At 40.4% G+C, this 50,485-nt stretch overlaps 2 protein-coding genes across 5 annotated transcripts; both read left to right on the top strand.

Moving 5' to 3' along the window:
- Positions 1-429: 429 nt before the first annotated feature.
- Rsrc2 (arginine and serine rich coiled-coil 2) lies at positions 430-21,215 on the top strand. Of its 4 annotated transcripts, XM_051204794.1 has the most exons (11): positions 433-591; positions 4,034-4,126; positions 4,546-4,702; positions 6,098-6,141; positions 8,596-8,808; positions 10,111-10,314; positions 13,046-13,168; positions 15,943-16,022; positions 17,992-18,224; positions 18,754-18,843; positions 20,298-21,215. In XM_051204794.1, the coding sequence occupies exons 3-11, from the start codon at positions 4,565-4,567 to the stop codon at positions 20,475-20,477; spliced, it is 1,305 nt and encodes a 434-aa protein (XP_051060751.1). In that variant the 5' UTR covers positions 433-591; positions 4,034-4,126; positions 4,546-4,564; the 3' UTR covers positions 20,478-21,215. The 4 variants fall into 4 exon arrangements, with proteins under 4 accessions (XP_051060749.1, XP_051060750.1, XP_051060751.1 ...); XM_051204792.1 differs by lacking the exon at positions 4,034-4,126 and having other exon boundaries at positions 430-591; positions 8,618-8,808; XM_051204793.1 differs by lacking the exon at positions 4,034-4,126 and having other exon boundaries at positions 430-591.
- A 4,198-nt stretch (positions 21,216-25,413) lies between these two features.
- Positions 25,414-49,078, top strand: Zcchc8 (zinc finger CCHC-type containing 8). Its single transcript, XM_051204786.1, has 14 exons — positions 25,414-25,867; positions 27,066-27,106; positions 29,962-30,036; positions 32,444-32,549; positions 34,054-34,131; positions 38,009-38,112; positions 38,245-38,310; positions 38,883-38,943; positions 39,355-39,497; positions 40,458-40,600; positions 41,894-42,012; positions 43,364-43,450; positions 43,761-43,878; positions 47,701-49,078. Exons 1-14 carry the CDS (start codon positions 25,664-25,666, stop codon positions 48,477-48,479), a joined length of 2,124 nt encoding a protein of 707 aa, XP_051060743.1. The 5' UTR covers positions 25,414-25,663; the 3' UTR covers positions 48,480-49,078.
- Positions 49,079-50,485: the final 1,407 nt, after the last annotated feature.

Here is a 50,485-nt window from a genome sequence, read left to right as displayed (position 1 = left end):
TTTCTCCCGCCAGCTGGCGAAAAGCCCCGAAATGGGCTGAAGCCCCTTCTGTTTTCACCTGACACGACTCCAGCTTCCCTACAGCAGCGAGGCTGAGCCTTCTCACCTGCAGCAAAAGAAGCTAAACACTTCTTCCCGACTAATTCAACCGCTCCTACTTCCTACAGGTTCCATGCCAGTGCTTTGAATTGGCGGGAGAACACCGCGCCCAACCTTTTCTACAGGGGCTGGAGCAGGCCAAATTTTCTCACACTCGAAATAGGAAACCGCCCCACCCTGGATCAAATTGAAATCCAGCTAGAGAGGATTCATTTTACTGTGAATACTTGGCCCCACCCACTCCACAGCCTTTGCGCCACGCCCTTCTAAAAACTAACCAATCACCACCTTGAACCGCGTTGTTATAGAAACTCTTATCGCCACCCTCTTTTTCTCCCAGCAAGCTGCGCGCCGCGCCAGGCCTGATCCTTTTGTTTCATCCGGGTCTCTCGCGCAAGATAAAAGTCTGTGGCGAAGCTTCGGGCGGCCAGTACTGTTGAGCGCGTCAACCAGAGGTGCCGCCTTAGCGGCCGGGACTCAAAAACAATGGCGGTAGGTACTAGCTTGAGCTTGAAAGCCAGGGCTGGGGTTTTTCTTGTTTCTTTACACAGAATAATCAGCTCTCGGAGCTGTTGTCCGTGCTTGTGTGTGGACAAAATGGCGCCGCGGCCGCTTTCTGCGCTCGCCATCATGGATTCCTGCTGCAGGGAGGGGGGAGGTAAGGCGGTGTGGATGGGGGTGGGGAGCCGCAGGGAATGGCTCTTTTTTCCAGAACTTTCCTCATCACTTCCCTCACCCCATATTTTAAGAAGCCCACCGAACAGTGGGATTCATCTCGTTGACCCAGACTAGTGGTATGTGTTGCTTTTTGGTAGGGCTTCTGAGTTTATGCTAACACTGGAGAAAGGCGACTGGAAATAAAAAAAAGAAAAAGACCAGACATTGTCTCTGGAAAGTATCGGGTCAAAAAGGCAGTCTGTTGAAGGGGTAGTGTATGAGGAAACAGTCTAATCCTTTTGGGTGAACCCTTAGATGGGGTAATTCGCGTAATTTTTTTTTTTTTTTTTTTTTTTTTTTTGCTTAATGTTTGTCGATGTGAACCTTTTCGGTTGGAGTTGGGATTGTCTTAAAGAGTAAAAATTACTGTAATTATCCAATTCCATTCCCTGGTGCACTTGTGCTTCAGAGCGACTCGTATTACCATTTTAAGTCTATGAGGAAAAAAACCGTACCTGAGTGACCTCTTTGAACAGGAAACCTGCCCTGGATACACTATGCCCGTTTTTAATGAATCGTATTATCCTGTGATTGTTTTGTTTCTAATTATATAGATAAATATTTTTGTGAGCATTTTACTAACTAAAGGGTTTTAATTAGATGTTTTAGGCAAGGATTGCTCTCCTTGACGATTGGAATATTTGAAATTAGAATGATACAAGTAGGAGTTTTTTTGCATCTCACTATCCTCTGTCGAGTTGAATAAATATTTTTTATGAGGTTTCAAAGAGTAGATAGATGCTTTTTTAAATTACAGGACTAATGCTTCTAAGTTGTGCTTCGGGCCTCTTAATGTACATCAAGCAAATATTAGTATTGTTTTTCTTGTGTTCCATTAAGTGAAATAAATTCAAATACTTAGTTCCTGTGGTGTCCTCCACAGTAAAGGCAACCCCCCCCCCCAAGAACTGGCCTAGTATTAAGTCTGCTGCTTTACTTCCTTTGCCCTGGGAAAGGGATTGATTGTATCTAGGGTTTTCAAGTTGTAAATTGTAGGAAGCGGGCGGCTTTCTCATAGACCCAGTGACTAAAATAGAAGGCAGTTCCTATCTCTGTTGTATTGTAAATATCCTTAGGAAAATAAAAGTCGTAGTTTGTCAAGGTCCACCTAATATTACATGTGTTTAATGGTGACATGAGTTTTATTCTGTAGTGTGTTTTACATATGAAAGTGACTGCTAATAACCTGTCACACAGTGGTTTCTCTTTTGCCAGGCTTCTGAGCCTTTAGGTGTTGTCTTTTTCTATAGTTTCCAGTTCTCGCATTGGTTTTCAGGAAAAGTGAATGGCTTACTGTGATCCTAACAACGGGGGTTGGGGGGGGGCTGCAGCAGGATATTTAAAAGTTTGAGGGCAGCTGTGAACACATATCAGGCATCATCTCAAAGTGGGTGTTGGGGTGCTTGTGATTTGTGTTAGAAGTGTTGGCCTCAAACTCACAGAGATCTGCCTAGGGTGTGGGCCAATAACGGCGACCTTAATGTTGTTTATAATAGAGCAATAAGTATTACAAGTTGATAGCAAAAATGGGAAGATTATAGTATTTTAGGGCAGTCAGCTAGTGTTTCTGGGTATCAGTTGTAAAGTAAGGTTAACCTTAATTCTGAAATAGAGTACATGTAGCTAGTTGTTTCTTTTCTGTTTTTTAACTACTTCTGTTGAGATATAGTTGCGTTTTGCCTCCAATTATGTGTGTTTAACTACTGGGCCATCTTTCCAATCCCAAATCTGCTCCGTTTTCATGTGTAGTTTTACTATTGGAATTTGGTACTGGTTTTGGCTCATTTTTGTACTGCTGTAAAATAATCCATTTCCTTTATTTTGGGTCTTGTTTTCTGGACTAATTCTCCTGAGAGAAAAGGGGGTGGGGTTTCAAGTCCTAAGTCAGAAATTGATAAACTCTTGGTGGAAAAGAAGCAGCTGGTAAAATAGTTTTGTTTTTGTGGATGATGTACAATTTTTCAAATTGATTGATTACTTTACCAAGCTTTTTAAATATAAAAAATAATTCTTATAGGTTCAGTAACAGGTCTTTAATTCCAGCAGAGGTGGGTAGATAGATACTTGAGTTTGAGGCCAGTCAGGGCTACATAGAGATAACTTGTCTTAAAAAGAAAAAAAAGAAAGGAAGAAAGAAAAGAGGCACAAAAGTTGTGCAGAACAATATTGTAGTTTGCCAGATCCTGTCCTGAGTCATCTGTTCACTGGGTGAACAGGTTTATTTTCCTATTACCTTCTTCAGTCAGATGCCTACCATTCCACTATAAATGATTCATATCTGATTGTTCCCAATGCCTCTTACCAGAATTCAACCAAATATTGGGCTGGTAGCATTTATATTAATTTCAGTTTTAGGGCTTGGCTTGTCTATGAAATGTCATCTCAAAATCAAACTAGGTTCAAGGGAACTTTCAGGTATTAGTGTATCTTTGAAAATACTTTCTATTATTTCAGCTTAAATCAGTTATCAGTTTCTTTATTTAATTAGTTTTTTTTTCTTGTTTTTATTTGTGGGGGTGGGTGGATGGGTGTGTGTTGCCCTTGCCAGAGACACCCCCCCCCCCAAGGTTTCTCTATAGCCCTGGCAGTCCTGTAACTCTAGACCTGGCTGGCTGGCCTTGATCTCAGATCCTCTGTGTCTGGAGTGCTGGGATTAAAGGCGTGTGCCAAAACTACCAGGCAGTACTTTTCTTATTAAAGTATGTTCTAGCATTTCATACATGAGTACAGTTATACATCATTTCCACCCCTCTGTATTAGTTCTGTGGTAAAACAGAGTTGGAGGTGATTGAGGATTTTATTACAGCTCTAGTGATTTTTAAGATGGAGCTTTCACATTTTAACTTGCTTCTACCATTGACCTAGATCTCTTCATCCAGAAATAGCATTAGTGAGGGGTACAACTGAAATTTATATCTCAAGCATTTATTCATAGATGTCTGTGTTGGTTGCTGTTACAAGTACAGAAGATTGATATTGATGGCCTTCTGTAAACTAGAAAATGACAAGAAATTGAACTTTAGGTATTCAGATCTCTGAAAATGTGTGTGCCATTATGCTTTTTGTTTTAGTTTTGCTGGGATTTAGTTCAGCGATAGAATGTGTCTAACAAGCATGGAAAACCCTGGGTTTAATCCTTAGCACTGCAAAATAAAATTTATTTTGTAATATTGCCTATAAAATGCTTTAACATGGAAACGGCTTGATGTTTCCATAGCCCAGAGCATAAATACGGAGAGTCAGAACATGTTTTGCTGTACCTCTGTGCCAAGGGGATATTTTCATTAAAGAAGGTTAATTAGGTTCTCAGGTAAGGTAATTTTCTGCTTATTCTTTTATAATCTAGAAATACTCCCTATGCTGCTTTAATATCTTACCGTTTTAAGTACCTTTAAACCTTTTAGCAGCTCATTCTAGATAGCTTTTTATTAATAATGAACAATGATTTGATTACCGGCGAGTCAGCAAATTTAATTCTAAAGTGTTATAGTTTCTTTAAATATTTATTGGAAATAGCAAGAACCAAGTCTTTTTTTTCCCCCTTTTTTTCTTTACATCTGTTCTCTGTTACTTTACTGCATATACATCCACTTGGAAATTTGCCATATTTGGGGTTTTGTTTTTTGGGGGTGAAACTCAACTATCTTCATTCCTTACCCTTTTAAAAACCAAGAGACATTAGAAATGCAATTACAAATTTTGATGATTTTTATTTTTTTTAACTTTTAGGCTACTGATACAGAACGAGATGGACTTGCCCCAGAAAAGACATCCCCAGATAGAGAAAAGAAAAAAGAACAGTCAGATGTATCTATTTCTCCTAGAACCTCAAAACATCACTATTCAAGGTCACGATCACGGTCAAGAGAAAGAAAGCGTAAATCAGGTAAGGTATTGTGCTGAGACATTGTCTAGATAGTGGTATATTCTGAATTTATTTAATTATCACACTTTAACTTTGTACTATATAACTATGTGTTGTAGCACCTATGTAGGGAGGGTTTTTTTCCTTCCAGCCCTAAGTGAGGCTAGAAGCTTAGTACTCTGCTAAGTAGTCCCTACCATTTCATTATATTCTAAGCCCTGACAGCATGAACTACTTAGTAGTTCCAGGCCAGCCTAGGCTAAATAGTGAGACAGTCTCAAAAACCAAAGGAAAGTAACTAGCATTGAAGGTATAGCATTTTGCTATTTAAAAAAATCAGGACTGGAGTGACTTTAGTGGTAGAGTGCCTTACTTAAGTTGTAGCAGGAGTGTAGTCATGTGTTATTTGTGTATGTAGATAATTCTCAAGATTTTCACAGTGTTGGACATTGTGATCACATTTGAATTAAACATTTTCAAGCTTGATGTGACATTGCAAGATGATCAAAATTTAAAATCCATTCTGGGGTACATAAAACCCCACCTTTAAAAAGGAAAGAATTTTTAGTTAACATCCTTTTGACTATAAATGATGTTAAATGTAATCCAGGCTAACCCACCTGAGTGAGAGAGTTTCTGCATGCTCAACCCAAATCTGTTTTAATTTTTTATTTGGGAAGTTTTTTTTGTTTAGTTTTGTGTGGGATTGTTTTTTAAGACATAAGTTTCTCTGTGTAATAGCCCTAGCTCTCCTGGAACTAACTGTAGACCAGGCTAGCCTTGAACTCAGATCTGTCTGCTTCTGCCTCCTTAGTGCTGGGATTAAAGCATCTACTACTACCTCCTGGGTGTTTGGGAGGTTTTTATGTGCACACATATTTGTCTCTGTATGTGTGTGTATTGTGTGAATTTTATGTGGTATGTTGTGTGTGAGAGCAGGTATGTGAAAGCCAGGAGTTGACATCCAGTGAAATGACTTAGTGTGGTGTATATGCAAGCCTCAGAACCCCCATAAAGGTGAAAGGGGGGAACTGACTCCTGACCTACACGTGTGGGCACATACTGGCCAGGCGTGGTACAGAGGCAGACTTGGTCTACATAATGAGTTTTAGTCCCTGGCTAGCCAGCATAACATAAAATCATTCTATTTCAAGTTTTTTGTTGTTTTGGTTTGGTTTGTTTTTTAAGGGTGACTAAAAGAAAATTAACTCTTTTGAAGACACTGTAGTTAGCCCTGATTAGGACTTTAGGAAGTGATTGTTTTGATATGCTTTTTTGCCTCCTTTTTAAATTCAAACCTGGACCTTATGAAAGTCTTGTACTGCCTTTTTTTTTTTTATTGTTACATCATTGTAATTTATGTTTAAGGTGTTTCTGTATCTTTATGTATTTTGGTTTTTTTGTCTGTGTTCACAGATAATGAAGGAAGAAAACATAGGAGCCGGAGCAGAAGCAAAGAGGTAATTAACACTTTGTAGTGAATAGGTACTTTTAAATTCTTGTAAAGTGTCTGGTAGAAATGTTTGTGTGACTATTTGCCATTGTCAAGGTAAGTGCCAAAACTTGAAATTTAAAAGGTTAATTGGATTTTAAAATGAGCATGATTTCGATACATCATTTTTCAAGAAGATAGTTGTTTATATAAAAAAGTGCCTTCAAAAGCTATTAACTTTTATTATATTGTGAAAAAATATTCACAATAAAAATATCATATGAAGAATAAGCTGGATTTTAGGCCTGTGATACAGAGCTTCCATTAATCTGAGGTCCCAGGTCTCCTTATCCTTGACAAGGATCTTTATCACGACCCTATTTCTGGGCTTTTTCTTCATTGAAAGTACTGAGTTTTCTTTCTTTAGTGAAGCTAGTCGATGAAGCCTATATACTATCACAATAATGTGAGGGACAGTTGCAGGGCTGACATTTACAATGAAGCCTTAGGAAAAGCAAAGGCAGCAGCTGTACCACATAGGAGTTAACTTGCCTTACCCACCTAAGATGAGGACTGAGCTACCCAGGAAAGAATTCCCAGTGAGAAAGGGAAAAGAGCCTCAGGGGGCTGGGCAAGGGACTCCTAAAACAAGCATGGGTAGGGACTTCACCTCTTCCCCTAATGGAAGCTCTGTTAAATTTTTAATTTAGGAGAGTTTTTGTGAAAATGACTATTTTGTTTAGCTCACATGATAACATTTCTATAATAAATCATACTCAGCGTGCTAATGCGCGAAGAGACTGAACTGAAGACGCTGCAGACTCAGATAGCAAAATAATAAGCCTACTTCATGATAAGGTAACTATTAGTCATTCAAACTCCTATTTCCCTTAAATATATCTTAAATCAGTTAAGGGTTTTAATGTTTTATAAAATTAATAGTAATGCTATGTTTGAAATTTAAACTCTTAAAGTTTCTGGAAATTTAACCATGTAAAGCTTTTCTAGTCTACTACTATATGGCAAAGTTGAGAAAGTTATATGGTCATATTATAGAGAACTGGTCATGAAACTAAGGTTTAGCTCGTGTCTCCAGGTCTCTATTTTTCTGCAAAATAAAAAGTTACTATGATCATTTTCAGATGTGTCATTTTTTGTGCATGTTCCAAAATAATTGACCCCACTTGGTTTTTTTTCTTTAGTGTTTGTTTGTTTATTTGTTTGTTTGTTTTGGCTTTGTATTTAAAAGCTCTAGTCAAAAGAAATGCTATGGCCCATTGTGGAAATTATCCCTGTTGTGTTACAGTGGAGAAGTGGTGGCCTGAGCAACAAAGGACAGGCCTAGTTAAATTACTGTGCGTCTTTGTGTTTTCACCTCTGTTTCTATGAAATACAGAACAGTTTAGGGAACCTGAGTTTTTCTTATACTTAAATTAAGTTTAACTGCCCTGAATTACGTGAGACTTAAGCTTTAAATCAAAGGTGGCTTTCACAAGTTTGGGTTCAGAAATACATGGTATGTTCAAATTTAACATTTGAGTGGTAGGATTGTGATTTGATCACACACGAGTTCAAAGTATATATGTTATGATGACAGGAATTGTTACCACTGCTCTACTTTCTTTTGGCTCTCAATTAAAAGTGGTAGTTGCTATTTTCTACCCTAGGGTCATACAATGTAATAGAGCTTTAAGTTGGGGTTGGTGCAAGCTGATTGCTCCATGGTTTATAGACATTGAAATATAGGGTCTTTTGGATAGAATGTGGCAAGAAGTGTGGTTATAGAGGGACATTGCTACTCTGCATAATTTTTAATAGCAGGAAGTATCAATATTTTAAAAGTATTTGCTGCTTCATTTGAAGTGCATTTTGTGAAGTACTGCTTTGTGTTTTCACCTATTCTCTCCTTTTAAAGTTTTTCTTTTTGTTATTAATAGGGATTGAACCTAGGACTTTATGCATGCTAGTGAAATTCTGTGCTACTGAGCTATATCCCTCAGTTTCAGTATTTTTTGTTTGGTTGGTTTTTTTGGGGGGGGAGTCGTCAGTTTTTCTTTTGAGATGGAGGAATTCTCTGGAGCCCTGGTTGTCATGGAACCAGGATGGCTTTGAATTTGAACTCATATGCCTCTGTCTCCCTAGTGCTGGGATTAAAGGTATATGCCACTACACCTGACCCTAATTTTTAAAATTAATTGTGTGTCCATTGGATTTAGAGTGGGCTTTGTTAATTTTTTTAAGAAAACTGAGAATTCCACTGAACTTCGGTATCTATTTTTGTCATTGCTTTTAAAATACTTAGGGAACAAGCTCCAATTTTTGTGTCTTAATTAGAAAATTATAATTACATATGCAACATGTAAATGATAAGAAACTAGATGATTTTGTTTGTCACACATTCCTAAGGTTACTAATGTTGCATCACAACATTTGTTTTCTGATACCCATACTAACTCTTTTTGTTGCACTATTTTCCTGAAAGAACCAACTTCTTGTTAAAACAGGCAAGAAGACATGAATCCAAAGATAAGTCCTCTAAGAGACATAAGTCTGAGGAGCACAATGACAAAGAACATTCTTCTGAGAGAGGAAGAGAGCGATTAAATTCATCTGAAAATGGTGAGGACAGACACAAACGCAAGGAAAGGAAGTCATCGCGAGGCAGAAGTCACTCAAGATCTAGATCTCGTGAAAGGTAAGTAGTTTTGGTGTTGTAGTGTGGTGGCTTCCAGGACCTTTAACCTGGAGGTTATTCCTAGCCCAGCATTACACACACATGATCATTTCTTTCTACCTTAGTGTAGTTCTTTACCAGCTGATAAATAAAAGCTTTTAGAATTTTAAGATCTCAGTAACATTAAACAACATTGTGTTATAATATTAGTCAAAATAAAACAGCTTTTGGAAATGGGGTTGTGATTCAAATATGTAGATTGTTGTTTTAATGTATATGGGCATTTTGCCTGTGTGTGTGTGTGTGACTGGTACCTATATTGTTGTTTTAATGTGTATGGGCATTTTGCCTGTGTGTGTGTGTGGCACGTGTGTGACTGGTACCTATGAAGCCCGGAGGAGCATTACATTTACTGGAATTGGAATTATGCACTGGAGGTATAGGAATCCTTGAAAGAACTGAGCTCTAGTGGGGTTTATTTAATTTGCTTGTTTTTTTTTTTTTTTAAAAGAAACCAATATTTAACTAGTTATAAAACAAGTTTGATAAACCATTGATTTAAAATATTGTGGTTTTTATCTCTAAGTTCAAGACCAGCCTAGTCTACAAAGCAATTTCCATGACAGGCTCCAAAGTTATACAGAGAAACCCAAAAACCAAACCAAAAAAAAGTTGAGGTTTGCTTTCACCAGTCTGTTCTGTTGGTTTCTGATAACAGAAGCAGCTACATCAGTGACAGCCAGTGCATATGCTCTATACATGTGCCCAGTTCAATATTATAGTGAAAGATGCTAATTTTGGCTGACATAGCATAAAATGTTATTTTAAATTAAGCCAAAGCTGGGAGGTTGATAAGAATAACCATTTGCACTCCAGAGTCATAGTCTACTTGTTACCTCAGCACCAAATAGTACTTATTACAAATTGGTATTAAAGTGAATCCAACTACAAAGATCTTTTTCCCTGTAATTCATTTGTTGGTCCTCCTTGAAGCCATATGGCAGGGTAGAGCCCAACCAAGAGTAGCTTGCCAAGATGGCTGGGATGAAGAAGCCCCTTTTCTTATCCTGTAAACAGTACAGGGTTGTTGTTGTTGCTTGTTTGTTTGTTTTAGTTGTTCTCTTGGTTACTTTTTTGTTAACCACTTTATAAAGTGTAAATGGAAAAGACAATTAGCTTGTCGAGGTTATACATGCCTACAGACTCAGCATTCAAGTATTAAAAGGTAGTCAACGGTCTTCATGGGATATGTAGTTAGAGGCTTTCCTTAAAAGGGGAGCTAATAACCATGGTCAATTAAAAGTTTATGCACTTGAATTTCAGGCGCCATCGAAGTAGAAGCAGGGACCGGAAGAAGTCTCGTTCCAGGAGTAGGGATCGAAAAAAGTCTCGATCCAGAAGCAGAGACAGGAAGAAGTCAAGATCTAGAAGCAGGGATAGAAAACGAAGGATTAGAACACGTTCCAGATCAAGATCCAGACACAGGCATAGAACTAGAAGCAGGAGCAGATCAAGGAGTCGAAGCCGGTAAGTGTTCATTCTCCAGGATGAGTAGAGCATGCTCTTCACTATCCACCTTTCAGTTGTACAACAGAAATTATACATTCTTACACACACAGTATATGATTTTTAGGTGCTAGTACTCTAAATTTATTGGGTTCTATTTGCTTTGCTTTGGGGTTTTTTGAGACAAAGTTTCTCTGTGTAGCCCTGAAATGCATTTACCATCATACCCAGCAATTAGTGGGGTGTTTTTTTTTTTTTTTTGGTTGTTGTATTATCAGAAGAGCCAATTTAGTACTGTACATTACCAGATCTTTGTTTTAGTTTGATGTGTTTGTTCTGTTTTTATACATGGTACCTGAGGTCAAGACAGGACCATCAAATCCCTTGTAAAGGTGGCTGTGGACCAAATCCAGGTCATCTTTAAAAGCAGCAAGTGTTGTTACCTACTGAGCCATCTCACGTGCGTGTGCATGTATGTATATGTTGTACACCTGTAGAGGGGAATGTCAGCTGGCTTCCTCTATTGTTCACATTATTTTTTGAGGCACAGACTCAGCTAGGGTGACCTGCAAGCTCCTGGTATCTTCCTGTCCCCACAGTCCCAAATACTAGGGTTATAGCCATACCCAGCTTTTTTTCATGGATTAATAGGGGATTGAGTTCAGGTCCTCTTGCTTTTAAAGTGAGTTCTGTTTGCCACTGAGTCAGGTCCCTTCCTTGTATTTATCATTATCGTTTACTCTTGTTTTATGTCATTGTTTACATTCCTTTGGTTTGTTGGTTTTGGAGTTTCAAAGTAGCCCTTGGCTGACTTTGACTTCCTCTCCATGATTTCTGGAATTGAAAATTTGTTTGTTTTGGGTTTTTTGCATAGAGAGTCTCCGTTCTATGTAGTCTTCACCCTGGCTGTCCTGGAGCTCTCTTTGTAGGTGGTTTTGTTTGGGGGGGGGGTGTTTTGTTGTGCTGGATGTTGTTTGGGGGGGTTGTTTGTCCTTTTGTTTTTGGTATGTCTGCATGTATGCCTATATAACCAGAAGAGGGTGTGAGATCCCATTATAGATGGTTGTGAGCCACCATATGGTTGCTGGGAATTGAATTCAGGACATCTAGAAGAACAGCCAGTTCTCTTAACCATTCAGCTATCTTTTAACTCATTAATATGTTTGTTTGTGTACTTTGTAGTTTGCCTTTCCTCCTTCTAACCTGTATACTCTCTCTCTCTCCTTCAAATGCATTGCCTTCATCAGTTGTTGCTACATGCATAATATGTGTATTTGTATATATGTAGTCTGTTGTGACTCGTTTTTTAATTTATTTTCAAACAATTCACTTTGACATTTCTTATAGGTTCAGGTCAATGGCCCTCCCTTATTTTCTTAAGATTTGTTTTGTGTAGCCTGGCAGTGGTGGTACACGCCTTTAATCCCAGCACACAGGAGGCAGAGGCAGGCAGATCTCTTGAGTTCGAGACCGCCTGCTCTACAAGAACTAGTTCTAGGACAGCCTCCAAGACCACAAAGAAACCCTGTCTCAGAAAACCAAAGAAAAGATATATTTTGTGTGTGGTATTACTCTTGTGTACAGATAACAGCAGATGTTGGGGGGTCTCTTCGAACACCATGGCCAGCAGATTCTCCATTTTTCAGTGGCAAGAAGGAAGTCCAGTTCAGCATGACTCAGTAGCTGGTGTTAGTTCAAACTTTGAGTTGGAAAGTCAGTAGTTTATTTTAGGCATATTTAAGCATAGCATAATTTGGGGAAAATTTCCTAGTGATAATTAATTGGTATAGCAAAGTTAAGGAATGATTATGTTGAAATTCTTGTATAAGTGACATCTTCCATGAAGATAGGCTCTATAGATTGAGGAAGCAGATAAACAATGAAGGGAATGGAGAATGCTTGACTGAGATAAATAGGCTCCAGATAAGGGTCTGGGGAAGCTGTTGTTGCCTGGCCATACAGATGGCCAAGAAGTCACCATGCTATTCCCATCCTTCTGGGTTGAAAACAGCTATGTTTTCTTTGAAGGAACTTTATGTTTAACATTCCTAGTTTTCCTACTGTTTATTTTTTTGGCACAAGGACCTGTATACATCTTACAAGTGGAGGCCAGAAGAGGTCATTAGATCTGGGGTTACATTACAGGCAGTTGTGAGCCACCCAAGATTCATGCTGGAAACTGAACTTCATTCAGTCCTATAAAGAACAGCAGTGTACTCTTCCTAACAGTACACTAAGCCATCTCCTGCCCCATCAGATAAATTTTTGGGGGACATTAATAATTGCGCCTAACTTAGTAGGAATACTAGAATCCTCATTGTGAACATACTAACATAAAGGGTGTATAAAGCAAACCTTTGCACCACCGAGTATGCAGGCAGAGTTGGAAATAGCCAGTGTGATTCCAGCTATAACATGGATGTTAACTGGCCATATGTATAAAATTTAGCTGAAGAGGTATGTGGGCTCAGTGGTTAAAAGCACTGGTTGCTCTTGTTTAATCCCAGCACTCATGACTGCTCACACTCATCTGGAACCCCCATTTCAAGAACCTGATCTTCTCCTGGATTTTGCCACAGGCGTGTAAATAGGCAGATATGTAGGTTTTTTTTTTTTTTTTTCCAAAAAAAAACCTTTACATATTTTTTTAATGTATTGTTTGATCTTTGTTGAGCTGTGTAAAGAAAATTGGTTTTCATTGAAGATAATTATTGGGTGATCATAATGAAACACAAAATGCTGGTTATTTCAGAGATAGAAAGAAGAGAATTGAAAAACCAAGAAGATTTAGCAGAAGTCTAAGCCGGACACCGAGTCCACCTCCCTTCAGGGGAAGAAACACAGCGATGGACGCCCAGGAAGCTTTAGCTAGGAGGTATGTGTGCTTTCCTATTTAAGTCATGTTTTTTTTTTTTTTTTTTTTTTTTTTTTTTCTCCTTTTCAAGTAACTGTCAATTGTGTAGACAAATGAATGCTTTTAACTCAGGATAATCCTTACACTACCCCACCTCCCAAAAAATTCTAACCATAAATGCTGTTGTACATTTGTGATACAGAGCTGCTATCTAAGTAGATTTTCAGTTGGGGATTTTCTTATGGTGTGTTTTTAAGTTGAACATACAGGAAAATTGAAACGTTTTTGCTTTTGTGAGTAATTTATATTTTTACCGTCCCCATCCCCATAAAAGAAACATAGATTCAAATGTCCTTTGTTTGCATTTGAAAAGTTCAAGTTTTAGATCATTCAGGAAACCCTAAGTTGTCTTTTTCTTGACTTTCCTTTTTTTCTTTAAAAAAAGCAAAACACTTAAACACTGAGAATTCTGTCACTAGATAATAGTTTTAGTAGATAAACATCATAAGCCAATTGAAGAATAGAAAGAATGTTGAATTGCTGTTTCTGTTTGAATGTTGAGCGATTGTGTGGCCACATTAGACCAGGTCTGTGGTGGAAATATGCAGGGGCCAAAGAGCTGCCTCAGGAGGCCAAAACCAAGCACTTGTTAGCAATTTTTTGCATATTCTGAAAATTACATTTTTTGGATTTGGGGTGTTCTTTTTTTTTCCCTTACAAAATTGAGTTTGTATTTTTTTTCATTATAAAAATACAGTTATCACAGTGTTACCTGATGTGCTGCTGCCCTGTGAAGCCAGCCTGGCAGAAACTCCACTGAACAGCAGCAGCAAAGGTGTGAGCTCACCCCTTCTTCATCCGTTCACCTTAGTGAATGGAGTGGTTCTGACCTGCAATGGCCCTACAAGTGCAACCAATAAATAGACCAGTAGTTGTCTTGTTTCAAGCAACAGAATTAAATCTAATATATAATTATTAACTTAAGAGTATTTTTCTTTAGTACATACTGGCATCTATTATAAGTTATAGGGGGAAGATGTTGGTGCATACCTGTAATCTTTGCATTCAAAGGTAGGAAGATTAGCTCAAAGTTGTTCTTGGCTACATAGATACTTTGAGAGCAGTGTAAGGCTTACATGACACTTCATCTCCAGAACAAAAAATAGTAAAGTTGTTATTGCCATCACAAAAAAAAAAAAAAAACCTCTAAAAGGAATGAGTCCCTGACTCAAAAAAATAAAAAAGAAACTTATAAACATGTTTCTTTTGTCTGTCACCTATTTTGCCAGCCAGCATAATCAGAAACTTACTCTCAAGGATTATATAGGTTACAAAACATCTTTTTTGTAAATTTAAGTCTTTATTATTATAACAATTATCTGCTGAGAATGTACCTTGATTGATATCACAAGTCAGCCCTGGCACATATCTAATCCTTGCATTTGGATAGGAGAAGCAGGAATTGTCATAGGTTTAAGGTCATCCAAGACTACATGAGACACTCTGCAAAGGAAAAAAACTGCAAATACCCGTTTGCTGTCACTAAAAACAATGTGTGTCTCAAAACCAAAAAATAACTTTTTCTCAATCCTGACTGATTTGAGCTGAATAATAAATAAGATGTGACATTTGATGGGTTTCTCTTTCAAGAACTGAGTGATAACTACTTACTATCTGCTATGCAGAAAATGAATTTGACCAAACATGGTAATTCATGTAAAGTGTAATTCATTAATTCATTTTTGCTTTGTATTGAATTTTTTAATGTTATACCAGATCCCTTGCTAACCAGATTTTGTGATTTACTTTGTCCTATCTCTTCAGTAGATTGTGGGGTTGTTTGTAGACTGTGAAGAATTTTTGCATGTTATCTAAACCAAAGATTAAAGTGATTTATTTGAATATTAGACTACTTTTAATTCATGTTCATTCTTCCCTATGCAGTATATTATAAATATTATCTTAAGCATGACTATAACTTATCTAGCACCAGAATGGTTTATAGGCTTTAATTTTATCTTTGCTTTCATAGACTGCACTGACAGAAATTGGGGACCTTTGGGGATTTTGGTGGGTTTTTGTTTGTTTGCTTTTTATTTAAAACAGGATAACCTGGCTATTCCAGAACTATATAGCCCAGACTGGCTTTGAACTCATTGAGATCTTGTGTCCCAACTGCTGGGACTAAAAGACAATGTACAACCCAGAACTTGGTCTGTTTTGATTTTTCTAGACAGTGTTCACCAAGAAATAACCTTCTAACTGCTGTTTATGCTGCCGTGGCTGGCTAGAGATTTTTATGTTTTAAAGTACTTGGGGTAGTAGTGGGGGGGGTGGATTGGTTGTTAAAAAAAAAAAAATGGTTTTGACCAATTCAGAAACGATTTTAAGAGTGGTCATGGTAGCACACACCTGGTAGGGACAGGGGTGTCAGGAATTTAAAACTAGTCAAAGCTACTTTTGAGACCCTGTCTCTAAAAAAATCACACACAGAAATTTCAAAACATTACGGCATATGCTATTTGGGTAAATACAGCAAAGTGTGCACCCCTGGTTAGTAGCCTGCTTTAGCCCTGCAGTTCAAGGCCAGCACAGACAGCATAAGCCATAGTACTTATTCTAAAGAGAATAGAATTGTTTGGAGGATTATATTAACATACTCATTAACTGACCTGGTGCCTAATCTTGCTAGGTGAAATATAATTCATTAATTTAAAATTCTGTGTATAAAATGTGTGAATATATACATGAAGATACTGATTTTACATCAAATTGTTTTGAATTGTCTTTGGTAGATTGGAAAGGGCAAAGAAATTACAAGAACAGCGAGAAAAGGAAATGGTTGAAAAGCAAAAACAACAAGAAATGGCTGCAGGTAACTTACTATGAATTATGTAATGCTAAAAAACTTGAAAAATGAGGGCCTAGGCCCTACCCCAAATGACTTGACAGATTTTGATGATCCCTTCTGGAAGTCTTCACCCTCCCTGTGGGGTGGGGGTGGGGATGGGAGGTAGGGGGAACTGGGATAGATGTGTACAATAAGAAAAATATTTTAAAAACTTGAAAAATACAGAAAATTTAATTGGAGAAAAATCAACTTTATCTTTATTAAGGTGCTGTATAGATATTTTGAGAGGTTTCAGTGGGAGCACTTGGGGGAGAGAGCTTTCTGAGTTAAAGGCCAACCTGTTCTGTCTCAATAATACCAACAAAAAACAATTTGGTTGTTATTCCTGCCAAGTGGTCACTCTGCTTCTATCTAGCCCCCTGTTCTCTTAATTGTAATAAGATTTTATCTTGTATTAGAGGTGTGTTTTTGTTTTTTAGTATTTGTGTGTTTGCAAGTGCACTGGGACCCTTTCTTAGTGCAGGCACCTTCACCTACTGGGCCATCTTGTCTATCCCACTCCTTGAATTTTTGAGACTTTCTTCCTTTACTTGTGCCAGACCTTCAATATGTTATCTTCCTATGACAACCTTCTCAATACTAAATACTAGGGGTGTGTGCCATCTTGATTTTTTTTCCCCCCCAAGACAGGGTTTCTCTGGTTGCTATGGAGCCTGTCTTAGAACTAGCCATTTTGTGTGTGTGCACATACATGCCCATTCCCATGCCTGAGTAAGTAAGCACTTACCCTGGTGACATGTATATGTCAGAGGACAATTTCTGGAGTCAGTTCTCTTCTCCTGCTTTAAGTTCTATGGTGGTAATGTTTTTCTTTTTACCAACCAAGCTATCTCACTTATGAGCAGGTAATTTTTGATCAGTGAATAATGGTTATTCTTAGTAATAAGCCTCCATAACTGACTTCTATGATGTCAGCTTAAAAATTTTTAGAGCCAGATTATATATGGTGTCCCATAACCACGCAGTAGGCTCCCTGCCACTTCAAATCAGCCAGAGCTGTTATATAGCAAAACTGTCTGCAAAAGCATGAGATGTAGGAGAATTTTTTAATAGGACTCTATTCTGGTAGGGGGTGATGCTTTAGGTCTTTTATCTTAGTACTCAGGAGACAGTAAAGATGGTCTCTGAGTTCCTTACCAACATAGTCTACATAGCTAGTCCTAAGCTAATCGGTTACATACCAGGACCCTGTCTTAAAAGAAGTGGGGCAGAGGAGCTAGCTCCAGCAGTTATTAGCACTAGGTGCTTTTCCAGGGGACCTGGGTTTGTTTCCTGGTAGCCACATTGCAGCACAGAGCCATCTGTTTGTAATTCAAATTCCAGAAAATCCAGTGTTGTTCATATACATACATGAAAGCAAACACTCAGTTCCCCTCCCCCCCCACCCCCAAATAAAGTTTCTATGTAGTTTTGGCTGTCCTGTAACTCTTTCTGTAGAAGAGATTGGCCTCAAACTCAGAGATCCTCTTGCCTCTGCCTCTGTAGTGCTAAAAGCATGTGCCACCGCCACTAAACCAAGATTATTTGTCTTTGAAGGTGGCATCTATGTTCTGCATTGGCAACTTCCTTATTGCTACACAATGGCTGTGCAGCAGAGGCAGGCAGATCTCTGAGTTTGAGGCAAGCCTTGTCTACAAAGTGGATGTGAGGACTGTTACACCAAGAAACCCTGTCTTGAAAAACCATGCATATACACAAATTGCTACTGGTGCCCTAGTTTATTTTACTTAAATCATGCCTTCTTATTTTGTGTACATTTCTTTGGGGGTCACAAGCGTCTTGATTAACAGTAACATGTATGAGCTAACATTTCCTTATTTGATGAAAATTATCTTTCCCCTTTACAAATTGTAAGGTTTTATATACATATGCAAACACTGCTTTTTTTGTGAATTAACTTAACATCTATTAAAATCAATTGTATGTTTTTCAGCAGCTGCCGCCACTGGAGGTTCTGTTCTCAATGTTGCTGCACTGTTGGCATCAGGAACACAAGTGACTCCTCAGATAGCTATGGCAGCTCAAATGGCAGCCCTGCAAGCTAAAGCCTTGGCAGAGACTGGCATAGCTGTACCCAGCTACTATAACCCAGCTGCTGTGAATCCAATGAAGTTTGCCGAGCAAGAGAAAAAGAGAAAAATGCTCTGGCAAGGAAAGAAAGAAGGAGTAAGTTCTTGTGTCCTCTTATCATTTCACCACTACCAAATGGTTGCATGAAACAAATTAAAATGAAAACTGATTTCTAAGAGCCTGTTTATAATGGTCAAATTTGCCATAATTAAAATTGAAAATGTGTATGCAACTTAGAAAAAATTGTGGCTCATTTGTGACCTTTTTAAGTGATAATAATACTGTGTTGGAATGTCAAAATTTTGATGTTGTTTGAACCAAGCTTTTGAAGGAAACCAGTTGTTTTCCTAAGTGGTGGGGAGCTAAGCAGCTTGGTCAGTGATGAGGCGTAAGCCACCATGCTAATGCTTCTAGTGTCAGCTCTTGGGAGGCTGAAGCAGGTGGATCATGAGTTACAGGCTGACAGGCTATCTCAGTGGGCACATAATATATTACGAAGTAATATAAGTGTTAAGATAGCTATAAACTACAGTAATCTGATTCTTTAAATTGTTCGATTTTTGCCTGTATTGTGGAATTTATAAGATAAGCTTTACATATTCTAAAATTCAGTGTTTTTTAACAGGACAAATCTCAGTCTGCTGAAATATGGGAAAAATTAAATTTTGGAAACAAGGACCAAAATGTCAAATTTAGGAAGTTAATGGGCATTAAGGTAAGTTGTGCTTTAGGATTAATTTCCAATTTCATTGTATTTTTTGTTTGTCAGTTCTAAGTACTTAGTTGAGAATATCTCCATTCTCCAAGTTAATCCCATAGACATTATTTTGCCATGTTACTGTTGGACAATACAGACTATTTTGGAATGTCTGCTGATCATGCCTGCTGAGGATACCTAGTGAGACCCTAGTTTAAAAAATCTAAAAGAGGGCTGAGAATGTACCTTTGCTTGTTTTGTTTTTTGAGATAAGATCCTGATGTGTGTATTCCAGCCAGGCCCTACTGTTAGACTTCTTACTTAGCAGTCTTGAGTACCTATGTGTCTTAAGCCTGTGACCCTAATACTTAGGCAGTAGAAGCAGGAAGGACTCAAGTTCATCATTTGGTATTTGGAGGCAGGATTTCTCTGTATAGCCCTGGCTGTCCTGGAACTTACTCTGTAGACCTAAATGCTGGTATTAAAGGCATGTGCCTCCACCACCTGGCCAAAGATCATCTTCAGCCATATAATCTTGTGTTGGCCTTGACTACATGGAAACCTGTGGAGTTTTGTTTCCGATCTTTCTTGGTCTTAAAGTTTTTAAAAGGCGTAATGAATTTGTTAATGTTCTTTTTAGGTTATACGTGTCCAGGTATAGTGGTGTATAGTTCTTTAATCTCAGAGGCAGTCAGAATAGCCAAGGCTACACACAGAAACCCTGTCTCTCGAAACCAAAGAAAGAAAAAGGAATACTTAACCATTAATGTATAGGGAATTAATTTGATGCACTGAAGAGATATAACTTAAACTGGCTTTTGTTTTTTGTGTGAGTTCACTATCTACATGTATAACTTCATGCCAGAAGAGGGTATCAGATCCCACCATAGATAGTTGTGAGACGCCATGTAGTTGCTGGGAATTGAATTCAGGACCTCTGAAAGAGCAGCAAGCTCTTAAAACTGCTGAGCCTTCTCTATGGTCCCTCACTCCCTACCCAGCTGGCTTTTTCTTTAACAGTGATCTCCATGTGCTGCACCTCACACCACCATAGCCACTGTTTTTCCTTCCCACCAAGCCTACATGGCTTTTTTCTGTTAGTTGTTAAAATGGCTAACATTTTTGTTCCTTAAACATGTGTATACCTTACTCACTCTGTGTGTGGTATTTATATGCTCAATCTTTGCACTATCTTGACAACACCACTAATAAGTTACTGTTTGTCATTATGCTGCGTTACTATTTTATTTCTGGTGCTGGAGAGATGGCTCAGCTGTTACAAGCACTTGTTCTCCCAGAGGACTCATATTTGATTCTCAGCACCAGGGCAGTTCACAGCTGTTGGTAACTATTCCTGGGGGAACCGACACTTTTCTGGCCTCTGCAAGCATTGCATACACATACATACAGGCAGATAGTACAACCATGCACATAATAATAGAGGTTAAAAATTAAATTTTTTTGTTATTTAGAGTGAAGATGAAGCTGGCTGTAGCTCAGTTGATGAAGAAAGTTACAAGACTTTGAAGCAACAAGAAGAAGTTTTTCGGAATCTTGATGCTCAGTATGAAATGGCAAGATCACAAACCCACACACAAAGAGGAATGGGTTTGGGTTTCACATCCTCAATGCGTGGAATGGATACAGTTTGAAAAATATCAATTTGGGACTTTATAGACTTGTTCTGATGTCAGGTCCTTGTTCACCAAACAGCTAGTATTCTAGCTTGCATGGGTGTTGCATTGACTTTAATTTATTGAAAAATATGATTTTTTTTGTAAATATCAGATCAGTGATACTGGTGTTAGTGTTGTAATCAGGTTAAACCCACTTCCATTAAACTTGACAGGACTATAGAAGGACAATATTTTTTAGTTCATGAATTCTACTTTTCAAATATATTAAAGCTTCGGGTGGGATAAAATCTCATACATAGATTTTCTCGTGTCCGCTGTCTTGTGTACTTTTGTACTTAACCTTGTACAGTTATTTTCATCTCTTGAAACATGAAAGAAATGTTATGTAGATGTTCTTTAGAAAAATCTGGCCATTTGGTACATAATCTGCACATACGACCTGGGCAGTGATAATAAAAAAATTGTTTTCTCAAAACTGGTGTAAATTTAAATTACCTGGTGTTATTGAGTCTGTACTATGTATGTAGCATTGATTTTACAATTTAAAACAGCAGCTGTTTTAGGGTATAAGCAATACTACAGTGCACAAAAATGTAAAGAGAAGATGAATGGAGCAATTTTATTAAAATAATAGTTCCTCTATTATAAGGCAGAATTGGTGTGCAGTATTTGTTAATCCATGTTATTCAGGAAATAGGTTAATGCATTAGACGGATGAGAGCACTTTTATATTAATAAAGTGCCTTATAACAAGTCTGTTGTATGCTATTTGCTCATTATCCCTTTGAAGTCTTATTCAGCAGAAACAGACATTTAGAAACAACAGCTTTGGCACGGGAGGGGCTGTGTTTCAAGACATAGTTTTTCTGTGTAACAGTACTGATGACTGTCCTCAAACTTACTCTCTAGACTAGGCTAGTATTGAACTCACAGAGATGCCTGCCTCTGCCTTCCAATTGCTGGGATTAAAGGCCCATACCACCATCCTCTAACTAGGAACAATTTTGAAGAGCTGAGTAGAGTGGTACTCCAGGCCAATAACCCCAGCACTTGGGTGGCTAGAGCTTTGCAGTCTTGTCTGATGGGTGTTTATGTAAGTAACATATTCAGCTAGAATGATGATGAATGACATATATATCAAAGGAAGGAGCTGCATGTAAGAATTATTTTATGCATACTTGCAAGTAGAATTAATTGTGAACAAATGTGCTTACCTGCCAGAGACCCAGTCTCAAAAAAAGATATTTTCATAAATGAAGCTAGAGAGATGGTTCAGTAGAGCCTTTGCTGCTCTTGAAGAAAAATGTGGATTCCGTTTCCAGTACATGGCAGCCCACAACTGCTTGTTCAAGTTACCTGGGTTTTGATGCCCTCTCCTAACCATGATCACTGTGCACATATAATATACATAGATCAGGCAAAACACATGAGCAGAAAAATTTTAAGTATATAAAGGACAAAGGGTAACTTTAGCTTAAATGGAAATTCCTTTGTCCTACACATCCTATTAACTCATTTTAATCCGTCGACCCAGCCCTTGTAGTTTCTCAAGTCCAACATTTGTTTTCCTTCTATTTATTATGCAAATTCACTGACTACAACTCTGTTTGTAAAATCAAGGTTAGTAAAATTCCTCCTTGGAGAAATCAAAGAAAGGCTCAGATGCTGGAATCCCATCCCTAGGGAGGCCAAGACAGGAAGATTGCCTCTGGGCAACTAAAAAGGGCCTGGGGAATATAGCACAGTTGCTACATTTGCTGCTAGCCATAGGTTTGATTCCCCAGCACCACATAAACTGGGGTACATGAGATCTCAAAGGTTTTGTAAGACCACAAAATAGAATCACTCCCCCATCTATATTTAGTTCTTGAAATGCTAAATACTAAGTTTTTTTTTGTGGGGGACAAGGAGGTTATAATAGTGTATGTCTGTATATCCCTAGCTGTAGACCAGGCTGGCCTCTGCCTCCCAAGTGCTGAGATCGAAGGTTTGTGTGCGCTACCATCGCCTAGCACATACAGTATTTTTAATCACGGCTTTTCCCCCCCTCATTGGCCCACTGATGACAAGATGGGTAAACAGCAGCTCTACTGGTGCTTACTCATGGAAGTTCAGCCTGAGTTCTTTTGCCAGGTTGGCTCCAACTGCCACAAACTGATCTGGAAATAAGGCCTGAGCATCTGCCGATGGTGTTTAGCATCACTGGAAGGACAGACTTTAAGTTCAGTTGAACTAAGTGATGTTTGAGTGAATTACTCGTGACCCATCTATTAAGGAAAAGATCCTGCAAGTCAGTACGTTAAAAAAAAAAAAAAAATGAACTTTAAGACCTTAAGGGTTAATAATCTAGTAGAAGAACTTGCTGCAGCAGGAAGAGTTGACAGGATTACAGTGACACCAGGGAGGCACCTGACAGGGATCATTAGGCCTAGAACTGACAAGGGTGCCAACAGGATAAGGACCTCCATCAAGATTTTCTTTGGGAAAGTAGAAGATAGGTCTGCAGACTGAAATCTTCCCAACCCAAAATTCCCTTTTCTGGTATCAAGTTCCCAGTGCACAGTATCCAGAGAGACTACTGCATCCATGCAGATTAGACAATATGCCTATATAGAGATTGGTCCCCTCTTATTTTCACATTGCCTTCAGTCTCCATCTTTCAGGTCCAAAGCAAACAAAATTCCCCACCCCAGAGGGAGTCCAAAGATTCAGAAATGAGCTCAACCTGCATTATAGGAGGATTTCTGGCAGTTAAATTAAAACCTGCATTCCTCAGGAATTTGTGAAACTGGTCCCCCTCAACCAAAAGGAGTCCATTTTCCTTACCTCTGGCAGAAGGGACATTGACCTATCAGCACATGTTGGAATCACCAGTACCTGTACCGGTTAACATTTCAAAGTCCATTTTAGCTCTTCCCACCTTTTCCCCTGCTTTAAACTGCCTCCAGATGACGCATGCCACCCCCAGCTACTACTACTTACAACCCTGCTACCCTAGCTATGCTTGCTCTATTCTCTGCTCCCGCTATTCTCTCTATACTTTCGGTAGTCTGTTTGCAGATAACCCTGGCGATGTCAAGTTTGTTAGCCATATTCTCTTAAGTATATGGTCTCTAGACTGCTGACTGTTCTCTCCTTTGTATCCCCCCCCCCAAAAAAAAAACTTCCTCTCAACCATACTGTGGATCCATCATGTCATCAGCTTATAGACTAACCACATTAAAAAAAAATGTGTTGGAGCTATCTGCAAGTCATCCATATTCCATCCAGTAAGTAAGGCCCTCCCTATTTTAATTGTTTTTTGGGAGGTTTTTCTAAGTATACCCTCGGCCGCCCTGAAACATGCTCTGTAGACCAGGCTGTCCCGCTTCTGCCTCCTCAGTGCTGGAACTAAAAGCATTTGCCACCACTGCTCAGCTCAACTTTTGACTAGTGCATATGAGGTCCTGAGTTTAATAACCAACACCAAAAAAAAAAAATGCAGCTGGGCAGTGATTGCCCATGCCTTTAATTGTAGCACACTGAAGGTAAAGGTAGTCGAAGGCCAGCATGGTCTACAAAGGGAATTCCAGGACACCAGGACTGTTACACAGAGAAATCTTGTCTCGAGAAAAAAAAACCACAAAAACAAGTCTGGTTTCTTCTCTACTACCTGTAGGATAAAATGCCTCAAGGCATTCTGAAAACTTTTCCATATCCCATTTATTTCAAATGAACACGTATTTGACTAGTTTAAGTCTGAACCCTGGCAACTAAATACTGCATAACTGCACATTTTCTCTGAATAACTTTAACCAACCATATTCATCTCTTATCACTTAAATATTTTCTATTTCTACATACCTATTTTTTCCTACCACTATTTATTGCTGCTATAATCCAAGCTTGCTTTCCCTACTGCCTTTAGTTGATGGAACAAAAATGCTCAGGGCTCCAGCCTCTAGGACCCCACCCCCATCCAGTCACTCCAAACTACAATTTCCTACTTTACAGTGAAAACATCTGTTAGCTAGACTCACTGTTTTATCTCATTTGTACTCCATCTTTAATGAAAACTATCTTACCAAAGGTAAGTTTGCCGTTACAAGCAGACCATGTTTAAAATGTTTACATGACTTTAACTTGTGGGCAGTCCAGAAGAACTTAGCTAATGTTCCAGATTCATCTTGCTCCACTTCGTTTCCCATCCTACCCACTGCTGCTATCTTCATTTTCTTCTCTACCCTGGCCACCAATTTGCCCACTTAATCTTTCACATTTAATTTGTGTTCTTCCCTTCATTGACAGACATCAACAGGGTATTTTTTTTTTTTTCTTTTATTCTTCCTAACTTGGGAGAATAGACAGGATATCTCATGTAGCCCAAGCCCACCACAAACACTGTCTCTGAGGATGGCCTTGAATTCCTGATGCTAAATATGCCACTACTGACCAGACTATTATTGTTTCTTTGTTACACGTTATAATCTCCTATGTTTTTAACATGTGATGACGAATATCCATTCAAATCCCGCGCAACAAGAAATCAGAAACATAATAATAGAGTTTTCCATTGTTTGTCCCTGAATAGAGTTCATGAGGGCAGACATTAGTACTTTGGTCCTAGAGAAGGGTCTGACACATTAAAGGCAGTGAATATATATTGAATGAATGAATGAATGAATAAATTATGAACCCACAAAAGCCTCCTCGGAGAAATCTAAAACACTGTCATGACCTAATTTTACTTACATTCGTTTTAAAAATGAAACAAGCACAATAAAATAAAATAGCTTGACCACAAATGTCGTCTGCGGCAAAGCTAGAGTTCCTGTTTTCTCTTTTTTGACGTGGAGCAAACGCACCACAATGTGTCATAAACCATGTGTCCGGCTCTGATTCCTCAGCTTTGAACGCCTAACGAGAACAACCCACATTGTTTTAACTCGTTCGGAATCGTTGCGAAAAGGATCAATCCCAGTGTGCAATGCAAACAATCAGTCCAGTCGCTTAGAAACCACATATCCCAGGATGCCACGCTCCAAGACTCAGTCGGAAGGAGGCATGAGGGAGGCCGTCGCATTCTGGGAGTTGTAGTCTCCATGTAGGTCCCGCCCCTGGAGCGGCTTTGGAGGCCTGCGTGTGGAGAAAAGCCTCTGGGGAGAGCGGTGTCGCCCTCCAACCTTCGCCCCCTGCCCTCGAAATCTTTCCCACAACCCAAAATGGCCGCTGGTGTGGATTTTGGCGACCTAGAGCTATTCGAAGCTTTTGACCCTCAAGAGGAGTCGACCCCGAAGCCAGTTCACACCCGCTTCAAGGACGACGACGACGAGGAGGACGACGATGAGAATGGGGTGGGGGACGCGGAGCTACAGGAGCAGCTTCGACACTGTGAGGAAACCATCCAGCGACTCCGCGCCGAGAATATCCTTCCGTCTCGTTGGCCCTGTCACCTGGGACTTGGGTCTCTTTGGTGCGGGCGCGGGCACGGCGGAAATTCCAAGAGGACCAGCATTCTAAGTCATTTCTGCCGCGGCCCGCCGGGCCGGCGGGCGGGGAGTCTCGGTCGGTCGGGCTGCACTCAGCTGCTGCGCGGCCTGCGCGCAAGCCCTTCCGTGTAGACCACCCTGGCCCCCGACTCAGAGCTGCTCCTTTGGGTAACTTCAGAAACTTAACTGTTACTTTGTAAACGGTCCCCGACCTCTCTCGCTCTCTGGGAGGCCGCGGTGTTTTATTTCTGTGCTCAAGTGGAGACAGTCGTGGGGTAGTTGTGTGTTTGAAGATGCGGGGATGTTAGCCCTGGATGGGATACTGGCCGAGGGGCAAAGGCTCGAGTGAGAATCAGCATGCAAAGAGAAATGGTTAATTGACCTGATAGTTTTACTTTTGCGAGGTCTTCCGCCTTGAGTTAGCTTGCATGGTCAGTGCTCTGGGGAAAAACGCGCCAAATTTCCCTTTGACTTTATTAACATGATTACAGTTTTTAGGTTTGCTAGTATGTTCACTTTCATTCTTAACTTTATTGAATCTGCATGTACAGGTAGTTTTGGTTCAGGTAATTCTCCTTTTAAAACTGATAATGAATCCTGAGAGTGGTTGATAGGTCAGTTTTTGAAGTTAAAGTCTGATTTTGTTTTAATGATACTGTTTTCCATAACACTTTATTGTGAATATTTTTAAAACACTAGAGAGTTGAGAGGATTGTGCATTTCATATCCAGAGATGGCAATCCTGCATTCTTGTTAACATTTTGCCATACTGCCTTTATTTTATCATCTGTCATGATGCTTTGACGTGAAAATGTTTCCTAATTGACTGCTTCAACTCATTCCAGAACACCATTGTCTAACTGACATTTTGTGGTTAATCTCTTAGGCTGTTTATGAACTTCAGAATCGTGTCTTAGAATAGATGTTCAAAGGGCCGAAAATTGTATTTAATGTTTAGGCCCCTTTGTCCTGTCCCCCAGCAAAATCGTGCTCAATGTGTCTCCAAAATACTTGCATGTCTTTCCTTTACATTCCTAACATTTGGATAACAAAAGTATGAGTTGTAGTGGTTGAATTTTATGACCTGCATAATTGTGTTTTTCAATAACTGATATTCCTTAACCAGTAATAACATCAAGAACTTAAAAGAAAATTGAACATTCTGACAAGACCCAGGTATGAGATCTTGAAATTACACCTGGGATGTCCCTTGCTGTTCATCTTGTTAATCACAGGTTTTGGGATTTATTCAGAATACTATGAAGAATTCAGTAACGGTTCTTTATTGCTGACTTACGGGTATAAAGGAATTCTGGCATGTGGGTTAATATTTGACACATTTCTGGGAACATAAAATAAGTTTACAGTTACTTTAGCTGTTGGTTTCTTTACAACTCATTGTTATTACTAATTACTACTACTACTACACTGCTGCTATTATTATTATTATTATTATTAGGCTTTGCTTTTTGAGCATGAGTCAGTTTCCTGAAACAGGGTTTCACCTTGTAGCCCCAACTAGCCTGGAATTCACTGTGTAGCTTAGACCGGCCTTCTTAAACTTGTCAGTCCTTGTTCCTCAGCCTCAAAAGTGCTGGAATTACAGATGCAAGCAACCACACCAGCATTCAATTAAAATATTTTATAAATACAGCCGGGTGGTAGTGTCAGCGCACACCTTTACTCCCAGTACTCGGGAGGCAGAGGCAGGTGGATGTCTGTGAGTTCGAGACCAGCCTGGTCTGCAAAGGAGTTCCAGGCCAGCCAGGACTGTTACACAGAGAGACCCTGTCTTGAAAAACTTTAAAAATTATAAGTACAAATAGTACAAAGTATAGCATTTTTTGTTTTGTTGAGACAGTCTCTTTGTTGCCTAAGCTCACAGTGAAGCTGAGGATGACCTTGAACTGCCGATCCTCCTGCCTCCCCTTAGTGCTGAGACTATACCCTGGTACCACCAAGTTATATACCAGGCTTGTTTCTAACCCAGCTGCTGCTTCTTCCTGAGTGCTCGGATTAAAAACCTGTGGTACCACTCTCAGCCTAAACCACTAATTTATGTGGAATGATTGATTGGCTCTTCCTCTTTTTTCTCTTTTGTTTCTCCATCCCTTCCTTTTCTTTCAACAGAGTCTGTGTAGCTCAGGCTGCTCTCAAACTCATGGCATGCCTCCTGCCTTAACTTCCCAAGTGCTGGCATTACAGAGAGGAGTTTTTCCCTTTGAAATATTTTCAGGATTTGGAACTGGGAGGTTACCTTGTGCTTTTTGCTATTTGTTCATGTACTGGCTAGGTTGAGACTAAATTTTCAGGCAGGGTCTCATGTAGCCTAAACTATCCCAGGACTCATTGTGTAGCTGCAATGATTTTGAACTTTGGATCCTTCTGTCTCTTCTAAGTCTTGGTATTAGAGGCATGCATGCTAGGCAAGCTGTCTTATCAACTGAGCCACTTTGTCAGCTGAGGTCACTGGTGATAATAGGTCCTCATACAGTAGGTCAGGCTTACCTAGTATTCACGCTGGCCTGTACTGTCCTTAAACCGGGAGCAGTGCTGCCTACAATTCCTGAGTAGTTAAAGCAGTTGGTATACACTTCCAAACCAAATTCATGTTTGGAAGTGTATTCTTGTAACTTGCCTGCTTATCCTCTTCCCTGCTGCTCTAATTTGTAAGAAAAGTAGCCTCTCACAAAAGAAACTTTATTAAAAACTAAAATATTAACCTATGGTTCTTTGGTGTGTGTGTGTGTGTGTGTGTGTGTGTGTGTGTGTGTGTGTGTAACATTTTTCTTTTTTTTTTTTTTTTTTTTTTTTTTTTTTTTTTTTTTTTTTTTTTTGTAATTGAGATAATTTCTGGTCCAGGCATGGTGCAGGCTATTAAAGACCACTTGGGAAGCAGAAGCAGTAAGGTCCCTGTGAATTCAAAGCCAAGCCTGATGTACACATTGAATTTCAGAACTACATAGTGAGACTCTGTCACAAAGAGAGAGACTGACAGACAAGCAGACTGACTGACTACTTTTAGGGATTGAGGAGATAGCTGCATGGTAAAAGTCTTTGCTGTATAATTAGAATTTCTAACACTCCATCTCAGAAAACAGAAAGACATTTTGGCTTTCCCTTCTGGCCTCCCTCCCCATGCACATACACTTACACCCCTAGGACACATACACTGAACTCAACACAATAAAAAGATAAGTTTTAGGGTTGGAGAGATGGCTCAGCAGTTAAGAGCACTAGCTTCTCTTCCAGGGGACCTAGGGTCAATTCCCAGTACCCACATGGCAGGTCATACCTGTCTGTAACTCCAGTTCCAAAGCTTCTGACACCCCCATACAGACATTTAGGAAAAACAAAAATAAATAAAACTACACACTAAGTAAAAATAAATTCAAGGAAAAGAAAGAAAGAAAGAAAGGAAGGAAGAAAGAAAGAAAGGAAGAAAGAAGAGATACATTCTGTTTGGACCACTAAAGATAGAATAGGTGAAAACTTAGATTTTGCTTGGGGAAACTGAAGTTCTTGTGCCACTTTTCACCTTATTTGTTTCACTGGACTTGGAAGCCAAGGCCCTTGAACATGCTGAGCAAGCTTTCCTCCACAGGCTGCATCTCCGGCCTTCTTGGTCTTGTTTTCAGAATATAACACAACCTTCAGTATTTAAGAGTTAGAGAAGTTGCCAGGCATTGGTGGCACATGCCTTTAATCCCAACACTCAGGAGGCAGAGGTGGGTGGATCTCTGTGAGTTCAAGGCCAGCCTGGTCTACAGAGCTAGTTCCAGGACAGGCTTCAAAACAATACAGAGAAACCCTGTCTCAAAAAAAAAGAAGGGTTAGAAAAGTAGCTGGGTGTGGCAGTATGTACCTGTGGTCCGTCCCAGGACTGAGGAGGCTGAAATAGAAGCATCCCAAGCATGAGGCAAGTAAAGGCAACTAAGCAAAGAATGACTGTGATCACAAAACTCATGTGCTTATAAGTGCTGTGTATATACTTTAATGTCTTCTAAGAATATGTTTAACTTTTGTTTCAGTGGCATACTGGTGAGCAATACTAAGATAGATGGACCCTTATTACAAATTCTATTTATGAACAATGCTATTTCAAAGTAAGTAGTTTTTCTGTTTTACATATGTGTTTATGTGTTAACTGGATTCTGTAAATTACTATTTGTATCTTTATTCTTTTTTATCACATTTTATTATGTGTTTTTATGTGTTACGGATAAGCATGTGTCATGGTGCAGGTGTTGTATTTTTAAAAAGTTGTGAGAGAAAAAGGCGCCACGGGACAGAGCTAACATGGAAGGTTTTTTATTAAGGGAAAGGAATGGGGAAAGGGGAGAAGGAGACCAGCCTCTAGGAACAGGAACAACAGAAGAGAAAAAGGCCGTTGGGGGAGTGGGGGGGAAGAGTGGGGCTGGAATTGGGAGGGGAGGAAGGGGGCAGGGCCCTTTTAAAAGGGAACATAGTGAATGTGCACAGGTGGTGTGCTCTTAGTGGCTGCAATTGAGGATGTATCCTGTCAAAACCCCAAGGGTAGGCCAGTCCAGGTGCCTGAATACTGACAGCAGGTTTGTAGTGGTCAAAGGACAATTTAGAGAGAAGTCAGTTCTTTCCTTCCCCGTGTGGGTGCAGGGGCTTGAACTCAAGTAGTCAAGCTTGGCTGCAGGCACCTTTACCTGCTAGGTCATCTCGAGGGCCCTCATCTTTGTTATTTAATTGTTTCAGGGTTAAAGTACGAGTGATCATGGTTTTGAGTAAAAGTATGGGAGTCATGGACCTGAATTTGAGTCTGGACTCCTACATCTGTGAATTGGCACAGCTCTCAGTATCTGTTTGTTTTCTCACTGAAAAACAGTGCACTAATAAGAAATACCTTTCAGGTCCCTAAGTGGGATCTGTGAGAGCCCAGGAAGTACCTCTCAAAAATGTCATCACCTGGCCCGGCGTTGGTGGTACACACCTTTAATCCCTGCACTCAGGAGGCAGAGACAGGTGGATCTCTGAGTTCGAGGCTAGCCTGGTCTACAGAGTGAGTTCCAGAACAGGCTCCAAAATAATACAGAGAAACACTGTCTTGAAAAACCAAAAAAAGAAATAAAAATAAAAATAGCACCACTATAATATTAATGTCAGCTGTTCCATTCTCCTGTGTGAATAACAGTTTTCCACACTGGCTTTCTTTAAAGCCTACCCACATGGTTATTTTTGGGCAGTAGCAGAACTTTACTGCAAGCCTTCAGGCATGCTGATTGCAGGGCTCAGTGTACTCCCACAGTGGCTTGCCCCTCCTGAGTCACTATTATTGTCTTATGTACAGTCTATGGACAAGAAGATAAAGGACTATGGTCCAGGCCCATCACCTGCTTTAGTCCAGGAGTGGAATCCAAAATATTGGGAGCTAGGAGTAGCTTGGGTCATGAATGTGGCAGCAGTACGAATCAAGATGGTAGGCACACCTGAGCTTGAGTACTGTGGTCCCTAGATTAGAAAAGTATTAATCTATTCTAGCTTTTAATGGTCTAACTCCAGTACCATCCATTATTCTGCATGCAGAATCTTAGCTGCTAGATCTAGAAAAGACATGAAAGGTCAAGTCTGTCTGAGGTCCCTGGCTGCCTTGTTTCAGCATAGCAACAAAATCTTGGCTTCTATGACACCTGAAGGGATCACTCCTGCATATTTATCGGTATAGTTCTTGGCCTATACCTGGATGGCTAGACAAAGTAGACACTTTTCTTTCTTTTTGTTTTTGTTTTTCGAGACAAGGTTTCTGTGTAGCCTGTTCTGAAACTTGCTCTATAGAGCAGGTTGGCTTGAACTCACAGAGATCCACCTGTCTCTGCCTCCTGAGTGCTGGGATTAAAGGTGTTCTACACCATGGCCCGGCAGGTTATACCTTTTCTAGTTTTCATGTGAAATAGGCTTTTTCTTAAATGTGCATTGAAAGTCTGGAAGGAAGATACAGAAAGTCCTGAACATGTTGGATGACTATGTTACAGAAATAATGAGGAGAAAGTAAGAAGGACGCTTTTCATTATGTGATTTTTTTTTTTTTTTTTTTTTTTTTTTTTTCCTTTGGGTGGGTTTTGTTTGTTTTTTGTTTGCTGGGACAGTGACTTCTCTTTGTAGCCCTGGCTGGTGAGACATTTGCAGCTGTCTTCCTGCCTCTGCCCACTTGGCAAATGCTGGAATTACAGGCATATACCACCATGCCAGGCTTTCCTTTTGGGTTTTGAGCCATCTGCATGTACCATCTATTAAAGATTAAGTATATGAAATTTATAATTTATTCTCCCAACTATTTGACTGAGGTTCTGTGCCAGACACCCATAGATGATCAGAATCAAGCTGTTAATGCTGCAACAATACATAGAGTTTCTAAGACATATCATTCTGAGTTACAAAGCCCCTAATGTAACAACCATGAAAAACAAAAATAAAATTGGGCCTTCTTCTCGCTAATGCTTCACTCTGTCGGAGTTCTAACCATCTCATCTTACCCTCCTACAGGCAGTACCACCAAGAAATAGAGGAGTTTGTATCAAATTTAGTAAAACGATTTGAGGAACAGCAAAAAAATGACGTGGAAAGGACTTCCTTCAGCCTTTTACCCCAGGTATTTTAAACTTGTGGCTCGATGCTAAGTGGTTATGTTTTTTGCTGCCAACTGCTGTTACACTAGAAATTTCCTTGAATCAAAACTGAAATGGTGAAGATTGTATGCACTTTGTATCCTGTCACTGACTTCCTGCTCCAAAATCTGACCAACCCCGACATCTGACTGTTCTTTGAATGCTCCTCCTTCACCTCCAGTTGGCTTGCCTTCATCTTTGCTCAGAATAGATGTATGGCTATGCCCAAAATTAAAGGTGCTCTTCCCATTTCCCAACTTGGGCAAGTGAATTGATTGAAGGACAGATTTATTTATCTGAAATTTTTAAATGATGAGCCAAGAAGGTGGCTCATTGGGTCACAGTGCTTGCTGCTGTTTGAGTGTGAGAACCTGAGTTTGAATCAGTGATACTCACTTCTTGTGTGTAGTCAGCATTTGAAGGGCAGAAACAGACAGATCCCAAGAGCTTACTGGCTGGCAAACCTGGCCAAATAACTAGTTTCCAGTTCAGTGAGAGATCCTATGCCAAGGAGATAAGGTCGAGGATGGTAGAGGAGGACTGGTATGTGCTGTGTCCTGCTATGGCTTCTGCATGGGTGTGCACAGACAGGCACACCCACCAATGTGCATACATATTCCTTGCACACAAACTGCACATACACTAAATATTTCTTTCTGTCTGTCTGTCTTTCTTTAAAAGATACTTACCTAATTATACTTGATTTTAGCCAAAAGCCTTGGAAGCAATGAAAAGTGGATTTTCTTTATAATAAGCCAACAGATTTATGAAAACAAAACAAAAATAATAGTTTTTTCAGGGAAATCTGAAGCCAGGCAGTGATGGCACACATCTTTAACCCCAGCATGTGGGAGGCAGAGGTAGGCAGATCTCTGTGAGTTCAAACCTAGCCTGGTCTACAAAGTGAGTTCCAGGACAAGAAAAAGGAAATCTGAAGCTGTGAAAATGTTAATTTTGGTTCAGTGAACATTTCAGAATTTCATAAATGGTTTGAGGTCTGTGACATTATCAATATTGACTGATAATTTTGGGGTTTTTTTTGTTTGTTTGGTTGGTTGGTTGGTTGGTTGGTTGGTTGTTTTTTGTTTTGTTTTTTTTCAAGACAGAATTTCTGAGGCCTGCCTTACTGTTTGAAGCACTGAATAATTTGTAACTAATCCTGCCTTAGCTTCTAAACTCATTCTAATTATGACAAGGTGTCTTATTTATGTATATTGAAAGAAGGGTGTTGAGGTTCCTGAAGTTTGAAAGTCAAAATTTATTCCTCTGGTTGGAGAAAAGACTCCAGTGGGTAAGAGCAGTGGCTCTTTCCCAGAGGACCTGGGTTCAATTTCCAGCATCCACATGACAGCTCACAACTGTCTATAACCCCAGTTCTAGGGAATCCCACAGTCTCACACAAGCACACATGCAAGTAAAACACCACGAAGTAATCAAAACCAAGGTGTTCCTGTGTGACTCTTTGTAATGTGTGTTATTTGGTCTTAGCCATCCAGTGTTATGTTGGAAGAGGACCATAAAGTGGAAGAGCCCTGTGCCATTAAAAACAACAAGGAAGCTTTCAGTGTAAGTTCATCAGTCTTCATTTTGGATTTTGCAGATATGGTGTCCTGTGTTTTATCAGTGGGGTGGCTTAATGATAGGTGGCATAGTCATATGCAGTAATGTAGTTGTCATCCTCAGAATCTCATGTGCTCTTTAGTGATTGTTGCACTCTGTTGGGAGGACACAGTATACTTTACTTGCAGGAGTTTGTGTTGGTCCTGACCAGACTCATGTTTATCTTGAAAATACTGACTAAAGTAGAACACAGACTTGTAAAATTTACATACAGAGGAAGCTGAGAGAAATAGCAGATACAATGTGGCGTGTTTGTAATTTAAAATGTTAATTGTGGGTAAAAGCAAAGGCTTAACAGGGAGAACTGTATTTAGGCCTTCCAGTACTTTTGCAGAATTCATTCATTGGTATCAAACCATTTTTGTAGCATGCTCTCAAAGGATGGCTGGTTTTCATGCTCATAGGATATGCCCCCTGATAATTTATACCCCAATTTAAAGACTTGGAGCTCTGAAATGACCAAGAGCTGCAAGCCTCATGGAAAAACTTGAAAGGAATATTGCATCTCAGCAACTTCAATAGTAGTTGTTATATATCATGCTTTATAGCATCCCTGGCAGAACAGGATTAGTGATGGAATTGAGTATAAGAGGTACATTTCAGGTCAGTGTTGAGGCCTTGGTGGCTCACTATTGTAATCCTACTATCCAGGAAGCAAAGGCAGAAAGGAAAAGGAAAAAGGCTCAGTTGGGCATGTAGCTTAGTGGCAGTTTGCTTACCTAGTGTGTGTGAGTCACTGGGTAGTGGTGGTGGTATTATTATTATTATTATTATTATTAATTACCTGGAGATATTTTTGAGCAGGCTTTCTCTGTGTGGCCCTGACTGTCCTGGAACTAACTCTGTAGACCAGGCTGGCCTTGAACTCACAGAGATCATCTGCCTTTGCCTCTTGTGTGCTGAGATTAAAGATGTGCGCCACTAACTACCACCTGGCCCTATCAAGAATATTTTCAAGTTCTCTATTTTCTTGTTTGTTTGTTTATGGTTTGTATTTGTATGTGTGCATGCATACATGCATGTGCTGTGGCATGTGTGTGGAAGTCCCAGGACTGTTTTCTGGAGTTGGTTCTTACCCTTCCACCGTTTGTATGGCTCCTGAATATGGAACTCCAGTTGTCATGCTTGGTATTTGAGCCATCTCACCACCACAAATTGTTTGTTTTGTGAGACAGGGCTCACCCTGTAGTCCAGGCTATCCTCAAACTCAGCACTTCTCCTGCCTCGGCCTTTGAAGTGCTGAGGTTATCGCTATTAGCCACATTTAGCCTAAAGAAGGGTTTCTGAATTCTGCCAGGTAAATTCCATTTTTCTTTCAACTCAAAGGCTGTGGAATTAAAGAAATGTTTGTCTAGAATGAGAGTTTCACAGTTATTGCTTTTGTTCTTTAAACAATAGTGGTGTTTATTGAGCGCTGCTGCTCTGCCAGGAGCTGAGAGGCTTCAGAGACAGCAATGAAAAGGAGGGTCTAGGCTAACTCTGGTCTTAGGAGCAGTTGAGTGGGAGAAGGTTAAATTCCCAACAAAAGTAAGGTTGGGATGCAGGCTAGTAGGTATGTCCTTGCCTAGCATTGAGTCTTTTGAGTTCAGTTCCCCAGTATTACATAGGTGTGTGTGGAGGAGATTGACTCATGGGCAGCCTAGGTAGCTTAGTGAAATTCCACCTCAAAATAAGTAAAGAAATGGCTGGGGCTTCAGTTCAGTGGTAGAGCACTTAACTTGCCTAGCATGTAGAAGGCCCTAAATTCGGTTGGGGGATGGCAGGGAGAGTAGTGATACAATACATGGGGGTGGGTGGGTTATACAGTGAGTTGTTGGTGTCTGTCTGTGTGTCCCAATGTCTGGTTGAATTGAAGGAGGATTTGAGGCTGCGTTCTGAATGAAGAGGGCTCAACAAATAGGAAAGGGAAGTAAATACCAGCAGCCAGTATTCAAATTGCTTTCTGTGCAGCAAGTACTGGTATGTCACTTGGGAGCTGTTTACGGGTGATACACATGGAGATAATATTCTTGCCATTTTATTAAAAAGGAAGCAGTCAGGGGACAGACCAAATGATCTACATCCTTACGTTACTTTATAGGCCATAACAGAGACTTCAGATTATAGCTTATAAGAAACCATTTAAGAGATCATAAGTAAGAATGTGATATGTTACATCTTAATTGAAATTACCAGGTTCTTTGTGGAAAGCTGTTGGTCCCTGGTATGCATAGGGTCTACAGCCAGTTAGAAAGCTGCTGTGTTAACCTAAGGCAAGAAAAAGCATAACTAAGACCCCCGTAGTTGTTATAGTGATCGTGCTGAAACCTGAATATATTTGGCAGTAAAACCAATCAAATGTGTTTATGAGTTAGCTGTAGAATGAGAGAGCTCCTGAAAGAATAGTCAGAACAACTCAGGTCTTGCCCAAGGGAAGTTCAAAGTATGGAGGAGGAGCAGTTTTGGAGGGGGCTTGGAATTAGTTGCCTTTTTAAAAATTATTTATTTGGGGTTTTTTGTTGTTTTGTTCTTGTTTTTAAGATAGTCTTGCTGTGTGTCCCAAGCTGGCCTCGAACTGAGGTCCTCCTGTCTCAGCCTCCCAAGTTCTGGGATTGCAGGCAAGTGTCACCCTACCCGACTTCCAGTACCATTTTATATAGGTGAGTTTGAGGTAACTTACATGTCTAGAAAGAGGTGTCATGTTGGCATTTGAATATCTAAAACTGGAGCTAAGGGATACTTTGAGTCCGGGGAGGAGGAAGTCATCAGCATAGAAATTATTTCTTATACCCTAGACCTGGGTGAATCACCTGGAAAGTGAGAGTGGGAAAAGATGTTTAAGGACCAACCAGGGAGTATGGGGAGATGAGAGGGGCCTGGGGCAAAAATAGGTTTCATTTCATCTGTAAGCAGAACTGAGTGGCATCCTGAAAGTCTTTCAAGGATGGAAGGTGTTTGTGGAGGGAAGGAAGAAAGGATCAGCTTGTGTCATTACTTGCTGATAGGTTGAGAGATGAAGATTGACAGTTGCCCAAAGCACAACTGCAGAGAAGTCCTTATCTCCTCTGTCAAGCTAGTGATAGGAATGCAGCATTACTGGAGGTGTTCTAGAAACATTGGCAGGGTTATTTAAGAACTGGAGGGAGGGGCATGTTGTAGAGAAAATTTAAATACAACATATAAACCTTCATATATCCAGGCTTGGAGACAAAAAAAAAAAAACTGTATAAAGCATTTGGAGATAGAGAAACTTGAATGTAGAGTTACTATTGGTTTGCAGGAAAATGTTCATATTGAAGCATTTAAGGGTAAGTGTTACTCTGTCTACAACTGACTTAAATGGTTAAGCAAAGAGTGAGGTGTGTGTGTGCGTGTGTACATGACGAGAGTCATGCACAGAAAAGTTTCAGACCTGATCTATCCAGTCTAGGTATGGAGTGCATGAACATGAATATTCATTGTACTGTGTTTTTAACCTATCTGTAAGAAATGGCTGCAAAAACTCAGTAGAAGACAAAGTAAATGGGAACCAAGGAGCTAGAAACAATGAATGCAGCCTGTGAGGGTCTTGCTGCAAATACATGAGGTACTGAAGGCCAGTGAGAGTCCGTCTTTGTTTGAGACAGAATGGTCTGTAGTACTGACTACTGGTGAAAGCTCGGGTATGGCTTTATTTGTGCACCAGGATCCAGCTCCCATTTAGGACTTTATTTCTCATAGCTTTGTCCAGAGTCAAACTGTTACTGGGTAATCTTAGACTTTCATTATCATAGACTTACATTATTTAATGTCTTTTTTTTTTTTCCTGCTTAAATAGCGATATTTTTTGACTTGTTTTCTGCAGGTTGTAGGAAGTGTCCTGTATTTTACTAATTTTTGCCTTGATAAATTGGGGCAACCGCTACTAAATGAAAACCCTCAGCTTACGGAAGGATGGGAAATACCCAAGTATCCTACATAGTGAATGAAGATCTTTATGCATCTTGCCACTAAGTTCACCTTTTAAAAAAAAAAAAAAAAAAAAAAGCTTACCAAATTTTGCAGACTATGATAACTGTTCCTTAATAAAATTCACTAAAGGTACCAGCAAGTCTTCAGCCACATTGTTTCTCTAGAAGGGCAAGAAATGCAAGTAAAGGCAAAAAGGTTTGTGTGGGGTGTTTTGTTTTACTCTTTGTTTTCCAATACCAGAACCATAAACTCTTTATCAACTCTTAAAAGTTAATGTTCTTTGTCTTTTATTTGATATAAATTACACATTGAGCTAGAGTCCTGATATCAGGAGATATGTATTAATTAAATGTTTAAATTGACCATCCATTTCTTGGAATTCAGGCCCAGTGCCTGGGAGGGTGGAAAGAAGCCATTATTGCTGCCAGTGTGATTACTGTCTTAGAACCATCTGCCTTTTTCCCTGTTACCTGAAGGAAACCTGATGCTCTGTTTGCTTTGGTTCTTCTGTTACTGACCACTGAAAAAAGTTGAGAGGTAACATAACAATCTGGAACAGGCTAGCTTGGGTTAAAAGATTACATAGTGCTGTTTATGTAACTGAGTTAAGACACATTGCTTGTGCTCAACAATTGCAGATACAGTGCAACTTCTGCTGGCTCTTGGCACTCCGATGGCATCTAAAACGTATTGATTTGCTTTTCTGTTGTCACTTACATTATGAAAATCTTTGGATTTCTGTTTTGTTTTGTGTTCTGATCTAATAGGCCAAAACCTCACTGTTTCAATTGTGGGTCTGAAGAGCATCAGATGAAGGAGTGCCCAATGGTAAATCTCTCCCATAAGCAGAGTGTTTTTGAACAAGAGCTGGTGGATGTTTGTGCATGTGTGGCTGTGGATAATGTGCATGAACTTCCTGTGCTGCACTCAAGTACTTTACATCTTTTCAGATTTATGCTTACATTTAGGACATTAAATATTTTAAAGAAAATGACGATAATCTGTCAACAGTTTGTTTGAAAAAGTTAATTTTAGGTTCTGATAACACTAAAATAATAAACAGTTAAAATGACTGTTCTTTGATTTTTCAAAAATGTCTGCCCTCTTTTATGCATATACTCTCCATTAAAACTAGAGCAGTCTATGCTTTATATTTTAAAAAGTGAGTATTGTCAGTAAATTTCTGAGATATTTCTAAATCACTTGATACCATTCTTTTCAACCATGATTATGATTTAGCCTCGGAATGCTGCTCGAATAAGTGAAAAGAGAAAAGAGTATATGGATGCCTGTGGTGAGACAAACACTCAGAGTTTTCAACAGCGATACCATGCAGAAGAAGTAGAAGAGAGATTTGGACGATTCAAGCCAGGAGTTATTAGGTACCACTGTGGTTTTACCATGGGGTGTCATTTTTAATTTTTTTAGTATTTAGAACATTTTCTGTCTCTTCTGGGGATTATAAGAATGTAAATGTGAACAGGCAAGCCAGGTGGTGGCACACACCTTTAATCCCAGCACTTGGGAGGCAAATTGGAGGGAGATCTCTTGAGTTTGAGGCCAGCCTGGTCTACAAAGTAATTTCCAGTACAGCCAGTGCTGCACACAGAAAAACCCTGTCTTGAAGGAAGAAAAAAAAGAAAAGATTGAAGGCATGCTATAGCACTTCTGCACAGAATGCGTCCATTCATTCAAATCCACTATCAAAGGCTTTCTATGTGCTTGGAAGATATAATACTTCATGCTGTGAAATAAGGGGCCAGGCATGGTGGCTAATGCCTATGATCCCAGGATTTGGGTGGCTGAAGCAGGACAATTTTCATAAGTTCTAAGTGAGCTTAGGCTACAGAGTAGGAGCCCTATCTTAAGAAAAATATGGGCTTAGAAGTTAAGAGTCCTGACTGTTCTTCCAGATGATCAGGTTCAATTCCTGGCACCCACAGGATAGCTCAGAACCATCTCTACATCCAGTTCCCAGGGATCTGACGGTGTCTTCTGCCCTCCATGGGTACCAGGTGCATACATGTTGCACAGGCATACATATAGGCATAAACGCTTATACACATAAAAAATGATAATGATAATGCTTGAAAAAAAAAAAGAAAGAAAGATGCTGGGCAGTGGTGGCATGCACCTTTATCTCAGAACTCAGGAGGCAGAGGCAGGCGGATCTCTGTGAGTTCGAGACCAGCCTGGTCTACAAGAGCTAGTTCCAGGACAGCCTCCAAAGCCACAGGTAAACCCTGACTCAAAAAACCAAAAAGAAAAGAAGAAAGATGCCAAAATAGTGTTTTCATACAAATCTGAATTCATCATCTTTCCTCCCCTTTATTTTTACTTAGCGAGGAACTTCAGGATGCACTGGGTGTGACGGACAAGAGTCTTCCCCCTTTCATCTACCGAATGCGCCAGTTGGGCTACCCTCCAGGCTGGCTCAAGGAGGCCGAACTGGAAAATTCAGGGCTCTCACTCTATGACGGAAATGGTACAGTATGTTAGGATCAAGAAATCAGTTTATGGGTCTCCCTATCTTCCCTTTTTAATTAAGATTATTATCCAAGCCTTTAAGACAGCATTTGGGAGGCAGAAACAGGCAGTCAGTGAGTCTGAAACCAGCTTGGTCTACTTAGCAAAACCCTGCCAAATGAAATGACAGGGATACCAGGCCTGTTGAATATGTGCTAGGTTAGCTAAAATCATCATGATGTCATTTCCTGTCTTACAAAGAAGGAACTAAAGCTTCAGTGAGGATACAGAATTATCAGGTGGTTTAGCTGGATATGTTTGTTATCCCAGCACTTAGGAGATTAAGGCAGGAAGATTGATAGTTTGAGGTCAGCCTACCTGAGCTGCATAGCAAGACCCTGACTTTAAAAAAGAAAAAAAAAAAGAAGAGCCAGGCATGGTGGCACATGCCTTTAATCCCATCACTAGGGGGTTGGGTTTCTGTGAGTTCCAGGACAGCCAGAGCTATTAACACAGAGAAGCCCTGTCTCGAGAAACCAAAAAAGAAGATGATGATGAAAAGAAAAAATAGTAACAGGACTAGGGAGATGGCTCAGTGGGTAAAGGTGCTTGCTATGCAAGCTTAGCATCCAAGAAGGGAAGTATTGCCTTACAGAGTTGTTCTTTGACCTCCGAGTACATCACCCACCCACATCGTACACACACACAACAGTAATTTTCCGTTAAGCCAAGCAGTGGTGGCGGCACACACCTTTACTCCCAGCACTCAGGAGGCAGAGGCATGCAGATCTCTGAGTTCAAGACCAGTCTTGTCTACAAGAGCTAGTTCCAGGACAGCCTTCAAAGGATTTAATTTTGTTTTTTTTAGGAACAGGATCTGTTTTTTGTTTTGCTTTGTTTTGTTTTGGGTTTTCAAGACAGGGTTTCTCTGTGTAGTCCTGCCTGTCCTGGAACTTGTTCCATACACTAAATGGCCTCCAGCTTACCTGTTTTTGCCTTCTAAGTGCTGGGATTAAAAATGAGCCATCACTGCCTGGCTAAATCTTTTTTTGTTTTTTGAGACAGAATCTATATCCAAGGCTGCTGGAACTTGTTGTGAGTTAAGGTTGGCCTTGAACTCCTAAACGTTGGGATCACAGGTTGCCATGCTTAGAGCCTATTTGACAGTCATGATGGTTCAGGAAAATGATAGGCATTCCTAGACTAATTCTAATACAGTATCTCAGCACTTTCCTTGTATGGTTTGATTGGGAGGGGGGCGGGGGCATGTTTAGTGTCTAGCCTTGTTGATATTTTCTCTGGTCTCTAATAGATGACACTGATGGAGAAACAGAAACTGGAGAAATACAGAATAAAAATGTCACTTATGACCTCTCAAAATTGGTAAACTATCCAGGTTTTAATATATCTACTCCCAGAGGTATTCCAGATGTAAGTATACATTTTAAAACTTTTCTTCTAAAACGTGATAGTTATATTAAAGATTTTTCAAAATTTAATTTATGTAGCAGTTTGTTACTTAAGAAGTGAGTGAATTCATAGCTAGATATGGTGGTGCACATTTGTGGTCATAGCACTTGAGAAGTGGAGGCAACATGAAGTGAGTTTTTACTGACATGTTTTAACATTCCATTTATTAGACAGATATCGAGTTGCAGGCTGGCCTTGATGGTCCTGCCTCTACTCCCAGATGCTAGATTTACAGGTGTGCATGCATCCAGCTCTGATGTAGGTCCTGGGGAGCCAAACTCAAACTCTCAGGCTTGTGCTGCAGCTCTTTATACACTGAGTCTCCCAGATCCTATATGGAACTGGTTTTGGTTTTGTTTCTGTTTTTGTTTTTCGAGACAAAGTTTCTCTGTGTAACAGCCCTGGCCAATCTGGAACTCACTTTGTAAGTCAGGCTGGCCTTGAACTCAGAGATCCTCCTGCCTCTGCCTCCTCCTGAAGGTTAGGATTAAAAGTGTTCGCCACCACCTCCTGGCCTATATGGAGCTTTTTAACTTACTCTTTTCAGTACTAGAAATTAATCTCAGAACCACTTATGTACTAGTACCACACACTGGCACTGAGCTACATCTCAACCTTGCTTCCTCTTATTAATTAGAATATTAGGTGTAAAACTGTATTTCTCAAAGTTACGGCATTTTCTGACACTATCCTAAGCAAAGGAGCAAAAATCAATTGTTAGGTCCTATGATCCTAACCCTGCAGCAAGTTTGACTGGAGTCTGAGTCTCAGAATAGGACTTCTGCAGTGTGGTGTTGTACAATGGCATGCCTTTAATCCCATTTTGACAGGTAGAGAAAGGTGGGTCTGTGAGACAGGGTTTCTCTGTATAGCCCTGACCGTCCTGGAAGTCACTCTGTAGACCAGGCTGGCCTCAAACTCACAGAGATCCACCTGCCTCTGCCTCCTGAGCACTAGGATTAAAGGTGTGCACCATCACCACCACCTGGCTTATTTGAGGTGTTTTATTATGACTCTGATGTTCCTCCTTTGATTATGCCATCTAGTCTAGTCTAGTTTTATAGTTTTTATTATTATTTTCTAGTTTGCATACAGAGTAATGGGTTTCATTGTGACATTTCTGTTTTAGGGCTTTTGATAGGAAATGTTGAGATGGGGTATCACTATAATCTAGAAAACCCTTGAAGTCACTGTGTGCCCAATCTGGCATAGGATTTGCAGTGACCCTTAGCCTTATTGTCTTGAATGCTAGGTGCAAAATCTCAAAAAGGTGATGTTTTCCAAATCCATTTATCCTGTTTTTCCACTTTAGGAATGGAGAATGTTTGGTTCCATACCAATACAGGCGTGTCAACAGAAAGATGTGTTTGCCAGTTACCTTACTTCTAATATCCAGTCGGTAAATAGATTTGTGTGTGCATGTGTATGATGCTGGAAATTGAACCTAGGACCTCAGATGTGCCAGGCAAACACTGCACCACTGAACTACATTCCTAGCCTCAGTACATAGATTTTCAGGGTGTATAGTTGGTAAATGTTTGTGGTATGAGATTTTATGGCTTATTAGTATCTTACTGATACCTGACTAATCAAGAGGCTATTGAAGGGAGTCCATTCAGCAATTGATTGGGTCCAGATTGGTTTAGGTATGGGTTAGAGTTTCTCTGTCTGCCCTGTGTAACTTGTGTTCCTATTGATTACTCTGTTAGCCAAGCATGAAGTCTGGCGGCAAGCGGTCTTCATCTCAGTCCAGCCCTAATAGTCCAAAGAAGCAGAGGAAGGAAGGCAGCTCAGCAGCCTCCCCTGCTGACATGGAGCTTGACTCAGGTATGTTTCTGTGGATTGATTTCTTAAAAAGACAATGTCAGTCTATATGTTCCTGGGTCTGTAAGGAGGGCAAAGCTCCACCATCCTTAGCTCCCTAACCCTTAGCTATCAGAGCATTGCCATTGTTGCAGGTAAAACCTGCATTGGAGATCACACTTGGTGTAAGCAGCAGAGGGACCAGCTAGCCACTTCCCTGCATTTGGCATCTGTAGTGCCACAGCTAGTCTGCCACTAAAATGGGACATCACTCTGGAACAAGCAACAATAGTTCCTACACACCTCCAGCAGCCTCAGCTTCAACAAGAGTTGAGCCACTGGGCAGTTACCTTTGTAGGCATATTGGTCCTCTAGGTTAGTTATCTCCCAAGGGATCTGTACCCCTGAGAACTCAAAACGGATCAAATCCTTGCCTCTGACACACTCTTGTCCTTTCGTCATTGCATTCCTCCATGCCTTCCGTGGAGCCTGTGCTTAACTAGGATCACAGTGATTCTGACTAGAAAATCCAGTTTCCCCCTTTAGTAGCTCTTCTGACCCAGCTCCAACAACTGCCCATTGCCTCATTCAAGGTTAATTAGGTTAAACCCAAGGCTAAAAATTGTTTTCCACTCCAAAGTAGGCCTGTCTAGTTTTGTCCTATATAGCAAGGTGTTCTGAAATGAGATAAAATGGCAACATTACAAGAAAAAGCATTAAGAAAAAATACTGTGGTCATTGGCCCAGCAGTAGAACTGGGAGTGTGAATGCTTGGTGTGTATGAGGCCCTGGGTTTAAATGCCAACATTGAAGGAAACCTTTGAGTGAGGTACAAATAGTGTGAGTACTTTATTCCAAACTTGAATGTGAACTCTCCTCATTTTCAAATTCCCATGGAGAATTTAAAGATTATGGACTGAATTCCATTAAAGTTCAAAGGAATTGAAGTCCAAAATTACTTTACAAAAATGCATAATCTGTTAGTTTGGTGTCCTATAGGCCTGGTCCTTGGGAAACAGGCAGGAAGACTGTGGGTTCAAGTCTAGCCTGGGCTATTGTAAGATCCTGACCCCCAAAAGACAAACCAGTTAAGCTGCCTGTAATGAACCTTTTCTGTTCTGCCCACCAGTCCCAAAGCTGCTTACCCCTCAGAGGCTTAATATTAACTATAGTTTGGCTGATGTACTGTCTAGCTCTTAATTTGCTTACCTGGTAATGATCTGGGATCTTATTCCTCCAGCAGCAGCCTTCTATCTCCCTCTATCTCTGCTTGGATTTTCCACCTAGCTATATTCTGCCCTGCCAGAGGCCAAAGCAGCTTATTCCTCAACCAAATAAAAGCAGTACATATTCATAGCATACAGAAGGAAATCTCATATCCACTGCCACATCATTTTGTATTGTATCATCTCAGCACAGGGTCCTGAGTACTATATGCCAGGAGGTGTCAAATCCTGGGCTTCTAGCTTTTGCAGCCTTATTTCAGCTTCCAGTCTCAACCTTCCCCGCCCCCTTTTCCTTTTTCCTTTTCCTTTTTTTATATTCTTTTCTTCTCTTTCTTTTTATTTTGGGGTTGGTTGTTTTTGGAGATAGGAGTTCATGTAGCCCAGACTAGCTTTAGGCTTATGTAGGTAGCCTAAGCTGATCTTAAAGTTCCCCCCATCCTTATATGTTAGCCTTCCAAGTCCTGGGATCACAGGAATGATCCACCATTCCTGGCTCTCTGGTCTAGAGTTTTTTAAACACTAATAGCCTTTCCTAAAGACCCATGAAAATTTGAGCTGGGCATTGCTGGTACCCGCCTTTTAATCCCAGCACACGGGAGGCAGAGCCAGGTGGATCTCTGTGAGTTAGTCCAGCCTGATCTACAGAGCTAGTTCCAGGACAGGCTCCAAAGCATATAATCCTAGCATCTAAGAAACATTAGCAAGGGCTGGCTGGAGAGATGGCTCAGCAGTTATGAGCTCTGTCAGCTCTTCCAGAGGTTCCTGAGTGCAATTCCCAGCATCCACATGGTGGTTTACAACCATCGAGAATGAGATTTGGCGCCCTCTTCTGGCCTGCAGGTATACATGCAGATAGAATACTGTATACAAAATAAATAATAAATCTTAAAAAAAAAAAAAAAAAAAAGAGGTCCTCACAAGGTCGGCATGGTCTACATAGCAAGTTCTAGGTCAGCCAGGCCTATATAACGAGATCCTTCATTTTTTGTTTTGTTTTTTGTTTTTCGAGATAGGGTTTCTCTGTGTAGCCTTGGTTGTCCTGGAACTTGATCTGTGTAGACCAGGCTGGCCTTGAAGTCTGAGATCCACCTGACCCTGTCTCCCTTCCGATTCTTAGGACTAAAAGTGTGTGCCACCACTTTTTTTTTTTTTTTTTTTTTTTTTTTTTTAATGGAGAGGGCTGCTGGTAAGATGGCTCAGTGGGTAAAGACTCTTGCTGCTGCCAAGCCTAATGACTTGAGTTTGTTCCTGGGATCCACATGATGGAAGGAAAGCTATTTTGACCTCCACAGGTATACTCAGGGTTGCAAACAAACATACAGTCACATTTTTTGATTTTAAGTGTATGAGTGTTTTGCTTTCATGAATATCTGGCATCATGCATATGCCTGGTGTTCACTAAGAAGAGGTGTCAGACACCCAAGAACTGGAGTTAAAGGTAATTGGGAGCCACTGTGTGGGTGCTGGAAATTGATTCTGGCTCTTCTAGGAGAGCATCCAGTTTTCTTAGCCATCTCTCTGACCCCATGAATTTTTTTTTTTTTTTCCTTTGTTTTTTCAAGACAGGGTTTCTCTGTGTAGCCTTGGAGCCTGTCCTGAAACTCACTTTGTAGACCAGGCTGGCCTTGAACTCACAGAGATCCACCTGTCTCTGCCTCCCGAGTGCTGTGATTAAAGGTATGCACCACCACCGCCCAGTGTCTCCCTTTATTTTTTAGCATTTGTCTATTTTATTATATATTTATATGTGTGCATGTGCCATCAGCACCCTTGCTTTAGCAAACCCTTCTACCAGGTGCATTCTAGGGATCAAAGTCTGGTCATCAGGCTTGGCACTTTATAATTTTACTGGTCCATGGTTGGGTTTTTGTCTTTTGTCTTGAAACAGGGTCCCATGTAGCCCATATTGGCCTTGATCTCCTTCCTCTTTACAAATGTATGGATTATAGGCATGCACCACCATGCTTGACTCTTGTTTGGATACTGTGTATGAGTGTGTCTGTGTGTGAAAGACAGATGGGGTGAGGGCCTCAAGTTCAGTGGTAACCCTGCCTGTCTCACCCTGCCAAGCACTAGTATTAGAGGCATATGCCACCATACCTAAATGGGCATAAATCTTTTTGGAGTGGGGGACTTTCAAGACAGGATTTCTCTGTGTCATCCTAGCTATCCTTGAACTCGATTTGTAGATCAGGCTGGCCTCAAATTTGCATAGATCCGCCTACCTTTGTCTCCTGAGTGCTGGGACTACAGGCATGTGCTACGATGCAAGGCAAATCTTTTATTTGTTTGTTTGAATGATTTATTTATTTTTATCTTAATGTGCATTGGTGTTTTGACTGCATGTGTTTCTGTGTAAGGGTGTCAGGTCTTGGAGTTACAGACAGTTGCTATTGGGTGCTGGGAATTGAAGCTGGCTCCTCGGTAAGAGCGATCTCTTAACCACTAAGTCCAGGCTGGCTGAGTACTGGCATTTATGGAATATACCACCATGTCTAACCCTTTTCTGTCCCCTCAAAAACAGTATTTGGGGCCATTCTATCTCTAGATACCCCCAAGTTTAAATAGTGAATTGGCATGAAATGCTATGACTACTTCTGAAGCATCTTTCCGATTTCAGATGTGGAACTTCCACCTGGTTCTCAGAGCAACAAAGCTTTTCAGTTTCAACCACCGTTGCCTCCTGGCACACCTCCTCCGCTGCCACAGGGAACACCTCCACATCTCTTCACTCCCCCGCTCCCTAAGGGCACCCCACCACTGACTCCCAGTGACTCACCCCAGCCCCGACCCACAGCTGCAGCCATGGATGAGGACGCCCTGACACTGGAGGAGCTTGAAGAGCAGCAGAGGCAGATCTGGGCAGCTCTCCAACAGGCTGAGGGAGGCAACAGCGACTCAGATGTTCCTGTGGACACACCTTTAACTGGGAATTCAGTCGCCTCTTCTCCTTGTCCAAATGAATTTGACCTCACTGTCCCAGAAGGGAAGACCCTGGAAAAGCCAGTACTGTCTGAGCCCCAGGGGCCAACCATTTCTGCAGAGACAGCTGCACCTGAGCCTCCCTCCAGCCCAGCCGCAGGGGCAGCAGTGCTCTGTCAGAAAGAAGAGGAAGACACTGCAGTAGGGGACCCTGAAGATGCTCTTCTTGACAATGGCAGTGTGTCAGACTGTGACATGAGGAATGGAGGCAGCCAGAAGCTCCTTCATCTGGACACCCGGCCCTCAGCAGCCTCAAAAATCCACAGCCCGGTACCTGACATGAGCAAGTTTGCCACTGGAATAACACCCTTCGAATTTGAGAACATGGCTGAATCTACTGGAATGTACCTCAGGATAAGAAACCTGTTAAAGAATTCACCCCGAAATCAGCAGAAAAACAAAAAGGCTTCAGAGTGAGCTCTTGCCTCAATGCTGGCTACATGATCTGTAGCTTGCATTGTTCTAACAGACGGAAACGGCAGGTGAAATCCACTCCCATTTGTCCTTCCCACCTCTTAGAATCTGCCCGCAGTTTAATTGTGATCTCAACTCAAGTCTATTTCACAAAATGAAAGACCGGACATGTGAGTTTGGTGTTTTATTCTCACTGACAACAACCAAGGGGTGTGTACATGAGCTGGTTCAGAGATGGTTGGTTCTAGTTATACTATTTTCGGATCGTATCTGTCAAGAGTGATGTTTTTTTGTTGTTTTTAATGTCTTTTGTAAATTGTTTTCCCTTTCTACATTTTGCTATTATCCTGTGTATATAAGCTTAATATATCACTTTTTAAAAAGAAATTCTAACAATTTTAAATTCACATTTCAATTCCAACAACCAAATGAGAAAAATCAGGGATGAGCAGCTTTATCCTGCTTGGGGTATTTTTGTAAGATTTTCATGCATGAATTTTAATAACACTTTTACTTTTTGTAATTTAATTCAAGTCCAATAAAGGTGTGCTCACCTTTGTGTACAGAGGTTTAATAAATTAGTTTTTTTACACATGAACCAAGATTTTGGGTAGATGTGACTCACAGTTAAATTGTTCTTTTAAACTTGAACAAAAATAATGTGGTTGCAAAGAAAACCTGCATGTTTGGCTGCTGTAAGTGGATCCCAGCCTTACATATAATAATATAGAGACAAAGTTGTTAAATTATTTTAGGGGAAAAAGTGGGGGTCAGTTAGGCTTTGTCCAAGATAACATTGTACAGTCAAGCAGTAAGGTAATAATTAGACACAAACTGAGTGTGACTGTCCGCTGTGCAAGCTGGAGCTGGGTCTGGACTTCCACGGGTACTGTTAGTCTCTGCCTGGTCATGCTCAGGAGCATTCAGAGATCTTGAATTACCACTCACTACTGTTCCTCTGCTTCCAGGCCAACAGAGGGCGAAAAAGAGAATCATTCTGGATGTAGTATACATTTCTGAGAACTTGAATAGTCAAATTTGCTGGTTTGTAAACAGTAAAGGAAAGGATGATCACAAGCAAGAGTGAATGAGGCCATGCTGGAATAAGTGTTAAAGACTTTGAGCTTCTTTCCTCATCCGAGGTCCAGAGCTTCAGCCTTTTTAGCAGCCCTGACACAAGGAAAGAGGCCAGGGAGAAAGAACATAAGGGGTCTCATCAACATTAAATGTGTTTTCCTGCTCTTTTTTTTTTTTTTTCCCCTACTAAGGTAGGATCTTGCTGTATAGCCCAGGCTGGCCTTATTCATAATCTCTCTGCTACTAACTACCTTTCTGCTGGCATTATAGGCAAGATGGCATGGCTCTTTTTCAAAGAACATTTATTTATTGGGGAGGCTTTCCTTGGTATGCATATGAAGGCAAGAAGACAATGTGTGGGAGTCCATGTTCTCTTCCCACCACTGTGGGTCTTCATCAAGCTTGGCGACAAGCCACCTTCACCTGATGAGCCAGCTTGCCAGCCTGAGAATGACATTGTACTTTCTGATCTTCTGCCTCTGCCTTCCTACTTCCTAATCAAAGGTGTGCACCACTGCTCCCAGTTGCTGGGGTACTGAGCCAGAGCCTTGTGTGTGTGTGTGTGTGTGGCAAGCACCCTGCCAACTGCCCGGCTTCCCCAGCCCCAGGGACATGGCTCTTGAACTGTCAGTCTTCCACTACAGACTTAGCTAGTTTCTAAATCAGAAGCAACTGTTTAGCCAGTGTCGTGGTTTATGCCTGGAATCCTAGCACTTGGGAGGGAGGCTGGAGGATCAGGACTGGCCTTGGTTACATAGCAAGTTCAATTAGCCTGAGCTACATGAGATCCTTCCTCAAAAAAAAAGTTAAATGTTCCTTTAACTATTGTATTACTGGTATCCAATGAATATTGAGATAGTTCAGCAATTATTTCCAACCTATAATACCCTGTTAAGGTATAGATTATACCATTTTCACTTCATTGAGTAGGT

The sequence above is a fragment of the Phodopus roborovskii genome, unplaced genomic scaffold, assembly GCF_943737965.1.
Source record: "Phodopus roborovskii unplaced genomic scaffold, PHOROB, whole genome shotgun sequence".
Classification (NCBI taxonomy): domain Eukaryota; kingdom Metazoa; phylum Chordata; class Mammalia; order Rodentia; family Cricetidae; genus Phodopus; species Phodopus roborovskii.
Note: the sequence above shows the minus strand (reverse complement) of the source record. Positions and strands in the feature narration are given on the sequence as shown.

Bases quoted from the DNA above. Each gene is read 5' to 3' on its own strand.
- Zcchc8 (XM_051204786.1), top strand. From the start codon at position 25,664: ATGGCCGCTGGTGTGGATTTTGGCGACCTAGAGCTATTCGAAGCTTTT. The intron at 32,550-34,053 runs GTATTTTAAACT...ATTTGGTCTTAG, and splicing joins CCTTCAGCCTTTTACCCCAG to CCATCCAGTGTTATGTTGGA. The intron at 43,879-47,700 runs GTATGTTTCTGT...TTCCGATTTCAG, and splicing joins TGACATGGAGCTTGACTCAG to ATGTGGAACTTCCACCTGGT.
- Rsrc2 (XM_051204792.1), top strand. The intron at 4,703-6,097 runs GTAAGGTATTGT...CTGTGTTCACAG, and splicing joins AGAAAGAAAGCGTAAATCAG to ATAATGAAGGAAGAAAACAT. The intron at 18,844-20,297 runs GTAAGTTGTGCT...TTTGTTATTTAG, and splicing joins GGAAGTTAATGGGCATTAAG to AGTGAAGATGAAGCTGGCTG.